The sequence below is a fragment of the Blennius ocellaris genome, assembly GCF_963422515.1.
Source record: "Blennius ocellaris genome assembly, chromosome: 5".
In the NCBI taxonomy this organism is placed as follows: Eukaryota; Metazoa; Chordata; class Actinopteri; order Blenniiformes; family Blenniidae; genus Blennius; species Blennius ocellaris.
The window spans coordinates 26,980,385-27,048,927 of NC_137654.1; the positions used below are offsets into that span (position 1 = coordinate 26,980,385).

Sequence of the window (68,543 nt, forward strand, 5' to 3'; positions counted from 1 at the left end):
CTCCCAGATATCAGAAATGCATTGTTTTTGCTTTGACGGCTTCCATAGAAAAATATGGTTGGAATGGCCATCAATTGTCTTTTTTCTTAAAAAGTAAATTTCCTCTGGATGTTCGTCTACTTATTTCCTGTTGCATAACAGAAGCTTGGCCACATCTGATGCACGAACAGCTTCTTATGTTCACATAGAGAAATTTAAACTCTTGATATCTACCTGAGGTCTTTGTTATTTATCAATATCAATATTTGTCATTTTCCCATTTGAAAATGATTTGATTGTATTAAACAGAAATCCGTATGCAATGCTGTAGTACAAATAAAGCGAGCTTCTGCGCTGGTCCCAGTGCATGCTGCCTTTCCAGGTGGACAAAGATGTGCAAGAGAAGAATCCCCTGCTTTAGCTCATGTTTAAATTGGCAGAGCTTAATTACAGTGTGTTTCATCTGAATTGCCGTCATGTGCAATTAAACATGGCAACTGCAGATCTCAGACAACGTTAAAATAATTTGCAGTGTCTTCTACTCCTCCTTCCTGTCACTGTGATTTTTCTGGAGGAGAAAGAATCTGAGGTTCATTTAGAAATGCAGCAGAAATAAGAACATTCTGGTGAAATCCTGCATTTTGGGATAAATAATACAAGTTGTTTTTTTTAAAACTGTGCAGCTTGTAGTTTGGATGGTTCGCTTTAAGGAGGAATAATATGCATCAGGCAAGTTTGTTTACTGGGGCGGAGCTGCCATGTTGGCGGGGGGGGGGGGGGGGGGGGGGGGGTATGGGGGGGAGATGGGATGGGACTCCCACCCCCTATGCAGTCGCAATTGAATTCTATCATTTCCATTTCATAGTCTGAGTTTTTGAGTTTTTGTTTTTCATCTCTGGCTTCAACTCTTGGTCTCGAATCTCTTCGGGACTTTCGCCACTTCTCCTATAGCTGTTGCATTATGGGTGTTTTTACAAACTCGCCCTGGCAACATGGCGCTGAAGCGAGTTTGACGGCAACAAGGAGGCTAACTTTACTGGAAGCAGAACCGAGATCTCAGCTCGCGTGTCCATGTTGTCTTGTGTTCGCTGCTCTGAAGAAATTTCTTTGCAAACAAAATATTTTCTTTGTAATTTCTTTGTGCCCCCCCCCCATTTGTGAGCCAGTTCTGGCCCATGGGCTTTATGTTTGACACCATTTAAAAAACTAAATACAAATTAGGAGGTAGGCTAGTACAATACAACATCATTTCACTTAGCCATTTAACTTAACACAACATAATAATAATAATAATAATAATAATACTAATATTGCTGGGCGTGGAGTTGATCTAATCTACCTGTTGGTCACATGGTCAGGAGTCCCAGTAAACCCACTTTATCACCTCTGGGCAAGTTAGACTGTCTGAGACGTTGTTGATGGTTGATTTCTTCCGCCAACACGACTTTCCTCTGAGGATCCGCAGAAATGGCGACTTGTGGTTATAAAAAACAAAACCCTCAGCTATACAGTACAAACTGTTTCACTGCATCAGCTACTGAAACAGCACAGTCTGCACTCAGGCCTCTCCCCCTCCTGCTCCACCTCCACCTCCTCATCCCTCCCTCCAAAAAAGGGGAGAAAGGAGGCTGGCTGGTTAATGTTCTGCCCCCCCCCCCCCCCCCCCCCCCATCCTCCTCCTCCTCCTCCTCTTCGGGACGCAGTCACTTGCTGGGTCTGGATCTCAGTGCACACGGTGGCCGGACGCGCTGCACAGTGTTGGAGGAGCTGCAGCTGGATGTCACAGGACCCAAATTATCCCTAAATGTGAGGAACACTTTCTTTTTTTCCTTTTTCTTTTTTTTCCAATCAGCAGGATAAACTGAGAGGAGGAAAAAAAAACACACACAAAAAAAAAAACGACCAACAAACCTTTCAGCTTTCTTTCCGGAACTTGGAATTAATCTTATTTCTGTCCAAAAGGTAAGAAATTACATTATTTCAGTATTTTGTTTAGTCTGTGTGATTTTAGACTTCTTCTCTTCTTATACTTTTGTGAGGTACATTAACTTTAAAGTAGTGTTAATAGCAACTACCCTTCCTACTTTGAGGGGGGAAAAAAACAACTTTATTTCTTTATATATATAAAAGTTTTGCATTGTTGTTGCATTTTATTCAAACATGCATTAGTTGTATTTAAGATTTGTTGTGGATTCAGCAACAGCAGGCAATGTTCGTGTTCAAACACACCACTTTATTTAATGTCTTTATGTCCCTGCAAATTCTTTCTTTCTTTCTTTATTTTCTGTGGCTTCTGACTTCAACCTGTTCCATCTTTCGGTTCAGCGGCTGCATCTGATGCATCTCTCCTCTGACTCTCACGCCAACCCTCCTCTAGATGGCGCAACAGCCCTCTGAAGACGTCTGACACTGAGCTGATAATCAAGCAATCTTAATTTCCAGTCGTTTGCCATCTCGTTTGATACGCAGCCATTCTGTCGTCCCGCTCTTTGAATGAAACAAACTTCATACAGGGAGGGGGGGGGGGGGTCTTACTTTCATGTCTCTTCCCGCTTCTTCATTTGGGGAGAATAATTATAGTGAAAACGTGCCAATCGGGTGACTTTGTTCTGGCTCTGCCCTCAAATCCAGCCCAGTGTGCCACAGCGTTCAGACCTTTGAAACTTTATCGGGGAGGAAGATTATTGCCATGTATAATAAAATGAGTAAACATGACGTTTTTTTCTCCACAGCGGCCCAAATTCTGGTCTTTTATTATATTTTTTTTAATTTCCCAGTATAACTTCATGGCCCTTTCAAAGAGCAGACGGTGTCTGGCTGGACAGGGGGGGGTCAGACATCCAAAGTGATGGTCTCGATGTGTTTCCTGACCGTCCAGTCCGCCTGCCCATTAGTGGCGTGAGACGCCCTCCACCTGCCCTCCACCTGCCCTCCACTCACCTGTCTGCACCAACTTCTTTTATTTCCCAAACCTTTCACCCTCCAGACGTATCTGCTCTTCGTAAATGTCTCGATTTTTACGAAGTTGATGATTTTGTAGACATATTTGACGGTATGCGAACGCTCTTGTCTCTTATTCAAAGATCATCTGCCCCTCCCCCCAACCTGCGGCTGAAACAATATGGCCTCCTTGCGTCGTCCTGTGCGTTGCTCCGCTCGCCGCTCGGGCCTCGTCTCTCCAGCAGCGGCTCGCCACCACATCCAAGCTCGGCGGCACCGGCGAAGCTGCCAAACTGGCTCCTTTTTTTAGGGATGCCAGTCACCAAATTACAGCCGCCGGTGCAGTTAACTCCACCCGAAAGCTCTTAACGGACACGCCTAGCTGTATACAGCCTGTATTTGAGGAGAGTGTGTGAATTTGGGGAAACGTGCACCACAATGTGTGTCTGTTTGTTTGTGTGTGTGTGTGTGTGTGTGTGTGTGTTTGCAGGAAGTCGGCACATTGAAATCGGCAAGATCTTGCAAATCCCCAGATCTTTTTTTTTTTTTTTTTGGGAGCAATAGGACCTTTTAAATAAGCCTGTGGTTTATGTAGTGCAGGTGTTTATGGGTATGCGGGATAACATCTGGTGCAGCATGGCTTCCAATCCGCAAACATTTGTTCTCCTTTTTTTTCTTCCCCTTTTCTTCTTTTCGATGTGGCGCAGAGGAAAAATGATAGTTTGCAGAAAAAGATCATAACACATACAGTCGGAGTAACCCCCGCCGGGGGACCCCACGCGAGGCGGCGTTTTATTGTGCGAGCAGATCAAAGCCATGTCGATCCCTTTGTGCACAGAAAGCGCCGGGATCTCTTGGAGCCTCCATGTGATTTTTTTTTTTTTAATAGTCGCTGAGTGTTGACGTGGCGGCTGCCAATACACCAAGCGTTGTGGTGCCAGTTGGCTTCCGGTGGGGGGGGGCTCCCTGCCCCACCTCGGACTCCGCTCACAGCGCTGCCAACGCCGGGAAAGGCACAGCTTGAATACAAATCGCCGTCACGTCTTGATCTCTGTCTGATTGTGTCTCTGTCCTCCACCGTCATGGGAGAGCAAACAAAGCAGGAAAGTAATATTCCCGACCCACACAAAGGCCACATAAGTCAAATATGAGTTTTTTTCTGGCGAGAAGAGAAAGGGCCTGTCGGCTTCCTTCGTGGGAAACCGAAGTCACTTTTAAGTGATCACTTTAAAGTGGGTCGTTGACAAGCACCCGGCTGCATGATGGATCGCGCTTATAGGAAATGTAAAGCCAATCTGAGGCGCCGCATGTGGGAAACTCAAACAACTGATACGACTGTGCTTTATTGTCAGTCGACGTCTCGTCATCCTTCACTCCTCCACAAGCTTTTGTCTCCATCAGGGACAAAGTGAGATCTTCAGAGGTGTGTGTCTTCCATTGCTTGTTGAGACAGTTCTTTTTTTTTAAAGTACGTAAGCGAGGCATTGGGAGATTACTATACGAGTTGGTGTATCTGTCCGTTGCTGCAGACGTTGTTGATGGTTCCCGTCACGCAGCCGCTGATTAGACTCTTCCATGGATCTTCGCAGCGTTTGTGTCCCTTCCACTTAGGAGACAGAACCCAGTGACAGAGACACGGATCGCTGCTCATCCATCTTCTCCATCCATCCGTCTATTAAACCTTCGGGATTGGAGGGTGAGCCGTGGCAACAGCAATTAAGATCGGAGCCTTTGGTTTGTTTTCGTCCCGGGACCGGATGTTTGACAGCTCGCGGCTTAAATGGAGGCAGAGAAGAGGAATTTGCGTGCGCAAACAACAGGGCCGGCTAAAAGTGGTTATTACTAAAAGAGAGGCTGCGTCGCCGTGGGATGCAGTTCAGTCCGATTGTCGCGCTGTGTTTATAATAGCTTTACAGTTGTTCCTGGATGTATTAGACTGTACTTAAACCCCTGTTGGTCCTTTTGTCTCTGCCTCACCAAACATCTCTTATCTGCAAATCCCCATCCTCCGCTGCATCTCCACAAACAGCAGGCAACTTATCCAGCTTTTCCGACCAATCAACGGAACCTCTCCGCAGAACTGGAGTCTTAAGTGTTGCTTTCTTAGATTTACAACATAGTGCATGCTTTTTTACACCTCCCATACTGTTGCAGAGCACAAAGAAAAACTAATTCCAGCTCTTTAAGTGTGTCATTGTGTGACGCTGACTATATCTGCCCTGGCTGTGTCCTCTTGGCTGCATTCTTCTGGCCAAGTCAAGGCCAGTGGTGTGTGTGTGTGTTTTTTTCCCCCTCTTCTTTTCTACAAAATGGTATAATTTGGCAGCTATTTTTATGGCGGGGAACAGAACTGCAGAACTGCAGAACTGCATTCGTGCTCCCAGGCCTGGATCCACATCATGCAAAACCTTATTTTGTTTAATTCATATTTAATGCCCCTGAAAATGATCTGAAGGGGCGAAATCATTTGCAGTTGCAGATGATCGCATAAGCAATTATTATACATATTGTTAGCAACACAAAACCAAAAAAAAATCACATTTCCATGGCGTTCTCACGGTCTTATGCGTGGACTCATCACTGACTTTCTCCATTACATTCCCACTGTGATGTTTGACTCTGACCACATTCCTGTGCTCCATCCTGGGAGGCATTCTCACAGAATTACTTGTGTAATTTTGAAGGATCAGTATCAGTTTATTGAACTTTCTTTTTTTTATTTTATTGAAGCTTGGAATGAAAAATGTTCCTCCAACAGAGAAGTCCTCTTTAAACTCCCTCACAGATTTTTTTATTTATTTTTTAATGTTTAGTTTAGTTTTTTGGTTTTACAGACATTCTTGTGAAAACTAGAAACATCCTGGGACAATAAATGCAATTGGGGGGGATGAGTTCCCATAGAACTGCAAAACACAAAAACAGAATGTAGAAATCCTGTCTCATCTGCTTTTGGTTTTTGCTCTCATCACCTTTCGATGGTCATCATCCCGTTGATCATCTCTACTTCTGCAAGCTGGACATCAGTGGGCTGGAGATTATAGGGTTTTGGATCACGCCTGTGTCCAGTGGAGGACTGGGCTTTACATCATTCGAATGGCCTCCAAGGTCACAGCTTCCTGCTTGTAGGCATCAATTGGCCTGGTAATAATTTGTTTTTCTAGGGACTAGTTTTCAGGTTGGCCTGGGGGGGGGGTGGTGAAGTGTTAGCTGGGTCAGCGCAGGATAAAGCAAGCAAACAAACACGTCCATTGCTCACATGTCAGGCGACCTCAATTAGCAGCGTGTGTGTGCACGCACAAGTCTGACATCATGGAGTTTGTGTTTTTTTTTTTTTTTTTTCACACACACATTTTTGCACTTGCATTTTGCACACCCCTTTTTTTTTTTTTTTTTTTTTTTCCTCCTTGGGGATGAATGGGGTGCTTTGTTTGCAAAAGCTCATTTGCTGGAATAAACTTTTCCACCGCTCCGGTGTTGTCCCCCCCTGTGCTATCTGATTGGCCAGTGAGAGGAGACCGGTTCTCTCGGGAACGGTAGGAAGCAGACAGTGACATTTTGGTGTGGCTTTAGCGACTTTCCTTCCCAAAGAGCTGACTCCTGGCACGTATGACAGGGGAATGAGTGCGTTTCTCCTCAACCCGGCCTCCAACTATAGTCGCCCTGTTTGGTGTGGTATAAACAGCCGGCCTTTGTAATTAAGGATAAGCAGACCATTTCATAATATTTCACTGTCAATTTACCACTGACCACTGCTCTGCACCCACGTTGCAGTGCGTCATGGGATTAATCAGGTTGAAAGAGTGGAAGTTTCTCCGGGTCGTTTTCCTTTCCCTTCTGTGCAATCAGCACCATATATATACCTTTAGGCACGTCACACTTGGTTTGTGTATGTAGAAAAGCCATTTGTCCCAGAATGAACCCGAATTTTAATGTGCATTTCTGAATCTTGATTTTTAATTCTTCCGTCATAGATAGTTATAGAGAATTTTTGCACAAGCTCTGTCAGAGCTTGAATTTGCAGGACACACCCTGGTTGACGGCCTTTAGAAGGAAAAGATTCATATTTTGAAAATGTGTTTGGAGCTGCCTCCGATCCTCAGTGCATCGTCCCAGACATTGTATTTTAGTCTGGTTTAATCATTATGAAGGGAGGAAACGAAACACAGTAAAAGTCCATATAATCCAACATCATCACACACATTAGCCTCCATTGTTTCAGCTGTCAGTAGCTAATCGTACAAAATAAACTATTAATCACCTTCTGCTCCCTGTCTCTGTGTTCTCAGGCGTAAAAGTGGAAGATGTTGCCACATTGCTCCCTCCTGCTCTTCCTGTGCGTGGCCCAGCTGCTCGCCGCCTCCTCTGCCTTGCCCTTCGAGCAGAGGGGCTTCTGGGACTTTGCCATGGACAGTATAGACAGCGGCGGGCTGATGGCGATGATGAGGGACGAGGAAGAAGGCTCGGCCACCGCGGAGATCCTGCCCCCTGACGTACACATGTGCCCCTTCGGCTGCCACTGCCGGCTCCGGGTCGTCCAGTGTTCCGACCTCGGTCAGTGCGAGTGTGTGAGCCGGGAAGCGAACGCCTGACGCCTTGTCGCGGTTTCTCACGCGTGCGAGAGAATAAATCCCCCCCCCCCCTCTGGTTTGACGCGTTATCGAAGGGAGACTATTCCTCCCTTTAATGCTGGAATAGTTTCACAAGAAAGACATCCCTCTGAGGGATTTCGTGTGCCTGACTTTGAGGGTCCCGGGCGGAGGAGGAGGAGGAATGGTGTGAGCCAAAAAGGGAAAAAAAAAAAAAAGATGAGAGAGGGCGAGGGATCAAGGAAGGGAGAGAAGGACTCAAGGGATCACACAGGAAAAGACACAATATCAAATATATTAAGTAAGAAGGAGCCACTTTGATGGGAAGAGTTCAAAAATGTCTGAGGAGCTGCTTCATGTGCAGGATATTTGATGGAAACCCAAAACAGAAGGAGGTGATGGAAGAAAAAGGGAGTCAGTTTTACGGAGTCTAAAAGCGTCTTTAAAGAGTTTGAGTTAACTTTGGAATGGCGATTGCGAGTGATATAATGAAACGAGTAGAGGATTTAAAAGTAACCGGCTCTTTCGTGCCTAATTTCAGTCATTTCCACGGACAATTTCCCCGAGTGGAGATATTAAAAGGAGCAACGCTTTTCCTCCTCCGTCTATTCTTACAGGGCCAGAGGAAAACTCCTTTTAAGTCCCTTTTTATAAACATAAAGATTCCTCACATCATACCGGCTATATAACTCTAATAAGGCGTCCCTGTTTAGACATGATGGTTTTGTCGCATCATCATTTTACAAGCTCTATGTATTTACTGTCCCTGGTCTCGCTGCGCCGGGTAAATGTGGAAGCGTATAATTTCCGAGATGTCAAGTGCTTATTTAGAACAGATGTATTTCGGTGGTGGCGTCTGTCTCCTCTCAGTGTGCATCCCAGCGTGATGCTGAGTATTTGTGTTAGGGGGCGCTGAGGTTTTCGCCAGGCGCTAAGGTTTGTCAGTTGGCGGTGGAAGCTGGGAGATTTGTGGCAGATATGGGTGAGGAGCTGTGGTTTGTGGCTTTTTTTTGGGGGGGGGGGGTCACAGGAGTCACTTAATCAAGCTCCGAGTGAAAGTGTGTTTTTCTCCCCCATGATGTGTTTATCACGTCTGTTAGATCTGATGCATGCAACAAAGGTTCAGAGGTCTCCAGCTGGCAGGATGGATAAGTAAATATCCCCCCCCCCCCCCATAAATCCAACCAGGTGACATCCCACCTCCAAGACCCTTGCGAGCTGCGTACGAATAAACGTTATTAATCACTGGCTCTTTAGTGGAAATGCAGTCTCTCAGCGCCGTGTGGATGTGGTTTGAGCAGAAAGCTGCTGAAGGCTTCGAGCTGTGTGGTGTCATGGAGGGTGTGGCGCAGCGCAACCAAAGCCATATATCTAAACTTAACTCTGGATGGACAGCGCCGGGTAACGGTCCTGTGGGATCAGATGTGGTCGGCGGTAGACTGGATCCCAGTGGGACAGCTGGCGCTCCCCCCCCCTACCACGGAGGGCCTGTGTTGCATCATGGTGTCGGTCCAGATGAAGCCCGGGGCCCGTCGCAGCAGCAGCAGCAGCAGCCTGTCTGCGCCACTGACCACATCTGATACACTCGTCCACGTGGCCCTGTGATGTGGTCCCGCTAATGATTACTGCTTTCTGTGTCTGTGCGTGTGCCCGGTCTTTTTCCAGTGATCCCCGAGTGGAAGGGCGCAGGTGTATTTCCTAACGCCACAATAATAACCCACTTGTCGCCATCTGTTCTTGTCCTGGATGAATTTGTGGCTCAATAGACTTTTTTTTTTTTTTTTTCCCCTGCAAATTTTTTTTTTTTACTGTTCCCAACTGATCTTTTTTTCCCCAAAAGAGCCCAAAAATCTGGACACTTATCCTCAATTCATTGCGGTTTTAGGCTCCCACGTTAACAACACACACGTCAGTCGGATTGTATTCGAAAGTGTCTGGGTGGTGCCCTCGTCCTTTCCATCCGACGTGTGACTTTGCTGATGGTATTTAAAATCACATCATTTGTGACTTCTGTCAAATAGAAACCAGATGGAAAACATCTGGTGTCCCCATCTGGTGTAAGGGTGTGTGTGTGTGTGTGTGTGTGTGTGTGTGTGTGTGTGTGTGTGTGTGTGTGTGTGTGTGTGTGTGTGTGTGTGTGTGTGTGTGTGTGTACCCACCTTTCATTCAAATAATAGTCTGGGAGCAACACAAGTACTCATTTACCGTTGTGAGTGTGTGTGTGTGTGTGTGTGTGTGTGGGCGTGTGATTGGTTTAATTTTTAGGCCTGATGCAGGTTTGAAACACACCGTGACTATTTATTTTCCAAAGTCCCGGGGTGGCCAAGAACGTTCTCGGCTGTTGCCCTCGAGAAAACAAACGGGCTTCTGAGGGTGTCGGTTCACCGTCACCCGGCGAAGCTTTTGACGGAGGACGATTCCCATCTGCTGTTTTCTTTGGTCCGCAGGTTTGACGGAGGTGCCGAAGAATATTCCTCAGGACACAAAGTTCCTGGACCTGCAGAACAACCGTATCACGGAGCTCAAGGAGCATGACTTCAGAGGCCTCCCTCACTTATATGTAAGAAAAAGCAGCTGCTTACAGTCATAATGTCTCACAGCTCGTCTCGAGAAAACTGACTCATCTCGGTTTTTGCTCGAGAAATATCATTATGAGCTCCGTTTCCTCTGTCTGGGATTTACATGTTCATTTCCTCTCTCTTGCTCTTTTTTTTTTTTTTTTTTTTTTTTAAGTGCCGCCCTTCGCTCTGAGAGCTTTAATTGTATTAAAGTCGAGCCTCGAGCCAAATGGGAGTTTTCAGGCTCTCTTGACCCACGTTCAGGAGTGCTGACCAAGAGCAATATTAAGTCTGGCAACTTCGGAAACTCCTGACATGACATTATACAATGACATCTCTATTGAAGGCTTGTTTACCTCAGGCTTCATCTGTCTGTGTCTGTCGGCCCGGCGCAGGTGGAGGCGGACAGCCGATCTGTTTTCATTCACTCACACTCTCATTTACTGTGACAAGGGGTTTACGAAACGGGGCTCCTGTATGTGCTTTGTGTATGAGCATAGCTTCTTTTATTTAAAAATATTATTATTATTATTATAAAATACAATAAAATGGGTTTTAAATGTGCTCTCTGATGTTTCCTTTCAGGGCCTCTCCCTGAGGAATAACCAAATTTCCAAAGTCCATCCCAGGACGTTCGCCCCCTTGAAGCAGATGCAGAAGCTCTACTTCTCCAAGAATCTGCTGACCACCATCCCGCAGAACCTGCCGGCCTCTCTGGTGGAGATGAGGATCCACGAGAACCGCATCAAGAAGGTGTCAGCCGGCGCCTTCGCTGGACTGAGCAACATGAACTGCATAGGTCAGGGAGGCTGACGACTCAAACAAAATGGGGGCCAAGTCCTGCGGCGCTCGCCGCCGCCTCTGCCACATTGGCACGGGACTTCTTCTTTTTCCTTTTTTTTTTTAAGATTAAAGGGACGACGTTTTTATTTCATGCCCCAGATGTTCTCTGTATCTTGCAGAAATGGGAGCAAACCCCATCCACAACAGCGGTTTCGAGCCCGGAGCTTTTAAGGGACTGAAACTGAATTATCTGCGCATATCGGAGGCGAAACTCACCGGCGTGCCAAAAGGTAACGACGCCTCCGTGCGGCTCAGGCTTCAGTGTCGATGCATGCGTCTGAGTTGAATTTCTCCTCGGCGGGACGAGTCCAGCTGTTTAGGGAACGTGGTTTACCACTTGGAGCCAGCAAGCAATCAGCTGGAGTGAAAGCTCCCAGAGCTCTGTCATTAACGTGTTTTTAATCTCTATTGTGTTAAGATCTTTTATCTCTAAATCACAGGCGAACTTTTCAAAACAGCTCTCTGATGTAGATTAAAGATTGAAGTGCAACCTGAACATTTAACATATGATCTGGACTTTCAAACCACATCTGAACTCTTTAAAATAAACCCAGACTTGAAATTTTACTTGGATTATTTTCACTTTGTCGTACCGGACCAGCCTCTTTCAAGCAGAACTGGATTATTGAAATTGTAGACATTATACTTTTTTTTTTTTTTAAACAAGTACCAGACTCTGAAAACTTGACTTTAGGTGATTTAAAACTTCGAATTGAATTGACACCAGACTCTTTGAGGTTCAGGTTCAGCACCTTTGGCTAATTTCTCAAGGTTTTGTTAGAAAAAAAAATGTTTTAATCAAATGTTTGAACGACATGTTAAGAGTTAACTGGATGTTCACTGTATTCGATGGCTGCTCACATCATATTTGACAAATGTATTTGTAATTGAACCAGTATACGTTAATGTTCCTGCACACTGTGTATTTTTTTTAGCACTTTTAAATTACATTACCTTTCTGTGCTGTGCAGCAGAAGAGCATCGTTATCCTGCACATCATCAATAAACAGTACTGCAATTTATTATTGAGGCGAGATTACAAGGCAAAACTATTACTCCACACAAAAAAAAAAAAAAAAAAAAGATTGTGATTGTGAAGGGAAATGTCCACCTTTCAGATCTCCCGGAGAGTCTCCACGAGCTCCACCTGGACCACAATCAGATCCAGGCTGTGGAACTGGAGGACCTGAGCCGCTACAAAAACCTCTACAGGTGTCTTTCACACTCACACACCTCTTTTTAAGCTCTGAATGGCTTCGCCTCTGCAACGGTAGAGAAGCGTCCTCTTTTTAGCAGCATGGGGAATAATAGAAACTCCATCCACACTCAAAAGAAGCAGGAAAATAGACCTACTTTCTGATTGCGTGTCGTTTTTTGGTTGTTTTTTTTGTGTGACTCCAGCCCATCTTGTAATGTGTAAATGGTTAAATTCCCATCTGTCCCTTTCCTCTTTTGTTGCTCGCTCTCTATTACGATCCACTTTTCATCCACTTCCTTTGATAAATCTCATCCTGACGGTGTAATTCATGGTTTCACGACCATCTCCAGGCTGCAGAAATACTCGATGTACTTTGAAATAATGTTTTTTTTTTTTTTAATCTTTGTGCCTGGCGCCAGGTTGGGCCTCGGCTTTAACCACATCCGCAACATCGAGAACGGAAGCCTGTCCTACCTGCCGCAGCTCAGAGAGCTTCACCTGGACAACAACCGGCTCACTAATGTCCCCAGAGGCCTGCCGGACATGAAGTTCCTGCAAGTGAGTCCCCGTCTGCACCTTGTCCTCTCCTCCTATGCCTATATATCTGTACGCGAGCCTCTCGTCTGCATGTGTTTCACCCCCTGCCGTGACGCTCGTCCCCCTCAGGTGGTTTACCTCCATTCCAACAACATCGGCCATGTGGGCGTGGACGACTTCTGCCCCCGCGGGTTTGGGATGAAGAGGACGTTCTATAATGGCATCAGCCTGTTCGCGAACCCCGTGCACTACTGGGAGGTGCAGCCGGCGACGTTTCGCTGCGTCAGCAACCGACTCGCCATCCAGTTCGGCAACTACAAAAAGTAAAAAAAAGAAAGAAAAGGAAATACAGAGGAAGTGAAGGGAAGATGATGGATAAAAATGAGGGCGAGGAGCCGATAATTTAAATAATAACGGTAATTAAAAAGACAAAAAACTTGAGTGATGAATTAAAAGTAGTTTATATATGAAATCAATATTTTTTTTTTTTTATTGTCGTTTTTGTACAGATGGAGAAGGTGGGCAATAAACTGATGAAATATTAAGAGAGGTGAAAAATAGAAACCCATAACTTGAAGGGAATGAAAGTGAAATGCTTTCAGGTTCCCATGTGAGTTTTCTTTTTTTTTGCATTCTTGAAACTCAAAGTTTGGAAAGTTTTGCCATTTAAAAAAAAATGAAAATGAGGAGGATGTCTACAAAGAATGTTGTTTCCCAAAATCTACGTCCATGAAAAACTTGTGAAGCATTTCATTCCATGTCCTTCACACAATTTATTGTGGTCGGGATCAAGATGAGGAGGATTATGACTAAACAATAGAAAACCAATGCGTCATAGATTTTTTTTTCTATATATATATATGTATATGTCGAGGCCCAGATTGGAATCTGACCCCATCCAGAATCTCGCCCAGATTGGAATTCCATGTTAAACTAGTACAAGTCATTCCCAAAAATCATAATTTAACTTAATTAAAACATAGTTAATGAATAATATGTTAATTATTAATAATAAAACTATGTACACATGAAAAACTGACCTGCAAATGAATGAGAAGATGAGACAAACAAATACTAAGCAACAAGATTATTATGAAACGTGATTATTGAATATTGGAGAAGCGGTAGGATTAAATAAGTTCTACTTATTCCCACCAATTTCCAGGCATGTTGAATTAGATACATGTGTTTGAATTGCATATATATATGATTGGAAAGTCGTTCTGGGCCGGCCCACAACGGAATTCCAATCTGTCCAGACGGATTTCGGATGAGTCCAGATTCCAATCTGTTCCTCGTAATCGTATATAAAAGGTGCTTTATATGACTTCCCATGTATGTGCTGATTTGGTATTCACCGGAACTTGCCCGTTTCACTGGTTTGAAGCTGTTTATACTTTGGTTAACTTATATCCAGACACAAATAGTCACAGAATTCTACATCGTTCACAGTTTAAATTCGTCACCAGCTGACAAGTTGAATTAGTAAAAGTTGCCTTTAAGTTTCCTTCATTGGAACTCAACATATCTTTATTCAACTGAACCACCAACCGGTCTGTGTAAAGAGTCTTTTCTATGCTTTTTACTAAATATTATCTCAGCAATACCTTACAATACAGTATTCCTTGAGGGGACACTGAGGTAGTGGGGATGATTCCCCAGTTAGAGAAAATACACATCCGCTTTGCTTTGACAGAATGAAGGCAGTGTGTTCACAATAGTGCTACAAACAATAGTAATGTTGATGCATTGTTTGCACAGTTTATTTGATTTTTTTTCCCTTGTTATGCTTTTTTCTGCTTCTGGGGTGATTAGGGGGTTAGTGTGTTTACGTGAGTAGACCTACGTGCAACTACTTTAGCTCTAAGTATTATGTCTTGTCTCTGTTCTGTAATCTGACAACCGACTGCTGCATGTGAATAAAGACATTTTTTAGCCTGCTGCTTCAAGCGAGAGAACATCTGATGCCCCTGGTTTTGGATGCTGTGTGTCAAATAAAGACGAGGAACCAAGAAGTGGAAATATCTGATGAATGAATCCTAAACCTCAAGTAACGTAAAGGAAACAAAGAAAAAAGGCTGGAAAAAAACACACAAATATTCAAAAACCAAGAAAATGGTCAATCTTTCACACGCTGTACACTTTACTACATATTTTGATATGTAATGTTTTCCAACATTTTATGAAATGTTACTTCAACATGAACTGTCATAGTACAAATTTACATTCCTAGATTTGTTTACAGATTTGGATTTTTTTTTCTTAGAAATGTATTCAAATGATTAATTTCAACTGATGTCATATCATTACAAAATCAAGGTGTTTAATGTGTTTATCAAACTCAATTAGAAGAATTTCATACAGCCTGGACATATAGTTTGTTAATCTATAAGAAATGTAAAAAAAATTATAATAATTTTTAAGACAAGTCCTCAGAAAAACAAGAACTGCCTCCTTTTCCTCATCAATAGAAGAAAACAAGAATAACCCCAGGTTTCTCTTCAACACTGCAACCGGGCTGACAAAAAGTCACAGCTCTGTCGAACCTCATATTGAGCAGTAATGATTTCGTAAACTTCTTTAGTGACAAAATTCATATAGAAAATTAAGACACAGTAGCCAAAGCTGTCACAAATCTATCAACCATATATTCACATTTGTCAATAGAAGTTGATTTACAGTTATGAAGCTTCGGTCCTGTCAAGCTCCATGAGTCCTCCTCAATTGTGGCTTCATCAGACCCAACATGTCTATTAGATCCAATCCAGCCTGGACTGTTTAATGACATTTCCCCCTGATTAGTACATCAATATTAGATCAACAACATGCTACGTACCGCTCGCACTTTCAGGTGGCTGTTATTAAACCGCTTCTTTAAAAAGGCCCCGCCTTGATCCAGGTGTTTTAGAAAGCTACTGGCCAATATCTAATCTTTATTGCAGTTTACAAAAAAAAAGCTATTGGAAAACTGGTGAAAGTTACATGGACATTTTTTTTCTACTCTTGATTACTTAGCACAAAAGGAAAATATAGATAATGTACACAACTGCCACAGCTGATGTGTCTGATCATAATGTATTCTGTAAGAACATTCATTTCAATTCCAGGAAGAAAAATACAACAAGGAGACTGAATACAGGAATTTTAGATATCTGGTAAGTAATCGAACACATCAAAGATCCGATATAAAACTATCTGAAACATTAAAAAAACAAGGGTGAGACAAATCCCTCTGTTACATGGGATACATTAAAAGCAGTCATGGTAAGTTAATTGGCTATACTAGCAAATATACTAAAAGAAAAGATGAAACAATATACCTCATCACAGGATGAACTGAAGCAATTGGAGAAGAAACACAAAGAAAAGTCAAACCACATCCTGGCAGTGACGGTTTTCCACCTGAACGGTATAAAACATTAAGAAAAGACCTGCTCCCACAATACTCCTAAATTCTTTGAAATTGATTTTTAGCAAATGGAACTATCCCCCCCTCCTGGAAGGAAGGAATTATTACAATACGACCCAAACTGCTAAAAGGCAAGAAACTTACCAACACAGTAGACCCAACTCTATCTATTCTAAATGTAGAATATACGATATACATCTCAGTCATAACAGATTTATTTATTGATTCATTAATTTATGAATTTATCTGTTTGTCTGTTTCGAAGAGGAAGCTTTACATTCTTCATCAGTTTTTAACTTTGATGGCGATTGGTTGGTTATGATTCCCAAAATTATTCCAGGCAATTTTCTCTGCAGTTCCACCTGCATCCAGTAGATGTCAGTGTGGCGCTGAACGTTGCTTGTGATCCTCCCAACAACGCGAGAAAAGAAGCCGCTTTGGAGCTTGTTGGGGTTTTGTGTTGTCGAATCTCACGAAGAAAATATTTCCTCTCCTGTGGCAACAATGAGTTCAGTTCAGGCTTTCAGAGACTTTATCAACCAGCGACTAACCGCTGCCGCCGTGGAAATCTTCACCGTATTTGAACACACTGTCGCCCAGTATGAGGAGGAGATTGCTCGTCAGCACAGGCTGTTTGAAAAAATCTGGAAACCTCAGCTCAAGTTACACAGAACAGGTACGGAAAAGTCTGACGGAACACATTCAAGCTCACTCCTGGAGGATCTCTGTCGCTATGGCTGTGTTTGGTTTACCCACCGCAGAGAGAAGACGTTTGTGTCTGGTGTGTTGTTTTTCTGTGTACCTGCCGCTTTAAGAGGCAAGGCACTGACATCCAACAGTTGATTTATTATTTATTTCTGCCCAGGGCGGAAATTTCTTTACCAAATTAAGTCATAGGGAGGCAGCCGTTTTTTTTAAAACAGGGGGACAAATGCAAAAAGTTACACCGGCAACTCGCTGAGGTACTTCCGGTGGCTGCTGCAGTTTGCTGTGGCACTTCCGGTAGCTGAGTAATAATCCTTCTGGCATTTAAAATAATAATTGTTATTATTAATAAAGTGCTTCATGTGCAGCTATATATAAAATAATATCTTATTTCTTCTTTAAAATAAGCCATGTCTTGAACACATACACTGCTCTGATATACGAAACATATCGAGTTTCACATGATTAATCTCCAGAGGTTTTGTCCATGACTGATTGTGTTTAGAAATGTCTACCCTCTTCTGAGCGTTTTCTGTCTTTCATTGTTTTCTCTGTAGGGAAAAAAATAAATAAAAGATGATGGTATCTTCACCTGCCAAATCATCGTCTGCCACGACTGTCAGAAAAGATAAATTAAGGCACATAGCAGATCATATCCTTTACCTTGTCTTATCTTTATTAGATGTGTCCTTCATATTCCGGTTCCTGATCCTTGTAACCACTTTTTTCCCCCTAATTATTATAATTTTTTTATTGGTATTTTTATGGTTCACAAAATTCCCCACATGACATTTTGTCTTTGGCATTCATCTGTACATTCCAGTTAAATCTCCACAAAACAGCCAGATGATGAATGATTGCTCCTTCCACCATATTATAATAGACACTCCAACTAAAATCTTATCACTAAATAACTACTCTCCCGAGAACAGGGAAATATGGGTGCACCTTGGTGGTAAAAAGAAAATTAAAAAGGAGAAACTTTAATCACGAAGTAAAACCTGGCAAGACTATGGAAAAGGACCCATGCTCTTTAACATTATACAAAAGTTTAACATACCTGATCCATCTATCACATCTTTTCAAGAACACATTTTGTTGCAGTCTTATGGCAAATGTCATTGTTTCCATCTTAAAAACATCATATATAACGTCAATCCACTTGTCCACTGTTGGTTTTTCTAGTTTCATCCACTTTCCTGTAATGGCCTTCCTGCCGGCTGCACTAAGTACCTGAAATAGATATTCATCCTTGGAGGCAAAGTTATCAGGTTGTTCCCCACATGGACTGCTCAATAAGGTTGTGAGCATTGATGTCTTTTGAAGAGACATTTCATTATTGCCCCGTCTCAGGTAGCACGGTAAACCGTTAACAGAATGTTAATATGAGAGAAGATAAGTGAATGTACCACCTAGAAAAAGTTAATACAATAAAGTAATCCTTAATCGACAGAGCTGTTCAGCAGCTAAAGGTGCCATTTTTGAAATTCGAATGAAAGTTTTGAATTCCGCAGCTTGAACCCCAGTTTGTTTGGTTTTTTTTTTATTTAAACTGTCCAACTAATGTAACTAACCTTTTGTTGTACTTTCTACTTGGCCCTCTAGAGCTCCCACAGTGCCACGATCCTCGGGAGGAGCAGGTCTTTGAACGTGAAACAAACTGTCCAGAGCAGCTAGAACCAGAACTTTCACAGATCAAAGAGGAACAAGAGGAACCAGGACTTCTACCGTTTGACGGGGAACAGGAGGAAGTCGGTAGCAGCCAGGAGCAGGAGCAGCTCATGCCGAAGTTTGAAGGCGATCCCTTTAGGATTCCGTCTTTTGAGGAGCAAAGTTACCCGAGTGAACTAGAAGAAGAAGAAGAAGAACCGGACGCTGAGCAGCTCCTCCCTGACGACTCCGAAGTCCACCGTGTGATAACGCATAATGACTCGGAACCGACCATAACTGCAGATCTGAAAGACCTCATCACCTTCGACAGCGACCACGCCAACGGCGCTCCCGCGTCGGAGAAGCGGGTCGAGTTTTGCCAGGAAGCGTGCGGTGAACTTGTGCGCCAAACGCACGTGTTGCGTCCGAACTTGAAAGCCGCCACCGACGAGAAGAAGTTTTGCGAATTCTGCGGCGCGGGCTTCGCCCGGCAGAGCGCCCTGCTGGTTCACATGAGGAGTCACACGGGCGAGAAGCCGCACTCCTGTCAAACGTGCGGGAAGCGCTTCACCCGGCGGAGTCACTTGACTCAGCACATTCGGACGCACACGGGCGAGAAGCCGTACTCCTGTCAAGCGTGCGGGAAGAGTTTCAGCCAACAGAGCAGCGTGCTGCGCCACATGAAGACTCACACCGGCCTGTACTCTTGCGAAACGTGCAGCAGGAGTTTCGACTCGCACGGCGACTTGTTATGCCACATGAGTACTCACACAGAGTTGTTCATTGCCATGGAAGATGAAAACTCGTTTATATGAGAAGTCGCGAGCCACCCGACGGCCCGATTTCATGTTTTTTTTAGTGAATCTCCGGACAAATGGAGACGCGTTACAACATGGCGGCCAGCTCAAGGTCCGACGGGCCCGGCGACTCCACCGTCTCTGGACAGTCCTTCGGTCTTTTAGAAATGCTTTTCCATGTTGGTTTGGTTCATTTAACAGCCCAGCTCAGTGTCGCTCACCACATTGTATACACAGTATTATGTTTTTTACCTTTTTTTTTTTTCTGTTTCACGTTAAGTGGCGTTCTGGTTTAATACCAAGACGATGCTCAATGTAAAGTTCAGGAGACGCCCTGTTTGGGGAGTGCGTCTTGGGTTTTGTTTTTCCCCACAATTCAAAGATTCTTATTTGTATTGTTTGCTCTTGTCTTAGTCAGAAGGATTGTATTGATTAAAGAGTCAATCAGATCTATTACATATATACCAAATCTTAGGAATATTGTTGTAGTTCTGATCACCTCAGTAACGTTTAGCTTGATCATTATGTTCTGCACATTGATTCCAGTACTGATTTCTTGACACTCATTAAACTTTGTACATTTTATACATTCACTTTAGTACAATCTATATAATTTTAAGTTGTTGTATATATATATTCCTCTTTGCATTCCATTCTGGTCATACTCCTTCTCTGAGGCACTGCTGTATCAGCCAATGGCTTTGTGTGCAAAACCTGTGTTAACCTAATAAGTTATGTCTGAAGTTATTAATATTGTTATTAAATGATATTTTACAGAGCTCTGGTGTCCATTGTTGATGTCACTCGCCAGGTCAGACATACCTGGATTAATCAGTTTGTCTATTAATGTAAGACTGGAAATAAAGGAGCTGGATTGAGTTGATGGATTCGTGGAGCTGTGCATCAAGCTCATAAATCATGGCCCTAAAATAATACATTTCACCAGCTAGGCTACACCATTTGTCTACATAGAAAAAGTCTAAGATCTTTGAGTTTTGCTCCTAAACAATAAGAGCAAAATCAAAAGCATTTATATTTCTGTTCTGTGTAAATATTACTGATGACATTTAAATTTTGTATAAGACTCGTGTTTTGTACAAGACTCTGCTGCTGTTCATCACAACAAAAGATTCTCCACTAGTTTCTCAGACATCTATGCTATCTATAACGTCTGCTACATGAAAATAGGTTGATTCGTATTGGTCAGACACCATGGTTTGTCTGGGGAACGACTCGGAGCCCGAATGAGTCTCTCCCTGGATCGCAGCATGAAACTCCTTTTTTATACGTTTGTGTAGATTTCAACACTCCTGCAGATGAAGAGGAGCCCCTGCACTCCATAAACTGCCAAAGCCTTTCGGTTTTCCCTTCATCAAATTGATGGAGTAAGTGCTTCCTCTAGTGGCCACCGGAAAGAAATGTGTCTGGTTTCTAGAAGTCAAAAGTCAATATTCACTCTTCATCAATTAATAGTCAAATCTAATAGAAAATAACGTCAGTTAATGAATAATATATTAACTGTAGGTACTTAAAACCACCATGAACGTATAACATTAGTGGAAGGACACAAGCACATATGACAGCAAGGTTGCAGAAAATACTGATCTATAACTTTCACAAGTTAAATAAGGAAAAACCAGAGAATAAAAAAAACAAAAACAGCTGGCAAGTAATTAAAACATTTCAAATCATAAAACATTTTAAGAAAACCAGTGGAAAATGTCATAATGGGGTAAACATGGGGATGGGACAGAACTAGATATGTCCTTTGCTCTATTCTGTCCTTATTGAACAATATAACCGACTGTAACCTTGAATAAATATGGACGTCTATGTAGCGAGAAAGTTAAACGAAAAGGCATAAAAAGCGTTACAGTTTCTTTTTCTGATCATTATTATTAATAATCTTATCATTTCCAAGGTTTTATGCAGCTCAGCTCCCTTCACGCACTGACCCCTGGAGACCAGCAGGGGGCGCCCGGGTGCACGCGTCTGTGCGTCGGTCAGCGCCGATAGAGAACGAGTGACGTCAGCACTTCCACAACAACAAGAAGCTTGAAAAACAAGGAAGTGGCTGATTGTGTGAAGCCCGTAACCCGAAATAAGGCCGAGACAAGACACAGAGCTCCCGTTCAAAGAACAAAACGCATCCAAGACTCCTCAGCCTCCGAATTTTTCCGCAACGATGAACAACAAAGGTATTTCTCCAGACACGGTCCGCGATGTTAGTCAGCTGTCCGCTCCGCGGAGCTGGCGTTGTTAAGTAAAGGAGCCGAGGGGCTGTCGTTATGGCTATCCGGAGCTACGTACATAACAATAACTGACGCTCTCCGGGCACCAGCCGCGCTCACACGCTGCACTCAGGCCACCGCTTTATTAACAGATCCCCCCCGTTTGGTGGCCGCAGATTCTTTAAATAAACTGTCACCGTCGATATTTATGCGGTTTTGTACCCGGCCGGGTCACATTTTTTCGTGAGAAGTCCGCTAACATCAGGCAGTGCAGACACACACAGGCTGACGTGACTTCACTGGTTTGTTGTGCTTTTCAAGCCTTTTTAATCCAGATTCTCCGTCCTTGCGTACGAAAAAAAAATTTAAAATACACGGATGATTTTGTTCCAATTTGCGCGTTATGTGCGTGAGCGTACACACGGACCACGTTTTATCTATTGTATTGGATGAAGCGGTTCTGGTTTGAGCTGCATTGTCAAAGATTAGCATTCGGATGCTACTAAGCTACTGATAAAGAAACCAAGTGTAAATAAATCTAAGATTGAAATATATTTTTAATCACCGTATATTATTACTAATAGTAAAAGCAATAAAAATGACAGTTATAAAAAAAATTATATTAAAAAAACAACAAAAAAACCCCGATAACGTTTAAAAAAACCCGATGTCTATCTATATGTATAGATATCTATATCTATAGCTATACATATACACACACAATTTTCCAATTATGTAGTAATTACTTAAAACAAATGGAATAAAAAGAGATCAGCATTGACTAAACCAAAACTAAAATAAATCCTGAAATAAGATTGAAAGCAGGACCACCGGCCCTCCTCAGGAATAGGTAAAATACAAAACCAAGGTCAGCTGACGAGGAGGAGGAAGAGCAGGATGATCAACTGTGTAACTTTAAACAGTCACATGGTTTTAGTTTGGTTCAGGCAATCTGATTTTGGACACTTTCTCGCATCCGGTTTTTACAACAGAGTCCCACAAATCACTGTAGTGGAAATGTTGAGGCTAAGAAATCCACATCGCGAGTTAGCATGTCAACTGTTGAACCGTTTTTTAAAAGATTGAATGTTAACCAAAAATAAATCATGCATTATGAGGCAATAAATAGACATGGGGGACAAAAGAAAATGACTACAATAGGGTTTGTCGAGGCAGCCTAATAAAAGATTTGAAGGATTTGAAGTAACAATCAGTTTTTATTAGAGACAAACTGCAACAAGAATTAGGTAATTGTGTTGATTGTAAATTTTACATATTTACCTTTAAAATAGATACAATTTATGTTTGTTTAGTTGATAATATACTTTTTTTCTCATCAATTGAAGTTCAGGGCCAAACCATACAGATTGGGCTTTTCAGTTGGGGAGGTTATGCCAGGAAGTTTGCTGGTTCAAATCCCACCTCTGACAGGTCACTGCGTTGGGTCCATGAGCAAGGCCTTCAACCCCTCTGGCCCCTCTGATGTATAAATGCAAAATAATCATTTATTCAATCTTGAAATGTGAAAATGAAAGACTTGAGGTTTTATACGTGCTTTCAAATCACGTTGTCATATGGAAACGCGTCGACCGACCTTTGACCTTTGCAGGCCCTCCTGAAGTGAAGTGAATGACCTTCCACCAATAAATGGATGCTGTGTAATAAATTCCTTTACAGTCAATGATTTATTAATATGTCTGAACAAATCTCATTACATAATTTATTTTAATGTCTTTTTCTTTGCTTTCTTTCTTTCAACCGAGGACCTGCAGCTCTGAACTTCCCTTCTCCCGAACCCATGTTTCATTCTCTCTCATGTGTGGCCGAGCTTTAATCTAATAACTGTGATAATTCAAAATCATTGCTTTACAACTTGCAATTTGAAATGAAGAATTTAAATGATGAAGTGGGCGAAATTGTACTCTCTCTGACGTTCGGGCTTTCTCTGCCGCTTCCCGTCGACGCTTCAGTGCAAATATTTGCTGTAAGGCGAAATGTTGTTTTGCAGGTTCATATCCACAGCAGGCTGTGTACCCTCAGCAGAGCACTGCACCTGTATACCCTCCTGCTATGCAAATGTCTCCTCAGGCACCTCCTTACACAGACACACCACCGGCATATTCTGAGGTGACCATTTTCATTTCTGTCTCACATTTAAATTTGAGGTGTTCCGCCGCGAAACGGTTCTAAATTTCTTCCTCTCGTTTTTTTTTTTTTTTTGCAGATATACCAGCCCAGATATGTGCTTCCACCTCAGGTGCCTGGCCAGGTGCCTCAGATGTCCTCCCACTACCCTGGCGCTCAGGTGTTCATGCCCATGCAGCCACACATGCAGGTCGGGGCGGTGGGTCAGAATGTCCCCATGGCTTACTACCCCATGGGGGCCGTTTACCCGCACGGGTCAACGGTGATGGTGGAGGGCGGCTTCGACGCCGGAGCTCGCTTCACGGCCGGCAGCAGCGTTTCCATCCCAGTGAGTTGAAATGACGGTCCCCGAGTTGTGTTCTCTGTGCTTTTAATATCGCTCAACGTTGCCTGCGTTTCCTCCCTCTCCGCCAGCCCCCACCCCCCGGCCACCCCCCCAACGCGGCTCAGCTGGCCGCCATGCAGGGCGCCAACGTCGTAATGGCACAGCGCAAGAATAACTTCTTCCTGGGTGGATCCAATGGAGGTTATACCATCTGGTAACAGCAACTTCATGCCTAAACCGAGCCGCCCCTCCTACATTATGTCCCAGTTCTTCCCCCATCCCGTACGGCTCCCTCTTCAGGCTGCTTGGCCACGCCACAATACTGATATCACCTAACGGAATGTAATATTTTAGAGCCCTTGTGAAAGGTACAGTACTCCACTTCTGACCGCGAGATCGAACGTTTAAAAATGCCACTGCCTGGAGAGGACAAAACGCTAAATTTCAAGGTTGTAGAATCCCTCCCACAATTTTCCCCCATTGGGTCTAGCCTCTGTGGTCACTCCAGATTGGACTTGGACTCCTTCCAGGCATCCGTATTCGTTCGGGAGACCCGGCCTCCCCTTTTTTGATCCAACGGTCGCCGATTACATTGAAATGTTCTTGTATTCCTGTAAAGCTACGTAAACGAAATGTTCAAATATCAAGACCCGCGTTATATAGTTTTAGCTGCTTTATAGTGAAAGTGAAACGCAGTTACAAAGTTAAAGCGCAGAAAAAAAAAAAAGAAGAATCTCCACGTGTCATTTTTTTTTTTTGAAACCTCTTTAGTGTAGTTGAAATGAATAGGTGTGTAATAGTTTCATGTAAATACCAGTATGATGATTAAAAAAGAAAAAAAAAAAAGAAAAAAAAATCAGCATCCTGGATGCGTTTAGCTAGGATTGTCTTGTCTTTTGCACAGTATCCAAAATACCATGACAAATTTCTTGCACAGTGAGCTGTCGGATTTGACAGTGTTGTATTTAAATCACGTATAAATTTAATAAAACGAGAGCAGAAGAAGTTCAAAAAATTGAAGAAGAAAAAAAGAAGCTCAAAATGAGATTTAATGCAATATCTAAAGTGGTTTACTGTACCTTGTTGGGCAACTTGTAGATGAGCATAGTGAAGTGCCAAAAGCGCACTGGGGATAGCCCTAAAATGAAAGCGAATTAACTTCAGTAAACTTAAAGGAAAGAAAAATGACAAAATTAAATCCAAATAGTAAGATGAATGGGAAGGGGTGGTTGGTGTAACGGTTTAGCTTTCTTTTCTTTTCTTTTTTGTGTGTGTGTGTGTTGTGTTTTTCTTTTTTTCACAGTCGGATACCCAGAGTTTATACACTAAATGTTTTATTGTACAGATTTCAACGACTCCCCTCTCTTTTTTTTTTTCTTTCTATTTAGCATCATCACAGAAACTCTTTAAAGCTCTTGGCAAAATGTCACCTTTTTTTTTGTCATGATGTTGATTTCTAGATATTTTCCACTTAGTTTGAGGGGAACTTCATCGAAACCTTCAGTGTTTCTGTAGTTTTTTGAGGGTTTTTTTTTTCCGCATTAAAGTGATGCACAGGACTAGTTAGGGGTAAGTAATTTGTTTAGTATAACCAATGAGCTGGTTGTACCAAAGATCTGGTCTGCAATGCACTTATGTTTGGTTGCGACTGGAAATCTCATTAAACGTCGCAATTTAAAAGCAAACGTATCGCCGAGCGGGAAGTGGCGTCGTCTCCGCGTCGGAACACGACTGCAATCAGTAGTGTTTTAAGTGTCACTTTATGTGGTGTCCACTGCATCTTTTTAAGTTGTTGCATACTTTTTTTTTTTTTTTTTTTTTGCACCTTTTGCTAATTGTACACATTTGATTTAGGAAAAAAAAGCAAACAAAAAACACTCTTTTTATCTGAGACGCACTGCAAAGCAAACCTGAGACGTTGCAGGCAAAGGGGCTACTCTCTCTATATCCTATTCAGTTCTGTTTTCCTGTTTTTTAAAAACGAAGCTGTGACATTTCTTAGTATCTTTAGATTTCATCCAGTCTAAAAAAAAAATAAAATAAATAATAAAAAAAAAAAAGTTAATGTGGAGTTGTACTGTTTGGTAGCCTGCATGCGTATGCGAAGAGGCTAAAATGACTGTCAAGCGCAGTTGTTAGAATCCGAGACGTCTTTTGTTGAATCAAACTTCTTTCCCAAAATTTAAAAAAATTCACGTGGTATTTAGTCAATTTGGAACTCGAGCGAGCTGTCAGTATAATATTTGTGGATCTTCTTCATTTCGGTGTTGAGCGTCATCGTGTCACTGGGTATCCGACATAGCGCACCAAGTTTTAACAGCTGTGGCCACCAAACAAACACATTTTAAAAAAAAAACCCAAACTGTTGTCGTCGACCAACATTTTGGTGATTTTTTTTATTTAATTTTCAGTGTTATAATCGAGTCAAAAGGGTCCATCTGTGTGGAAACCTGCCTCTCTCATCCCACATACCTCTTCTGTGCAGCTGATAACAAAAAACCTTGGGTTTTTTTTTTTTTTCATGAATATATATATAAAATAAAAGGATTCATGTTGATTTGGGAAACTGGGCCACAGCTTTCAAAACTGTATTTAAGGCAATTTTTTTTTTCTCTCGTTTTTTTTTTTTTTTTTTTTTTCCCTCCATCTTCGCTTGGATTGTTTGTAAAGCAGCATAATGGTGGCTTCGTCCCAGCAATATGAAGTACTGTAAACCACAGCTGACCAGTAGATGGTATGCCAACCACAGCCAGCAAAATGGGATCACTCTTTGTTGAAGGATTATGGACATTTATAGTTCAGGGATTCTCTTTACAATATTTTGTAAAAAATAGATGTGTGTACTAAAGTGATGTGATGGACTTTGGTACACGTTCTATCTTTTAAGATTACTAAAGGAGATGAGTGTCACTACAGTTTGCTGAGACATGTCAAAGATGGAATACTTTGAAGAAGAAGAAGAAGAAAAAAAAAAAAGAAGAACTTAGGTGCACTTAACTTTTTTATACTAAACTTAAAATTTAAAATGTAAGTTTAGAATAAAGGTTATTTTGGAAATTTGAAATGCGTTTTTTTTTTTGTTTTTTTGGGGGGGGGGGTGTTTTTATTCAGATGTATATTTTAATGTAACTTGTTTCATGTATTAATTGGGTTTGTTGTTCTTTGTACATTCAACATCCTTCAGCTCAGCCTGTTTACATGCACACGACAAACCGCTCATTATCTGCAGTTTTCACTTTTTCTTTTCTTCAATCATTTTTTCTCAATTGATCGCGGAAGCAGACAAAACACAAATGCATGTGTGTCTGTTCCGTTTACCTCGTTCTGTTACACGGGAGTGACGAGACGACGTCCCGAACCACGGGGACTCGACGGCGATCTGCTTCTGGAGAGAAGAGGAGACAAATTTAATGTTTAAAACAAAATGAAAGCTCAGCTAAACACCAGAGACCAGATATTTGGAAATAAAACGGGAAGTTTGAATCCTACAATACAACGAACGTACCTGCCCCCTGAAGAAATCTGATAATGGAATAAAACATGTAAACCAGAGCTTTTTTTTTTTTTTTTTTTTTTTAAATCATCACTTTTCTGAAGTGCATGAATCTGATTGTGAACAAGCATGTAAACAGTCTCGTCCCGCCAACATCTACAGACGCCTCGAAGTCACTGGGTACGAGGAGCAGGAGATCTCTTCACTCGGCAAAACTGTAAAATCAGACACTTGCAGTAGTTCAACTTTGGCCTCTGCTGCAGGATATGATGCATTGAGGTAACGATCCGTCATCATTGATCTTCTGGCTCGAGTCTCAGGGTTTGTGTCCAGTAATTTACTTTTGCTGAGAAATTAAAAGGTAATTTCTCAGTAGGTCATCTCACACGTTCGACACCCCGGCTATAAATGGACAAAAGAACAGATTTCTCTCGCAGCAATTTATCTCCGCAACGGAGGAAATCCTGCCACTGTTTCAAGTATCGTTCTATCTACTCCATAAGCAGTTTTTACATTTCAAAAAAAGAAAAATGCTGCAATAATTCAACATGCATTGTTTGGGTTTTTTTTAACTCTGCGCACAGCATTTGTTTTGTTGCTGAAAGGAAGTGGTGACAGCTGTCCAGCTCGTTTCACATCCAATATTTAAGGACATTTTATTTAGTTAACACGAGACTAAGAAACACGTGCAAATCAGAAATCAAACAAATGGTCAAAAAGTCCCCCCAAAAAACTTTTATTGCCTTCAATTGGTTTATCAAACAAGGGAGTCATCAGTAACCACGTCAGGTAACGAAATCAAATACAAACGTCACATTTGGCTGTGCTGTATCCAAAATAATAAAAAAAAAAAAAGGATTGCATAGAAAGTTATATTAAAAGCACGTAAAAGTAACAGCGTCACAACCAACTGTTTGGCAGAAATACAGTATAACTGGATGACATTTCAAATACAAACAGACAAACATGGCAGATAAATAGTGTGGCAGACTTGATAATCTTACATTTCCTGATCCTATAAGTGACTGGAGGCGTTTTCAGACGCCGCCAGCTGTCCGGTGCCAAGCGCCGCTAATCTTGCAGACGCGTCGCTCTCTCACCTGCTTCATGTCTGTCAACACTCACTCATCTTTGGTTTTACTTGTTTGCAGGACGAGCTCTTTAAAACGAGCCGCAGCCTTCCTTCACAGAATATAAACGGTCATATTTCCTAACATCACTGCACGCATCTTGTTTGTTTATTTCCTTCCTTCCTTCCTTCCCCAACTCCCTTCATATGAAGTACTCCTTCTTCTCGGTGGCGGCCTGGTTACTGCAGTCGTCGTCGTAGTCGTCTCCCGGGGCCGGCTCCCCCGTCGTCCTGTAGTCTCCCTTGTTGTGGCAGAGATACCGATACAGCAGGAAGCACAGGGCGGCCACCGTCAGCAGGATGAGAACCACCACCACTGGAAGAAAGACACGAGTGACATTTAACGCGCCGTTAAATAAAAAAAAAAAGCTTCATTATGTTGAAGGGTCGGGGGGGGAACCCAAAAACAAGCCGTTACCTGCAACAACGGCGGAGTCGGCACCCGAGGGAGCGACTGTCGTTACCGCTGGAGGATAAAGAGGAAGATTAGGATATTTAGCGAGCGACAGTGGGCGTGTTTGATTAAGTGGAAAGGTAATCCGATCCGTCTCTTCCTGCAGCAACTGTGATCGTAGCGACGCAGCAAACAGCTGATTTGTGACTCTAAAGACTTTTATCTCAAGGGGCCGGGCAGTCCTGGCTTCTACTCCACTTCAAAAAAAGAAAAGACGCAACAGTATGTGACTGGAAACCGACTCGCATCCTGCAGCGTCAACATGCTTCACATGATCAGCAACATGAACTCACATACTGGGTGACAGCTGCAACGCCGGCGGGGGGGGGGGGAAACCCGGGGTTCACTGGCTCATTCAGGAATCCAACCGCCGACGTTTAAACATTCCCAAAACGGCTCCTCCTTGTGTCAGCCCGGGCGCAAGTTTGATTTATTACGTCAACGTGGACGCTTGACGCCGGCGACCGGCCGATGAGGGATTTTGACGGAAGCGGTGCTCGTTTCACGCCGAGAGCCTCCGTCGTCCCAAGTGGACTTGTCGTCTTAATGACGACGTCGCGTCCACCTGCCAGGAAACCTCCATCGCCCAAGACGCCCGGAGACCGCGCGGCGGACGACAAGAGAAAGAAATGCAACAGATGGCAGCGTTTCAGTCATGGCGGCGGTCCGGCACAGGCGGAGGGGATCACGTTGCTCCGTCCCCGACATGCCAGTCGGCGTAACGGACACGAGCGAGTGAGTTTTTTGGGGGATGCGCTGAATAAAGCCATGGGGAAAAAAAACGTGTCTTTGAAAAGGAGACAGGCAAGGCTGTTGCCCAACGAGAGGCCGATAAAGTAACAGTACACCTAAACAAGTCATAATAATAAAACAAACTTGTTTCAACAACAAGAAAATGAACTAACTAAAACACGTGTCACAGAACAAAAATGGCCAAAAGTCTCCCAAGAGAAGGATCCAGAAAAACCCAAGAAATAAAAGGGTTTTTCTTATAATGAATACAGTTTTAACTTGTAATGACTGACATCGGACTGTCTGTTGGTTCTGGTGGAGCGTCTGGCCGAGGCCGAGGCGTAATTAACGTGTTTGGACAGCGTTGTTGACGTCCAGAAACAGAAGCAGTCATCACAAGGTAACGCCCAGTTTTGGGTTTTTTTTGCAGCTTCACTCGGGTGTTTTCTCATGAAAACTCTTGATTCCTGTCGGCCTGCGGAAACCTTCCGGTTCTTCAGGTCAGAACGTAGCGAGTCAAGTCAACCATGGCGGGTTTACGTTATCGCCGTGGCAACGGCATGTGTACCGTAATTTCCGGATTATTGAGCGCACCCGACTATAAGCTGCACCCAACGAATTTAAAAAGGAAAATACAAAAAAGAAAAGGTCGGAGTTACATGATGCACCTGAACGCATCACCCATGCATTGGCAGCGTGAAGCTGATTAACCCGTAGAAATCCAGAAAAATAAGCCGGGTCGTCGTTTAAGCTGCGGGGTTTAAAAAGTGTGTGTAAAAGGTAGAGGCTTATAGTCCGGAAACTACGGTGGTTAAAGCTAAAGCGGTCCCAGGACTGATCCCTGATGAGCCCCATATGCAATGTTTACTGCAGATAACCGTTGCTTTACAGTGACGTCACAGGAAACTGTTTCGGAGATAAGAGTTGAGGCATTTTAGGGCTGAGGAAGAGATAGTTAAACACAACAAACGTTTGGATAAAAGTACAGGTTAAGGAAAAGAAACACATCTGGTGACGAGAAGTATTTTAGCTTTTTTCTTTTTTTTGTTAGTTAAGACAAGAGGCCAAATGAAATGTGTATTTCACCCTGAATGATGGTGGAGTCTGCCTGGGTGGGGAGAATGGTTGTCGGTCCCACGGCTGGCGCTGTACAAACGAAGGATATGCGACAAAAACAATGAGAACAACAATCGTGGGTAGAGTCGTTCACGAGTCGGCCGCATGTGTAAATCACATTATGCTCACCCTTCGTCAGTGTGGCGTTGGTCAATGTGCCGAGTGTCGTCAAATCTGTAGCTGTGAGATAAAAGGCATGTTAGAAATGTTGCTGTGCTCTATCTTCAGCACACAGTCGGCTCACGGCGCCTTGTGTAACTTGCACAAGGACCAGTGTGAAGTGTTGGGACACGGTAATCTGATTAATTCCGCGGTGGCATTGAGACAAACCTGGCAACCCCTCTTTTATTTCCGAATCCCCTCTGATGAAATCGCGAGAAAAGTGACCGACTATAATCCACATTACCAGTAAGTGCCACACAGTTAGTCCTCAAACTGATCAAGTGTCCTACAAAATGATCACTAACTGTTGAAATGCGGGGAAGGTTTGGTTCTTCTGTCTTTTCTTTGAATGACGACATTAAAAAATAATGGAGATTATGTAATGTACAACAGCTAACCGGATAAATCCCACCACACACTTAAATTTTTTTAAATAAATCACTGACCTACAACCAAACGTGAGCTTGAAAGGAATCTAGGTCCAAATTCTATTTGATTTTGAGTGATCAATTAATTATCTGTCAAACATATGATGACATGACAAAGTGGAAATACTACAAAGAGATGGTAGAGATGGTCATGGTGTGCATGTGGGTGTAACCAATAGTGTAAAGTTCTTTACATTTACATTTAACAGATGTGGCCTAATTCAATCAAAACTGTGGTGGAAAGTCCAAAGTGAAACAACAGTCGAGGCCCTGATGGGGTCAAGAGGTTGTTCCAACTTCATACAAATCCTAACACAAGCCTCAAACTGTAACCGAAATACAAAACTGGAGAAGATATGCAGCATTAAGCATCACGACCTGAGAAAAATACAGCAGGCGAAATATGTAGTGATAAACATTCAACACTTACTATTCATGATTGTCGGTGGGAATCTGAAAGAGAAACGTGGAGAAATGAGAAAGGTCTTCCATTGTTTTCACTGCGGAGTGGAAACAAACCGGTCAACACCTCTTTCCTGCTTTGTCTCACTCTCTCTCTCTCTTTCTCTTTCTCTCTCTCTCACACGAAACTAAACATTCGCTTCTTCACACACCACAAACTCTCAACACTTTCGCGTCTCGACACTTCAGAGTCGTAAGCGACCGAACAGAGAACAGTTTACACATAAAAGTCCAGTCAGTGAAGTGACACCGTCGGGTTTCATTGTTCATCAGCAGCTGTGCGCGTGCGGAGCTTTACCTGGGCGCAGCCTCGCGCGCGTCACCTTATATCCACACTTCTTTAACCCTCGGGAGGAAACTTTGTGGAGTCGAAAGACAAGCGCAGCTTTCTGTTATTTGTTTTTACAAAAAAAAAAAATGTGATAAATAAATAAATACATACAAGAAAGTAAACAGAGCTCCGCGAAAGCGTCTGAGTATGTGTGTGTTTGTTAGCTGAAGTTACTGCGTGACGTGTGTGGACACTTTTCTTTCCTCTGCGCACTCGTGAGTTCAGCAGCGCGCGCACGCTCTGTACTTCCGCCCCTCCCTTTTCTCGAGCCGAAGCTCGTCTCTGAGCGAGATGTTTCACAGCTCGCTGACGTTTGTTTTGGTTCTCTTCGCTTAACTTTTTCGGCCAGATTAAAAGTCATGATCGGTCAAGAGACCTCTTTATATTTTTTCTTATATTTATATTTTCTCCCAATCCGCAGCAACCCTGAGTTTGCATGTTTCTCCCTGCACGTGCTGGTGTTTCTCCCGAGCCACACTCCACAGACAAAAGCAATATGTAGATTGTATGATTAAAAAAAAATCTTTATTATAAAAAATAAAGATAGTATAATATAATTAATGGAAAGCTTGAGCAACGATTTAAGTTGTGGTTTACATGAAATGAAATGTTAGCAATTCTGAAGTGGAATTATATGTACTCATATTAGTCTCCTATTTTTTAAAATCTTTTTATTCAATAATAATTGTGAAGCAAAAACAAAGTAGTGGGAAAAGAATTATTTTTAAAAAATTCTGAAGGAAAAGTTGAAACTTTGCTTTTCATCTGCGAAACAAATCAGAATTAAGAATGCCGACTTTAGTCTCAGAACTTTGCCAGAACTGAATTTAGATGGTACAAAATTAACCCCCTGTAAATGTCATGAAAATGTCAAAATTCTGAGGGAAAAAAAAAAGATCTCTCTCTGTGCAAAAAAAACCCAAAATAAGCAGCACGAAGTCATAATTATGAGGAAAAAAATATATTCCTGACTAGAATTGTAGATTTGTGAAACAAAAGGCCAATAACCAGAGATAAAAGTCAGGAATCTAAGAAATGTTTTTTTATTCATTTATAAGTCAAGACTTATAAATGATATATAAGTTATAATTTCACACAAAATACAAAGACATTCCTAAGACAACTGAAATGCTGATGAGAAATTCACAAATGAACCGAACCTACAAGTACACGGTTGCTCTGTGAGACTTACTGATATGAGGTTCATGCTGTGTGGCCCAGTAGCTGCTTCATTACAGTGTTATCATAAATGTAACCAGAGATGTACCAAATAATACAAAATAAAATATTTTTTTTACATCTATCTCGAGAGTTGTGAAGGTGTGACTGTCTGTCTTTGACCTGTTCAGACACAGACAGTCACACCTCACCCATGAGCAGATGGGATCGGTTCCAGCACCGTGTGTGGAATAAAGCAGCGTACAAGATGGATGAGATAAGATCACATTATTGAACTCTATCGATCCCCTTATGGCAGCAAGAAAAAAGTGCTCACGCCACTGAAGATCAACCCGCAGTGTGTGTGTGTGTGTGTGTGGGTATGTGTCATAATCAAAACGCTTTCCAGAACCAGTTTTCTTTATTTCTCTTTTGCTCTTATTACACTTCACGCAGTGTGTTTCTGTCTTTGTCGCTGAGACTCCCACGTCCTCTTTCCGTTAACAAAAATCCCCATGAATCCAGTGAAAGAAGTGAAAGATGCTGAGGTCAGTAAGTACATTTCAGGAAGCTCTTATCTCTTCTTGCATATTAATAGAAAGGGTGTGTGTGATTGGACCGCTCCAGTTTGCTCACGAGAGATTTATTGCACCACTTTGAACATTTCCGGCGTTTAGGATCTAAGAGAAATGGGAGCGCGTGGTTTCGGCTTTATCTCTACATTTTAAATGATATTTTCAAGGATTACCTCACAGGCGGAGGTTTAAGGTGTGGTGGTTTGGTGTCGTTGTCAGAAGCATCTTACTCATTTTGACTTTGTGAGCAGTGATTCTTCATCTATCCCCTCGAACTTTCCTGCCGTCATGTCTTCTAGAATCCACGTTTGGGCCTTTCCTGTGTGAACTTTGCACATTCTCCCTGCTCATCTGTGTGTTTCCTCAACAAGCCAGACAAAAAGCAGTAACTTCACGTTGCCCAACATTTACGGGCTACTGCTTGCCTTGAATTATTACTCAGTATTATTGTGTAATTTGTTGAGGCGTCATCATGAATCACATGCTATCTCGTCCATTTCGAATACCCCTGCCTGTCCCTTTAAGACGAGTCACGCTCCAAAAATGTCAACAGCACTGAAATCCTGTCTGAGTGAGAGTTCCTCCTCTTTTTATTCCATCATCCCCAAACTGCAATTGTACAAAGATAAAAAAGACAGTTTTTAAATAAACAACTTTTATTTTATTGTGTCGAAAATTTCCTAAATACATTAATCTTATATGTGCAAAGTCGTCACGTTATTTGAACTGAACGGACGTTCAGTGTGATTTTTCTCTTAATTAGAAACTAGTGATTCTCTCTTAAACAATCAAACTTATTAATATTTAATCCAAGGGGAAATATCTTTTTATATATGTATATTTATTTTTTTGAAAGAGTTTTCTGTCGTTTCAGTCTTTTGGATAAAGTCAACATGAGAGTGGTATTTAACTTACTTCCTTTCAAAACAAGAGTCCACAATACATTGCATTTGTCAGTAGTTCTGACAATGTAAACCGGGTGCATTTGTACAGCGTGAGCATTATGCAGTAGCTTCTGGAATAATGAAGACGTGAAATGGCCATTATAAAAGTAGTACAAACTATCAACTTGTATATATAAACTTGATTTCAATAAAACATGAAGTAGGAAAACTAACAGCAGTGGGACGTCAGCCGTGACTCCTCAAGTGTCACAGAAGCTGTCTCCACTTTTCTTTTCTTTTTCTTTTTTCTTTTTTGTTGTACCCAGCAGCTGTTCACTTCAATCTCCTCTGTGCGGCTCTGTTCAGGGAAAGTCAGACACAGAAGCAACAGGCTGAGAAGACGCCAACATAATCAAGAAATGTGTATTCAACTTAAACTGAACACTCACAAACCTTGTATTGTGTGAAATCTTTAGACATCTGTGCTTTTCGAGTCCACCTCAGCTGTCGCAGGAGTGTCCTGCGTAGAGAACAATGAATAAACAAATAAATAAAATACATAGGCGACATGAAAAGCATAACTCTTGTGCTCAAATATAATCCGCAGATGTGTTAAATTTATTTTAGTTTTGCATTAAAGTGTCTCTTTCTATTACACTTGTGTTTCATACATATACTCCTCGTTTATCATGACTGAACTGATAAATACATGCAACGCAGTTCATTTATTGAAGAATTCCTATTCACTCCGCATATCTGCCTGAAACTTGGACCTGAACACGGAGAAAAGCCCGGCAGTCGCACGACTTTGCCGCGTGAGAGCGAACCAGACGACAAACCTTGTTAGGAAGACTCGGGTCTTTGGCGTCAGAGCCGAGTCCAGAAACGCCACCGTTCGCGTGTCTGTTTGGTTTCGTCACATCGAGGGTCGCCGGACCGCCGCCGTCGCCGTCTTCGTCGTCTTCCTCCTCGATGTGCAGCTGGCCGTTGTCGACAGCGGACAGCTGGAGATCCAAGCTCTCGGAATCACTGGAGTCGTTCAGTTCAGAGCTGCTGTCACTCGGAGGAGCTTTTCTAATGCTTCCTTGATCGTCGGATTCCGCAGCAGGTTTGGACCCGTCTTCTTTCTCCTTCTCCGTCTGACTGCTGCCATCTCCGGACTTGGCCCCCGACGAGGCCCCGTCTTGCTGGCCAGAGCTCTGGTTCTCGCCTGGGCTCGGCTCGGCCTCGGCCTCCGTCTCCCTGGACTCGGGCAGCAGGTTCTCGATGGGGACTGACTGCGAGGAGCCCAACCGGATGCTGCCGTCTCTGGACAGGCTGCTGCCGTCTCTGGACAGGCTGCTGTGGCGAGGTTTGTCCGGGGATCTGAAACTGGACCGCTGGCCAGGTCTGGGACTGTAGTTCCAGTGAAACTCGGAGAAACTGGCTTTCCAGGCTTTGGGAGAAATCAGAGTTCTTCTCTTCAGGGATCCATACCTAAAAGTCCCACAAACAAGACTCTTTAAAAAATACAGAACTCTGATGAATAATGTGGAGATTTATAGTTATTGCACTATTGTGCACATTAGGTATAAGTAGCTATGTTGTGACACATTATCTGAGCACTGTGGCAATCTAAACACTCATTAAGATCGGTATCAGGAGGAAGATGCTCCATAATCTGCATGCTAGTGCAGGTTAATTCACTAAAGAGCAACGACAAAGCAGATCAACCTGCAGCACGTTAACATTTATTTCAGGTAAGTCGGAATTTGACATTTCTGCTGTGAGGAGTCCATATTTAATGAGGCAACTCTCCAGTCTGAAGGATCTTAGAGAAATATTAATAAAAATTAATTACGTCACGTCCATTTCAGAAAAGATTCATGTTCAGATGGCAATGTTATGGTTAAGATTATCGTACAGATGGAAGGTTTGAAAACAAGGGTTAGAATGAATAGTTGTAAGAGTCGATTAAAATGAGCACCTGACTCGTCGACTAATTCTCTATTGGTCAAGTAATTTAATTTGCACAATTTTTCTACAATTTAAAGTCAAGTAAAGAAAAAAAAAGGCCTGTCTAATAACTATTCAGGTGTTTATGGGTTCCATGTTTTGTTCACAGAAGGAAGTTAATGTTTATGTTTCCATCGTGGGACTGAGCCATAATTTTGATTACTGACTGAAAGAAAATTGATGTTCTCTTATTCGACTTGCAATTTTGCAGTTTTGCTCCTTAAATGAAGTAAATTTTCGAGCTCCACTGCATTAATTAAAACTTTATGTACTATTAGAATAATTCGACGACTAATGATTTCCATTCGTCGTCCAAACTCTTGTGAAAACATGGCAGCTGTCATGCCAGGCCATCAGCTTATAATGAGTTTTTTTTTGTGATGAATCGGTTTGTATTCGTTGTCGTGTAAACGAAGAGCCAAAACACTAATGAAGTTTGTCGTTTTCACTTGAGAAAGTTGTGGAACGCGGCCTAGATGAGGCGTAAACAGGAGTTTGGAGAAACGTCAACATGTTGAGACGACAGCATTTGCGGCGGGAAAGCGCGAGCCTCACCGTTGCATTCCCCTCACGGCAAACACCTTGTCGGGATGCTGAGCCTGCAGCTCCTTTATCACATTCTGCAGATCCAGGTTGAACTGAAAAAGAGGAGAGACGTCGTCACGCAACCGCCGCGCGACGGCGAAGGGCTTTGTGGCGTGACGGCGGAGAGGCGTACCGTGCTCATCTCCTTATAAAAGGTGTCTCGCAAGTTTGACATTGCCGAGAAGACGGCCACGTAGCATCCGACGCGGCTGGGGGGGGGGAAGTGTTATCAGTGAATCCAGACAAACGTCAGCGATAGAATAATGATATGAAATAACATTCAACCTGTCGAAGAGAACGGGGAGTTCGTCTTTGAGCTCACTGTTGATCCCCTCATAGACACCTTTGGCGTAAATCTCCTCCTCTTTCGCCTGCAAAATTGGATTTAAATAAATGAGCACATCAATGTGGAAAATGCACAGGGCGTGTGACTTTGTGCACCTTTAACGAATTACCTTTTGTATCTTGATGTCGTCCCTCTTCTTTGCAACCTGCAGGGCCTCCAGGTGGTGACGGGAAGAGTCGTAGTCGACAAGCTTCCTCCCCCGCTTGGCAATTTTTTCCTGCGGATTGAAAAGGTGTTGGAGTCACACGTGCATCCCTGTGTGTTTGTTTTCTCTCAGTGTGTGTGTGTGTGTTCACTCATTGTTTGCTTCCTCCGGCCTCACCCTGACGTCTGGGAACTGGCCCACATAAGACTCCATGGTGCGCACGGCCTGGTCCAGCAGCTTCACCTCGTAGTCGTTCCACAGCAGGTCCTCCCCCTTCATTAAAAAGAGTTCTCATTCATTATTCAGGGAGACGGTGGAGGAATTTGGAGGCTCTGTTCCCCTGATGCTTTAAATTGAGCAGATTTTGCACTTGTGAAACATGCATAACTTGTTTATTTTTTATTTTATTTTATTTTATTCAACACCACTGACCTCTACAATCGCTCCTATATCCTCCTCTCCCACCCAGTCGCTCTCATAAACGTCAAACAGGGACTGGAAGAGGCGTCTTGAAGCTTCCCGCATGTCTGTTGGAAAGCAGAATCCACACAATGACGCCTGCAGAGGGCACAAATGAACTGTTTTCTGCAGCAGCCACGGGGAAGACGCTCCCTCACCTCTCACTGCATTGATGTAGCCCCGCAGGTCCTTATAGACCCGGTTCCCATCAGACTGCAGACACACCGGAGGCTTGATCAGTACCAGTCTTTAACTTTAATACACTTTTATATGAATGCATGGATTGTTGCCTGTCGTCAATAAATCGACCCCACTACAGACTTTGATTATAACAGAACAGATTTCTAAAAGTTGTTCCAACCTTCACAGATGTTTCCGGACAAACAAACACATTTATTTTGTCAACAAAGGAGACGCTCACATGCTGGTCATTGAATTGATGGAGACAGTGTTCAAACTGATCGTCTCGAGTCTCCACAGTCTTGCCCAGCTTTTGGAGCACCTGCAAAACATTTTTGGTAAATAATATTATACAAAGAACACAGAGAAGAAAGTAGATATTAAACCAACAGCATTACATTGAACCTCTTCCTGTTTGGGAAAGGTGAACTGACAGCAGTCGTACCTTCTCCTTTCCTCTGCTAAGCTGTCGTTGGACTTTCTTAGCAAAGTCATTGGAGGTTCCTTTTGGACTTTCCGACATGTTTGGTGTTATCGCTCTCTGTTCCTGAGATGAAACAGAAGACAGAATAATTAGAAAAACTTGGCCTTTGCAATGCTGCGAGCGTTTGTTGTAGCTGTGCAGAATGTTTAAATTGACCATCACAGAATATCAGTCTCAATTCTTTTGAACCAAAGGCAGTCAAGTCTACATTCTAGATTCCAGTGAGTTTGAAGAAAAGTTTGGTAGTTGTTGAGGGAGCAATGGTTCATTTAAAAAGCATTTCCTAGGTTTTTTTTTTTTTTTTTTAATGTAAAGTAACTTTCCCCCTTAAAACTAGTAAAAAGACAAAGTGTATATTTCGAAGAAAATAGGAAAAGGAGGTTAGATTGCCAGCCGGGTACGAAAATAAAATACGAAAGTGTGAAATACACTACGAAAATGTATGAAATGTAATAATTGTGTATTAATAAACAAAACGTTTCAAAACTGAAAAAATAAAGATTAAACGCAACAGAAGAATATACCAGAAACAGAATTAACACGCTATATTCTGGCTACAACCTTAATTAACGACTCACGGCCATAATAAAATAGAGCAAACACAACCTGCTTGCTGAGCGCCTATCCTTTTTCTAACAACATTTCCCAGAGTCCCTTGCGGCGACCTTCTTCCTGAAACAGTGTCGCGAAGATTTGAACTTTCGCCGGAGTGTTCTGCGTTTATTGTGTGTTGGAGGAGGAGTGAGAGGAGGAGTGGTTGTTCCCATGACAAGCCCTCAGATCGGAGCTTTGCTCGCCGGGCTGCAGGAGCTGATCATGGGCAGCACTCTGGTGAAATGCGCCCTGACGGACCTGGGCGTCCAGTGGGCCGGCTGGGCTCTGGCCGCCGCTTTCAAGACCGAGAAGTTCTACGATCTGGCAGGTAATGTGGGGGAAAATAACCCTTTTCTGAGCCCAAACAGCAGCCATGTGCTGTGCGGTGTGGCACCATTGTTAGTTATTGATTATAGGAGATTATTGCAAAGTGACTCATGAGAGGAACGTCGCTGCAGAAATGAAATCAGTCAAAACATTTAATTTAACTATATTGTTTGTTAGTTGTTGGGGGTTTTATTTGTACTTTTCCTTCGTGTTACATATCGAGCATTATAAAACTTGCATTATCTAAAGCCAGTTTGTTGTGAAACCAATAGAAAGCTCCTCCTTCAGATTAGAAACCAATGATCTGCGCGTGCGTCAACAGAGGCGCGTGAAGTCGAAGGAGGACGGGGGGTGGGGGCTTTCTGCGGGCCCCAATAAGAATATACACCATTCATCTACAATTACACGATGCTCTGCATTCCCGACCTCAATGTTACGGCAGGAACAGAAGCAAAAAATAAACTTTATTGACTGTAACATGTTTTTAATTGTTACAGGGATTCGTGCACGTTGTAAATCAATAATTGATGCATTTAAGGCGTTTGACAGATATTATCTGCAGCAATGTTTGTTGTTGATTTATCTTTCTCATGCATAAATAGACCTATTTTTTATTTTTTTGCATTTATTTATTATTATTTATCTTTTTTTTTTTCATTAACCTTTTTGGTTTTGGACAAAATGAGCACGTGATTCACGAGATCAAACTCTGACACCTTCAGCACATTAAACGTTTACTCATTTGATTTGAAAAAGATAATCATGCAATAGAACGAACGGTGAAAAGATTAGTTGAATTTGTATCGTGGGTTTGATTAAGACATTACACGTTTGTGACGGCTAATAAAAAGCAGCGTTAAGGACACGACTAATAAGGAAGTTGCAGATTCAGACCCTTGCCTGCATTGAGATGCCCCCAAAATCCCGAATACGGCCAGTTCGCCACGACTCGTCACCCGCAGAGCGACTTACCTGTCGACACCTGCGACTGATATTATATTTCTGGTGTGTGTAATAGTCTCACAAGTAAATCACCTTGATTCTTCTCCTTCACTCGTCCTCTCCTGCTTCTCCAGTCCGCTCTGCGCTCCTGTATATTGTTACCCTTGAACTTTGGAACCAATAGTCTGCGGTATCCTGGGTAAAAGATTTATTGGACACGCCCTACGCTGCAACAAGTGGAGCCGTCCACCGTGTCCACATTCAATCCAGCGCCCTGAGTTTGCACTTCTCCCTTTCTCTCTCTCTCTCTCTCTCTCTTTTTCCAGGCTCTGGCACATTTATTCTCCTTGCACACTTGAGTCGAGTTTGGGGAGGAGCCAGTCACGCCCGTCAGAAGGTGCAGACTGGATTGGTGACGGCATGGGGACTCAGGTGAGAAGCGTTGTCGTCCACCTCAGTGACCTTCCTCTAAACTTCTAATAAAACTAAGTGGCATTAAGAGATTGCTTCTTCTTGTGTGAGTCTTGAGTCATTTCGGTGAAGCCGGGCTCCTCTGCGAGGTCAGAGGAGGGACTAACGGATGTGAAACTTCCAAGTCAGATATACCGTGGTTAATGAATAATGCCGTGGTTAATGTGACTGGATGTTAACTGGGTCTCTCTCTCCCTGCAGGCTGGGGACATTCCTCTTCATGCGGATCTTGAAGGACGGCCATGACCGCAGGTTCAACAATGTCAGAGAAAGCCCAGGGACGTTCTTTGTTTATTGGACAATCCAAGGTGCTTAAGAGCGGCGTTCAAAACCCCCCGCCGTCTTGTTGCCGCGGTCCTTGACCGGCTTCAGCGATGAGCTCCAGGGAGAGTCGCCCCGTATAAATCACTGTCTTGTTCCCACCTCTTTTGTATGCATTTATTCTCTGCAGGAACTGTTGGTTATAGTCCAACCTAAGTGCATTTATTTCACATCGGGATTACGGCGAGGTTTGTTGAAGATGATTCATTTTCCCATACTCCTTTCAGCCGTGTGGGTATTCATGACCCTCCTGCCCACCCTCATGCTGAACACTGAGAAGCGAGACGTGCCGCTGGGAACCAGGGACTACATCGGCTGGGGCATATGGGGCCTTGGCTTCGCCACCGAGGCGCTTGCCGACCAGCAGAAATGGTTTTTCAAGCGCGACCCGGAGAATGCCGTACGTAAACGAGCCGCTCTAAACTACATTAATGCCCCCACTCACTGAGCCTTAACTGCCGCGATGCCCAATTTACTCCTCTCTCTCTCTCCCCCCCCCCGCAGGGCAAGTTCATCCAGAGCGGACTGTGGGCCTACAGCAGACATCCCAACTACCTGGGAGAGATACTGCAGTGGTCGGGTCTCTGGCTCTCGGCCTCCTCCGTCATGCAGGGCCACCAGTACCTGAGCGTGGCGTCGCCGCTCTTCGTTTGGTTCCTGCTGCGTCACGTCAGCGGCATCCCCATCCTGGAGAAGCAGGCCGTGAAGAAGTGGGGCTCCGAGCCGGCCTTCCAGGACTACGTTAAGAACACTCCGCTGCTCTGGCCGTGGCCGAAGTTTTGACGTCGTTGTTTGAATATTGATTCCCCATGAAAGCGTTTTCACACAACTTTACATTTTTTTTTTGTAGTTGAGTACAATAAAAATGTTTGTCTCAAGATTGCATTTCCTTAACTCCAATGAAATTTCTGTCTGCTGGTTGATTAAGACATTTATGCATTTTATTTTGAAAAAAAAAAAATCCAAACATTTTGAATGCCTGCTATAATAAATGATTTCAAGATGTAAATGAGCCTGTAAAACAAAGCTCACGGAGACATTTTATCCATCCATCAATCACCGAAACCAATTTACAACGTGTCACCAATCACATTCACCTCGATTACGTGAAGGAAACTCATGTACGGAAAGGGAGAACATGCAAACCCCAATGTGAGCCAGTTTTCCAACTGGAGGGGAAAGTACACGCCCACTTCACTGTGGTTCTGCTGGGAAATTGGAAAACTTTGAAAAAAGTAATATACATTCAATCGGAAATGTGGATGATTCATGTGTAATGGTTGGAATTATTGCCTCAAGGTGAGAATATTCACAGTTTGCATGTTTTCTCATGATTAGAGGTTACTTGGTAACTCTAGAAATGGTTATTGGTGTGAGAATGTGAGGCGTATGCTTATTGAAATAGCTGTTTCCAATTCCAGTTTTAGATGTGCGAGGTGAATCTTTCTGTGCTGATCTGTGGATTGACGATCATGGAGTTGAAGTGTGTGGCTGCCAAAATCCAGTTATTCTAAAATTGTATTTCAGCTCGTATTCAAAATAAACACATTTCTCATGAGGAAAGGATCCATGAAAAACACAGTGACAAAAATTGTAAGAACTCCCCAAGCCAAGCACCATTTATAAGTCTGTGGCAGCGTATATAAAGTGTGGATTTAGTCCTGCACAGAAAAGTGCCTAGAAGTATCTCGAAAGCTTCACGATCGTCTCAAGTGAGCCATGAAAATTCATCTGAATCAAACCGGAGCATTAGCTTTAGCATTCGTTTTTTTTTTTTTTAAAAGAGAAAAGAAGTGTTCCGGTTCTAAAAGGTATCTGTGGACCTTCGGGAAGTCTTGCACATGATATAAACACAATTTAATCCAACTTCAGTTTGCAGGTGGAGCAAACTGCCAGTCTATCATAAAAAGAAAATGGAGACAATCTGACACGGTTTAGATGTTTCAGGGACACTAGTGGGAGAGATCCTAAAGCTTTTTCCCTTGGATTTCTTCTTTTTTTTTTAACTCTTTATAAAAAAAATCCAAAACAAAACCGAAACAAAGTATGGCGTTAAAACCAAGTACAAACTGGACTTCAGCCTATGCTTCTTTACTAGTGTTTGTTTTGTTGCATTATTTCCATTCTTATATTAGTCACAGTTAAGCCTTAGATTAAAAACTTACATTAGCATTTAATAGTCATTTTGACATTTTAGCCTTCCATTCTAATAAAACACTGCAGGAATTTCCCTCTGGAATCTAGTATTTCTATGCTATAACTGAGTAACACCAGCTGTAGGATATAGAATATAGATGGGATATATTTTAATTAGAAAAATCTATTAAAAGCATTTAATTGATTTCTTCCCCCCAATCAAAACTTCCTACATTACCCCAGACAAAGAACAGCAAGACAAAATGGAAAAAAATCAGACAAAACTTTTTTTTTTTTTGTAAATGCTAGAAATGTATTTTAGAAGTTCCATGAACTGCAAAGAGTGTGCTCATGTGCCAACAATCAAATTATGCCACGGTAACTGATCTGGTTAATATTACAAAGTAATTGCCTTTTGCAGGGGGATTGCTCAGAGGCAATCTCCCACAGTACAAACATTACATAGAGCCGTAAACACTGGAGGAGGCAAATAACCACATAAAGCAAAGATTACAGCCCGAGACAAACGAACCAGCAAACAGTTTCCCCCCCGATGATCGCAGCCAATGGGAGACGCTCTTTAGAAAAAAACAAAATAGATATACATCTATACGCACAACTGGTCAAGACTACGTGACGACTGGGAACACGCAATTCTAAACATTTACATCACAAATCACGACAATCCAAGCCGAAAAAAGAAATGAAATACAAAACGGCGGTGGAACTCACACACGCGTCCTGAAATGAAATGCCAAACAAGCAGTTTTTCCAACTTCTGAGTGACACATGAGTCGAAAAACTCCCCTTAAGAAAGGGGTTACAATAAAACTGAGCATATTTTCACACGTCTCACAACAGGTGGGGAAACGGTACGTTCTGCAGTCTTCTACGAGGAGCATTTAGCTAAAGCAACAACTCTACAAACACAAGGCTGCATAGATAGAAACACCTACTATTTGGTTAAAAAACACACACATGTAAATACACTCATTCCCCCTGTGAAATACTACAAATTCAGAAACACTAAAAAAGGAGGCTTTTATTATGTTTTGCACAAACACATCAGGTCGTTACTTCTGGCTGAAGACGGAGTGGAGATGAGCTGCTTCGTATTATTTGAGGAGAGGCGACGCGAAGAATTTTCCTTTCTGACCGAAATTGACGGCCGACTTGCTTTTGCTCCCGAACCTGCGGCAGACAGAGGACACAATGGAAATTATTAATTAGGACACATCGTCGGCAAAACGGGAGTCAATGACGGATAATGAGATTGTGCACAGTAGATTAAGTTCTATAAGAGACGTTCAAAGGAGTCAGCATTTATGTAAATCTGGATTACACATTTAAAAAAAGAAGCTTTTTATGCATTTTCCGCCTTGATTAACAGTGTGTCTGGGGAGTGAGAGGACGGCGCTCACCTGGGCGTCAGAGTGGACTTCATGCGTTGAGACAGGGAGCTGGAGGACGGAGTTTTATTGAACTGGTGCTCTGGGGTGGTCAGGGGACCCAGGATGCTCACTGCAACGCCACAGCCAAACATTACCACCTCGACCAGACAACACCATATATTCACTACCAAGGGAAGGGGGGGGGGTGGGGGGGGGGTGATAGTGCAAGCGTACCCGATCTGTCGGGCGTGGCGTAGCAGTTTGCGTTCTCGATGATCAGGTGGTCCAAGTTGGGCTTCTCGCTCTCTGCAACCACAAACTGGCTCCAGTAGCTGTCGGGCAGCGCCAGCAGCCGCTCCACCACCTGACCACGGGGGACATTAGTAGAGTTAAGAAACCATCAGGGTGATTTCAGAGGGTTGCCTCATCCTTCATCGTGAGCAAAAAGCGGAGGAGAATTATTGGAAAACGGCGCGTCAGGAGGATTTCCTCGTGTGTAAAATTACAGAAAGAGAGATGCGTGTCGGGAGCGATGTAATTCGAAATAAGTTCCTGATGATTGCTATTAATCACAAACATGCGCGGGCTAAAAAAAGCCATTTTCTCTTACTATACATTTTTAATGCCATATATTACTCAGATTTAAAATGCATGTTTAGTTTGAGTTTTCTCAAAGCAGCAACAATCTAACGTCATTATTATGCATATGTGATTCTCTCCAGTGGGCCTTAATGACAGTGATAAAGTCAGCTATTGTTGTGCTAATTTTAAACCTGCCTCTCTATGCAGGAGAAGTTCAGTGAAAAACTGCCATGTCAATACATCTCATTAGTATTAACCTCAGTGTTTCCACCAGAACGGTCAATCCTGCAGCCGCCCATCCGTCTTTCCACACAACTATTCTCATTTGGGATGACGGGACATCGGAGACGACGATGGGCGGGGGCAGGGTACACAACGTAAAGGTCAAGAGTCCGTGACGAGGCAACCGCACACACTTACACCTACGAGGGGCGGCGTGCCCGGTTAATGTAAATGCAAATGTCGGGGCAGGAGCAAAACACAACACCTGCCCGACCGAGACCCTTAATCTCCACCTGTGTCAGGAATCCAATGAGGAGGGGAGGGGAAGGGGGGAGGAGGGCTGTAAATCTACGACTGCGCCGAGAGCAGACACATTCTCACACACACGTCGGAAGATTTGTGAGCAGAGCAAATAAAAGGCGAGAGTGTTGCCATCCATCAGGGCGAGGAAACCCGCAGAATAATATACTGTCACGCCACATATTCAAACCAGGGGGGGCTTTGTTTTGTGATGCCATAATACAAATTGTAACGTACAGCACAGCTGGAAACAACCCGAACCCACCTGGAAATGTCACAGATGTTTTACTCATTTGCTGTCGGGATGCCAGCCTGGAGGACTGCGGGTGTCGGTGGATCAAGCAGCACAGCGAGCTTTAGCTTCAAAGTAAGAAAAACTGCCCCCACCCCCCCCCCCCTTTTTTTTTTTTGACATCTGAGCACAACGTCAGAATGCAGTTGCTAATGGCGTGGTGGAAAAAGTCCAAATATTGACGGACTACTTTATTAAAATGTGAGGGTTGTTTTTTTTCCCACCCCCCCTCTCCCTCCCTCCCTCCCTCCCTGTGCTTTAAACACAAACGCTGGCTGCTCCTTGTCAATATCACTGATGAAGCAGCTGGTAAATGAGCGCCTGCTCCCCGGATTTATGGACTCGTGTAAACACAAACACACCGGGGGACCACCGCCTCACCTTCGGCTGTCGTTTGGTGTCCTGCAGGATGGTCATGGGGTCCGGATTGGGGACGTTGTGACCCACGAGGGTCGGGCCGAAAATTCTGGCCAGGTTACTGATGTCCATCCTGGTGTCCAAACTCTCGGCGACTCTGAAACACGCAATACACAACGGATTTGCTCAAACGTTTCAAGACGGCGATAAATCAGATTCACTCAAGATATTTAGAAAATTCTGTGCGTTTTTTTTTTGCCCCAAAGCAACTACGGCCAATTAAACTCTGGGAAATTTAATTGGACAGCAACATTCAGTGAAGGTCGGTTTCAAAGATGAACCCCAAACACTGAATTCTTAACAGAAATATGCAAATGTGCAACCAAACTTCAAAAACAGTACAAGACTGTGATATTAAAAAAGGAGCGAAGCCACCAACCGCTGCAGATGAAGGACGAGGAACGCCAGCGTTTCCCTGTTGGCTTGCGGCAGGTCGGCGATGGTCTGGTACATCAGAGCGATGCTGTTGTCGTCATCTGGAACCTCTGTAGACGACAAAGAAAACAACCGTTAGTGGAGACCAAAAAAAAGAGTGGGACGTTTAGTGGATTTTGTAGCAAATTAAAAAAGAAAAAGAAAAATACACGTGGCTCCAAACAAACATGAAAAATGCCAACATTGTAGTAAGATGAAACTTGTTTTTTTTTGTTTGTTTGTTTATAGAAAACTGCCCAGCAGGGTTTTCCCACATCACTCGGATTAAATTGCAAAAACGAGCAAAAGTGTTTAGCGAGTGGCTGCGACTGCTTCGTGGTGGGACCGGCCTCAAGACGTACCGGCTGCGTTCATGAAGGGGCGGTTGAGGCGGAAGGTGACCAGCGGCTCCTTCAGGTTCCTCAGGAAGTCCTTGAGGAGGCCCGTGATGGCGTGGATGTCGTCCACTTTGCTGAGGACGGGGACACTCTTGCTGCGGAGGAATTTGTCTTTCAGCTCCCTCACGGTGCGCTCGGCTCCAGACAGACGGTACAAACCAGCCTGGAGGGTGGAGGAGAGGGAAAAAAAAAAAAAAAAAGAAGCTCCTTTTGACCTTTTCCTGTGACGGGGTTGCGACAGCCGATCATCTTTTGATGATGTCTCTACGTCTCCTTCCTCACAATAATCACCTGCATGTCTTCTCTCACTAAAAATCAATGAACTTCTCCTCAGCATCCCCTTTTCCTACATTTATCATCTCTCCTACATAATCAGACCACCTCCACGCCCTCAGCCCAGCCAAGATCAAAAGCCCTTATCATTTGGCCAGTGGAACAATCTCCAGACGAAACGACACCACTGGCCTGACAACCACCCCGTTGACCTCGCTCTTCCATCACACGTCCCTCCTCACACGTCCACTGGTTTCATACCGGTGGGCGGCTGCAGATGAAGGATGTGGATGAAACACTTCTCTAACATCACTTCTTTCTTTAACCTCTGGTGAGACTTCCCCCAGCAAAATTAACAGTAACGGCAATTCAAAATGTTTACTATAGAGTGATGGGACTATATTGTGAAGAAGCTTAATTAAGTTGAGAGTTTTTTTTTTTAGGGGGGGAAAAAAGAAATCCACAATTTCAATTTCATCCAGAGTGATCTCATCTTATGACACAATGTTTTTTCACAAATGCAGGCTTGCAGTGTGAATTCGTTGTTCAGGCTACTTTACTAGTAAAAGGGTTGCTGGCTTGCAGCGTTGCATTATTGATCTCTTGACTTGGACTGGAAGTCGTGTTCTCCGTTACTCTTTCATCACCAACAAGTATTGGGATTCCTCCTGGCAGAACGTGGATCCCATATCATGTCCGCAACAGAATGCAAGTAATGATTATTGCCATTGTGAGGCAACCATTTTCAAACAGACATACATGATTTTACAAGACATCAATTGTGACTGACCACAGTCCAGTAATGTTTGGTTAAATGCGAGATTAACTAAAACAATTCCTCAAAAATAAATAACAACATCTTTGACAAAAAAAACAAAAAAATCCCAAACCCTCACATTTAGAAGCAAAAAAGATATCACTTAAGTCACAGAAACAATAAATACTTCCATTTCTGCCATTGTGTGTACAAGGCAGTGACGCTCCAGCTCAAAATCTTGTGTCGCTAATTGGCGCAGGAAACAAAATCTGAAAAGTCACACCTGTCAGCTTTAAGAGCCACGCAGAGAAAGCACATCACGTACGAAAGCAACAGAGGGGGGCAGCCAAACGGTGGTGAATAGGAAGAAGCCAACACTTCATGACAAATTCAGATGGGAAAAAAAAAGAAAAAGAAAAAAGAAGTGCCATAAAAGGAGCCAAACATTAAACAAAGGAGGGAAGAGACGGCGCAGTCATACGGCAATCAACATATTTGGAGCCTTTCCGCAGCCCAATTACCAATTTAATCTTGCAGGAACAGATTGTAAAATCTTAGTTACAGCTCTCCCTTTCAGCTTGAGGGGAAGACATTAAAAATAACTGCCGGGATGTGCGCGGCATTACAGTGCTCCACATTGCTGCATAATATTAGGACCGCAGAACGACGCTCACCTCGTGCAAACCCCTCTGCTCGATCTCGCTGATGCAGTGGACCACGAGTAGGGGGATCATGGGCGAAGAGTCCGGGACGTAGTCTGCAAGGACACCCTGTGAACACGAACGCAAAAATAAATACATAAAATAAAAATAAGGGTAAACACACCTCCAGTGTAATTATAAAGCTTTTACAAACGTATGCAGACAAAATGAGGGAAAAGGGTCACCAACGCACCTCCCCAATTTTGACTGGGGTGCCACCCATGTTGGGGATGCACGGCAGGGGGCAACGGTCGCGACATTCGGGGTGAGAGACCACCCTGCAGTCGCGGCACTTCAGTGAAAGTTTGCCGAACTTGATCTTCTTCCCGCAGGGAACGCAGGACTCGGGCTTGATTACCTATTTACATAAACGAAGAGCAAAGCGGTTCAGGCACACGAATAAAAAAAAAAAATGACAGGTGCAAGCGAAATATATTTTTGTTTTAATTGTTTGCTTGTAAAGCTCAACATTTGCCAAAAAAAAAAAAAAAATGCTTCAAGAGTCCTTCAAGGCCTTTTGCACTGCTGCTGTGATCATTTTTCAATGTCTCGACATTTTGTCAAGCAAATAATTCATGGGATTGGCTCCATCTAATATAAACAAAGAGAAATGGGGCAGCCATCATACATACATGAGTTCACAAAGAACTGCCGCAGGGGGGGAAAAGTCGCATATGAACATTACCGGATGAGTTTTAAACACATTAAAAAGAATGAAAATGCGACATGAATCATTTAGGGGCAAAAATGTGCTTTTTCCGTTACGGGGACCGACGTTGGTTAAAATGGACAGACTTTCTTACCGTTTTGGTGACAAACTCATGAAAACGGACGCCGCTTTTGCCTTGAGGGGTCCTGGGCATCACTCTCTCTTGCTCGGGGTCGGCGGGCTGCTTGAAGACGTCCTCAGACTTGACGGATTCAGAATCCCACTCCATTGCAGCTGCAACACAGACGCAGGAAATCAACGCCTGCACTGTGTGTCACACCGTGAACATTGTGCGGCAAGGACTTTTTTTTTTTTTATTATTATTGCCGGCTACTCCGATGAGAGAGCTCCTCGTTCTGATCTCACCGGCCAAGTTACGGAACAAGGATCTGGTTTTGCTCGAGGGTCAAATTAGGCAAATGAGAATGTACAACCTTATTGGAGTGGGCTCAGATAAAATCCCCAAGATGATCAAGTCATGTAAAAAGACATGGTTTCTGTGATGCCCACAGAATTAAAAACCTTCAGGATCCTTCAGAGGTTTAATATGGATTTTTTTCTCTCTCCGACTAGCACTAAGCCAAATAGAAAGAAATAATTCTACAAATGTGCTCAAATAAAATTCAGAGAAGCAAGCAGGAATTTGACTGGGGAGAACTGATTTAAGTGTCCAAGTTGCTTTTGCTGAGAGGAGTGATGCATGACGACCCCAAATCTAATGGCACTTTCTTGACATATAACTGCCGTCATGGTAAACAATTATTCTCTTAGGAGTAGGCTACCATTTCTGTTACATTAGAGAAACTTTGAATTAAGTTCTGTGTTATTTTCCAAAGCTCACTCCTGGAGGCCTCGTCGGCACGAGAACGATTTAGGTCACGCAACCAGAAGACATCTTACCGGTCTTTCTCCTACTGCGAGTCCAGTAAGGAACAGCCTCGATATTACAAACTGCCTCCACAGGCCCACCGTTCGCAGGAACAGTCACTGTGGTTGTTGTCACGAGGCTTTCATTTCCCTGTCACACAAAAAAAACAGTTATTTGGAATGACGTCATACAAATGGTACGAAAATTCCAACTTCCTGTTGTAATAAAAGTCACAATTTCTTTTCAAATTCAAAATTGTTGCACATTCAAGTGCCTGATATGTCAAGATATTTTATCAGAGCATTTTCATACTTTGAATGGACAAAATAATTACCATCGCTGAAGTCAATCCAGTTGATCGAGACCTTTTGGAAGCAGTTGGAGGACCTTCAATGTGGTTTCTCGAGGAGCGCTGGAATACGGGAAGAAATACGTACATTAAACCCAGGAAAACTTTAAACCCAGATCACTTTTCAGTTCCCCGGCCTTTAAATCTGTGCAGCGCCGACATCATGAACGTACCCGCTTTTCTCGCTTCTTGAGTCGCACTGTCCTCACTTGGGAGGAATCCCAATCCTGTCAACAATCAAAATCAGAGACGTCAATCAAAAAGTCCAGTAATTTCACGTCAATGCCGGACGGTGGAGAAAAACAAAAAACTTGCCAGAGAGTCGTCCGTTTTGTCGAAGCTGATGTCCGACAGGATGGAGGCGGACTCGTCTATTGTCACGAGTCTGTGAGGACAGAAAGAACATAGTCAATATAGTTGAATTACTCGCCACACATTAGGTTTGTTCAGAATAATCTATGGAAAACATGTGAGCAAATGCTTCTCGTTAAAAGAAAACTTTTTTCCCCATTAATAGAAAGGCTGTGAAAATGAAACAGGAGCACAGACCAGAAATCAAGATCGAGAATTGTAAACATCTTGTATTTATACGTTTCTTGCCTTCGGCTGGTATTGAGGTGGGGGGTGGCCTGACAGTTGGTGCTGAGGAAGGCCAGGGCCGAGCGCTGCTCTGCGCTCAGCTGGATGCTGTTCGAGGATCCTTCACTGGTCAGGAGGTCCCGGATCAGCTGGATCTGACGGTCCTGCGTTGGACAAAAAAAAAAAATCCAAGACGTGAGAGCCGGCGGCCAATCGAGCCCAACAGGACAAACGTCAAAAAATAAAAAATAAAAAATGCACGCGCTTACCAGCTTTTCACACTCCGCTTCCGCTTTCTGCCTGCGGCGGATCTCCACGTCCACCTGGTTGCGGGCGTGTTTCAGTTTGACCACCAGAGACCCCTTTTCCGTCTCGGTTTTGGTGAGAGACTCCTTGCAGGAGCCCAGCTCCAGCTCGGCCCGGAGCCACTTGCGACGGCAGTCGTCGAAGTTTTGCGCCATCTGAATGAAGTCTGGTGGGGAAAGAAAAAAGAAAAAAACTAAACAAGAGACATCGTGTAACGAGGCGGACAACAACACAAGAGGAAGGTGCAGTTAAAACGATAAGGCCAAGAGCCATAAAACACTCACTGGGTTCAATGTTGTCGTTGAGGAGGTCAACGTGCGTCCTCATCGTGTCGTACAAGCCCTGCAGACTCAGCACCGCAGTCTCCATGGTGAAGTACGACTTTAACCTCTTGGATATAAAAACAGGAAAGAAACAACACGGGATTACCGGAAATGGAATCGAACGCTATTTTAGTTTGTACCCCCCCAATACTATTAATGAATGAATCTGAACATATAAAACAAAGCTTCGTTAAAGTATCTGCTCTTTGATTTCTATCATTTTGTGTCATTTCGGAACATGAAAATAACTTTAAACGCGAGAACTTTTTTTTCCTTCCCCTTTATGAAATGCGATACGACGGTTACTTTCTGACAAAATTATCCCAGCCGTTTTGACACACAAACAACACCCGGTTATACAAAACTCACCGGTGTGGAGAAACGCTGTGCAGTTTAACCTCTCGGCGGCGTGCAGAAACAAACACACAGGCTTCTTTTGACCCCGTCTCTCTCGCTCTCTCCTCAATGAGCTCAGCGCACCATTGTACTCATCGTCCCGCAAGCCGGAATCGTACTGTGCGCGTTACGTTTCAAATTCCGCGACCAGCCAATCAGCGAGTAGAGCCACCGTGACGTCATCAGAACGGAAAAGAAACCACTTCGAAATAAAAGCTTTATTCATAACGGTCACTTAACAAACAGAAGAAAAAAAGATATGTTGTGATGTAAATCGGGGAAAATCAGAATTGTATTACTAATTAATTTTCTATAGAATTTCAAATAATAATGTGTATCACAGTAAATATATATTTCGGTCAATAAAGTGAAAGAAAAGGATAGAAATATTCTACTTCCGGTCAACACTTTCAAAACTGGTTAATGACTGTTTTTTTTTTTTTTTTTTTTTAAATGAAGTGGAAAAATGAAGACAGACCGCTCTTTATTCTTCATGGAGGAAGTTTGCATCATTATTGAAAGTGTACCAAAAACTATAACGTTCACTGGGGTTAGGCTTTAGACTGTTGCAACTGTAATTACTACATTACTTGCATGGCATTTATAGAAATTACTCTCACGTATTATTTTTTTCTTGTTTTGTCCAATCTAGTGTAAGAACATTACTGAAATGACACAAATGTATTCATTGATTTTATCATACTTTACTTTTGACAAAGAAGCTCTCTACTGTATTTGGAGGTGAAATGCTGATACAGTATTAAACAGTATAGCTAAAAAAAAACACAACAAAAAAACCTAATACTCACTTCTTTAAAATCAGACTATTAAACAATAATATTCACTGAGGCCTTCCATTAAATCCATTATCTTAATAAAGTTTTTAGTTATTTATTCCTCATTTTATGCCTTTATTGTTTGTTGTAATATATTTCATATTCTTAGTTGCTTAATATTAAGATTCTTTATCACCTTGTTTTAATGTATTTCCTTTATTTCCTCGTAAACCACTATGAGTGTGTGTTTTGCCTTGTGTCTGAATGGAGCCATAGAAAGAAGTTTGTCTCACCATGTATGCAAGATGATTGCAGATGTTTAATCCATCAGACAGAGACATGCTCATGTGATGTTGTCATGGCGATATATAGGTTTTGCTCCATGCTTCATGATTTTTCTCTCGCGACGTTCCCGAGTTCAGTGATGTTCTTGGTTTTCCTCTTTTAGTTTTCATACATTCCTGGCTTTATATCCCCCCCCCCCCCCCCCCCCGCCTGGGGGGGTCAGGTCAGTGTGTTATTGCTTCACCCTCGTGTCCTCCTCTGTGCTCCCTCATCTCACCAGATCACATTTGATCGTCACCTTGTTCCCCCCTCCGTGCCTCTACGCGTCATCCTTGTCAGTTTCTCTGTTCTGTTTACTTGTTGCTCCTCATCGGTATGCCTTGTCTGGTTCTCTTGGCCTACTTCTCAGAATCTCTTCTTCCCTCTTGGATGTTTGGCGCTCCCTTCTGTCTTGGCGTCTCTTTCCCGTTGTGTCAAGACTCTCTGTCTTTTTTTGAATTGCCACATCTTCATCAGAGGCTGGCTGTCTTTTGTTTTTGAAAAACCATGTCTCCACATTGGGTATTTTCTTTGCGACAACATGATGTCGCTATTCAGAGTTTATTTACAAGGATAAAAACCCTTGAGTTGTATCATCTTGCTGTCAATACAATGATCGCTCTCAGTTTAATAGAGACATAGATCTAAAGCACAGCGCGATGACCAACCATGGCTAAAACCCCAAATATTAAATCCGAACTTTAGAGTGAGAGTTTTCTCAGTTACAGCCAACTGAGATCACTGACGAGTAGGCGTGAGTGTGAGCAGAGACAGTTTTATTGATATCAGTTCATCACGGGGTAATAAGAGAGAAGCTGCTTATGATGAGAGGACCGAATGTTAAAGGGTAAAATATTTCAGAGCTTTGGATAAGGCGGGATGTTAACTGCTATAGGTATTTATAAGTAACAGGTATCAGATTATGTTAATGTACAGCTATTTGTTTTATATTTGGACTTTTATTCATGTTGTCTACATGAATAAATACAAACAATTTAGTTTTATGTTGAGACTGCCAAGTATTTGAACATTAAAAATGCAAACACTTGTCTTCTTGATGGTACAGCCTCAACCGATAATGTTGTCTTTAATAATATTGAGTATTATTAAGAATCATTTACTTTGTGAGGGCATATCTGATGTTAAAGCTGCTGCACTGGATCATTTTTAAATTGTACACATCTGATACGATATGATGAAGTGGCCAATTGCATTTGAATGCACAATGACTACACTGTTAAGCAAAGCTAAACAAACATCAATTTCAATCATTTGCCAAGGATTTCCTCAAGGGATTAATTAAGTACTTGTTATTTCTGGAAGAATAAATAAAAAAAACTTGTCGATTGGTTAAACTGAAGTAAGTGTACATCAGGTAAACAAAGACTATGTGTAATTCTGGCAGTCCTGCAGAGCTCAAATAGACCTTGCTTTCTGACTTAAATATCAATCACAGCAAAATGTAAATTACAGGAAAGCCTTGAATGAGTTCCAATGCGCTCTTCAACTATATTATTTGTGCTTAAGTTATGAAGATATATGTGAAACTGCGCCTAAGCATTTCTGCAGGTCCCTGACGATTAATTCTATTGAATACGCTTTGTATTATATAACATTATTATTTTGTATTGGCAACAACATCAGATGAAGTGATCAGGATGAATGAGATCTCACGTGCACGTTCAGGCCAGTGAATTATGGCCCCAGCCACGAAAGCCTACGTGTGCTTTTCAGTTCAACTGGTTTTTCATGATTGACAAAATATTTTATAGTCTTATAATTAGTCATTTTGACTGTCGACAGGAAGCGCTGAAACAGCTTGAGCCCCCGATTGTATATCTAGTCAGCCAACACCTTGTCATGATTAATTTCTGAGCCAATCAATAGGATGTAAGAAGATTGGAAATAGACGAGCGAATCAAAGAGAGTCACCCCAGTAGAGAGAGAGAGAGAGAGAGAGGGAGGGAGGGGGGTGAGGGAGAGGGAGAGAGAGAAAGAGAGGGAGAGAGAGAAGGGATGGGGTAAAGAGGAAGGGGGGTGAGGGAGAGATCTAGAGGGAGAGGGTGAGAGGATAAGGATAGAGAAGGAAAGAGAGGGAGAGAGTGAATAGAGGGGCAGAGATAGATAGATAGATAGATAGATAGATAGATAGATAGATAGATAGATAGATAGATAGATAAAGATAGTATGTTTGTGAGAGAGGGGAGAGCAACAGAGAGTGGAGGGAGAAGAGAGAGAGGGGAGCAAGAGAGAGAAAGATAAAGAGAGCGAGAGAGGGAGAGAGAGCAAGAGATAGAGAGAGATACAGAGAGAGAGAGGTGAGCAAGAGAGAGGGGGAGAAAGAGAGAAAGATAAAGAGAGCGAGGGGGTAGAGAAGAGAGAGAGAGATACAGAGAGAGAGAGAGAGAGAGAGAGAGAGAGAGAGAGAGAGAGAGAGAGAGAGAGAGAGAGAGAGAGAGAGAGAGAGAGAGAGAGAGAGCAACCAGTCCACAGAAGACAAACTTGCGAGGAGCAGAGCAGCAGAAAAAGCTCCGCAAGACATCAGCTTGTTCGTTGTGCAGCTTCTCGGTGGTTCGAGGCTCCGGTGGAAGCGGAGCTTGTTGCGGATTACAATGATTGCTACAACTCAACAGAACATGACCACGGAGGCTGGTATGTGTGCATTTTATTTTATTATTATTATTTTTTTAACATGCACTTTCCTCCCTTTTTTATGAAATGAGGCAGATCTAATGCATGTCTCTCTCCTCTGTGTACAGTATATATATGTGTGTGTGTGTGTGTGTGTGTGTGTGGGGGGGGGGGGGGTAATTAATTCTATTCTGGGGTATATTCCATGTGTCCTCTTGTGCAGTGGTAAAACTGGTGTTTCTATCCCTCCTCGGTCCATTCATACTTTCCACCTCCCGGACGGGCTGTGACTCTGAGCACTGCGGTGCTGCTGGAAAAAAACTCGACGTCCAGTCACTTACATTGTCTTTCTGTCCCATGCAGACTTTTACAGATAAATATCTGCACGTACAAGAAATGCACCCCCCCCCCCCCCCCCTTATTTTTTTTAAGCCCCCCCCCCCCCACACACACACAAACACACAGCTCCAGCCTGGACCTGCACAGTGACAAAGGGGGCAGCCTGCACTGTATGATTGATTAGCCCTCTGCTGCATAGGTGCACGCTGTCAATGAACAATAATTATGAACCAATATATTCTGTTTATTGCCTCCACTTTAAACAAACAGACCCTATTAATTATGCCTTACATGTCTATTATACTCTCTGGATTTTGATTTAACGCAGCTCATCTGTTAAGTCAAGTCCTTTTTTGGGGGGGGGGGTTTATGTGTGGGGGGAAAAAATACCTCTAAAATTTCTTCTATTTTGCATTTGCTCCGGGTGAATGTTACACACTATTCAATCTCTATTTAATATCTCATTGCATGCAGTGTATTTTTACATCACATTCATCTCTACTCTTTGATCCCCCCCATTTATCTATGCAATACATGCAGTGTTTCTTTGCCTGAATAAAACTTTCCTGCTTTACATTATCAGTATGTGTGCAGAAAATGAATCATGTCTCTCTCCCTTCAAGCTCTGCAACAATATCAAATCTTGGCAAGTCAGCTAATTAACATCTCAAACTGTCACCCTGTTTGTGAGAGAGGTTCAATCACTGGATCATTAGCACACAGCTGCCCTGGTGAGGCAGAGGAGGACAGACACCGAGTAGTTAAATGATGTTTAATTGGCACATATTACTGAGGATAGGGATGTTTGACATTAAGTGCCACTCCGATCATTAGGTCGTTTACTTCCCAGCTAATGCGATCAAATCTGGATTAAAACAAAACAAAACGTGTCTCTGTGTTCATTAGGTTGTGCCTGTTGTCTCCTTGAGAGGGGGACACGCGGGGCTGCAGGGCTTATAGGCAATCCATTACCTTTGAGTGTCACCAAATCTCACACCACAATCTCCAGTCAATATGCTTCACACAGTGAAGCGATTAATGAGGCAAATCATATTCAGAGTCAATGAGCAGGTTTGTGGGCGCTCCAGTGGACTACAAACTGTTATACATCATTTGGAAAGTGAAGTCATTTGTTTATACCACAAAATACACCCACCAGTCGATATACAGCACCGTATGTTCGTAATGAAGTACGTTTCTTTGCACAGTTTCTCTGTGGTTTGAGGTTTTGAGGATCGATGGCCGTCGCCGGTCGTGTTGTATGTTTGCGCGTCTTAATATTATGATAGTTGTTGTGCAGAGGGTGGCTGTCAGACGTAACATGAATGTTTTGTGACGCCACATAAAACCACAGAACAAATACAACCGCCGTGTGTAGAAAAACTGTTGTCTTCTTTCAGACAATACTGGATCACCAGGGAATAGAGAAAACAATGATTTACTTTTCTTCTAAAGCAAGATCCTTCTATTATTCCCTCTCGACGATGATAGATTGGCAGTGCGATGGCATTAAGCATACATTATTTGTGAGTTGCACTTCTTTCCCCCCCCCCCCCAATTTTCAGTTTTATTTTGAGTCACTGTAACTTCACATCCTGTCACCAGTGGCTCCCTCATCACATGTGTCTTTCTGATGCTGCTTATTTCCTGCGGCAGGATCTTGGCCACTTTGAGTGGCCCGGGCATGCTGTGAAAAAAACCTCCCTTCACACAGAACCTTTTTGTACAGTAATTTTCTTGGTCGTGATGGGAGCATGAAAAGAAGATAGGGCAGCCTTACAGCAGTCGAGGCTAAAGCAGCTGGTCTTTCATTCCGGTATGGCTCCTGCTGCATTGTGTGGCAGCAGCCTGCAAGGCAAAGAAGTCGGCCCAGTTAGTCCCATATGGTGTCTGTAACTCCTACAGTTTTGTTGTTGTTGTTCTTGTGGTTTTTGTAAGATAAGGAAGACAAAAAAAAAGAGAAACTGTGACACAGTCAGCAGCAGCTGTGTGAGTTTCCTCTGGATTGCGGTGAAAGATTGCCTGGTTATGAATCGATATTGAGCTGTAGTGTCTCATTACAGCATTTATTGTGACCATGCAAGTTCCCGTCTGCTCTAATGATGACCTTCATTTTTAATGACGCGTTGAGAAATATTGACAAAATAATACCTATGTGGGTTACTTGCTAATCTGCAGCCCTCCCCAGTGAGCAATTACAATGAATCATTAGAATCAGGAGCCTATAGGTTATATTGAGGGCTGCGTATTCTGCCAGCAGTTCTTCCCCTTTTAATGTTGGTAGTTATTTCATTGATGTCTTTGCCAGTGTAATGTTTGTAATAAACAATGTCTGCCAATGTTAAAGGGGTTTGGGGGGGGGGGGGGGGGGGGGGGGGGGTGTAGAAGTATATGCAAATCCTGAACCAGGATCCCCGAACAGCGCTGCATTGGATCCCTCATTCCCTTGCATGTGATTTATTGTCGGATGCCTCAAAGACACCGAAGATGGAGTTAAGGAGGTCTCCTGAGCCTAATTTATGAATTCTAAGCACTGCCTGTATTCCGCGCAACCCAGTTGTGCTCAGTGCACTATGTGCAGATTGAGTAATTGTGCTTGGCGTGACTTGCTTTTTTAACGTGCAAAGTCAATCAATAATGTGGGGATTGTTAAAAGAGTTCTTTTTTTTTTTTGTTTCTTTTTTTTTTTTTTGTGAAGGGATTTGAATAAAAGCAGCCCGTTAAGTCAGGATCCGTTTGTGTGCAGTTCGGGTCCACTGTGATAACTATGATGGTAGAAAGGTCAAAACATTTCTCGGTATTCTACAAGGACCTGTCAAAACTTTGTGGGGAGCTGAGCTGTGCTCAACAGAGGGTGTCTTTTTTTCTTCTCCTTTATGGCTGTATTCCCTCTATTAATTGTTTCCCTCTGGATCTTGTACGACTGTACACCTTATCGATTCTCTCATTTGGTTGAGTGAAAATCCCTCTGCTGGCCCCGGCGAATGTAAGAGCTCGCTTCTGATTCAGTTGTGCGTCGTTTGCCAAAAAGTCGCTCTCAGGGGTGGGGGGGGGGGGGGAGGGAAGCCTTCGGCAGAGTTATCCATAAACATAAAACCTTTGATTTGCATTCTTGCACCCTGTGGCGTTTGACTGACACTCCATCCAGGTTTCCACTCCAACTCTTGGAGGATCACACAGCTTGAATACGAAGATGGTTCACAGGGGGGGTGTTGGGGTGGGGGGTCTTCTTGCAATCCCTTTTTGGATCTGGCTCAGCAGAAAAACCCGCACAAACATATCTCTGCTTGTCCATCTGGATCCTTACCGAGATAAACCCGGTCCATCACCCGAATTGACTTGTCATCTATTCACCTGTGCCAGCAGTTTGTGCTGCATTAGATTGCCTCAAGCGCTGTGACCAGCAACCAATCAGTGTTCCCTCGCCTGCTGCATGTGTCCGTGCCTCATTTGAAAAGTAAGACAAAAACTCCTTGTTCGCCCAAATGTGGGATTCTCCCCGTCCGTCGCAGCGGCGATGCTGCCTTAATTGGTGGGATAGCTTAATTGTCTTTGCTCAGGGGAATGATAGGAGCTGTGCATCCCGTTAGGAGGATGTTCCAGGTTTCAGGTTTGCCCACATAATTAAAGAGAAGCCTTGGACTCGGAAAGTGTGTCAGAATCAATCAAGCGTATGAATTCAGTTTAACCTCCAACCATAGGAACCCAAGGAAAAAACTTAGTAGTTTTATTTGTTGATGTATATTGCATGAGCAGGACCCGTGGCTCTTATCCATGAACCGTTTTCACTTAGCGGCTCAAGCAAAGTCATTTTCAAATTCGTGATATGAAGTCTCGCTGGTGCACCGCTTCCATTTATCTTCCATTTATTTCAGGCCAATAATTGTTTTGTTTGACACCGAAAAGACAGATTTTCATTGAGTGGATTGTACAGCAAGTGAAATGTTGCTGCACCGTGACTGAAGGCTACAAGAGAGGAAAAGGGAAAGTTTTCATTACCCTGAAGTTGAACGATTTCGTCAACATGCAAACTTTCTTTTGATTGACGTTTGTTGTTGTTGTTTTTTTTTACTACCGATGGCACTGTTCTCCCAAATGTTTTTGTCAAAACGCTTGAAATTAAAGAGAGCAGGTCTGGAAACAATGAACTTTTTTTCGTAACTAAAGATGCTGATTGTGTGCTGCACTCTACATCCAAAGCTACGTCACCAAGTTTCATATACATTTCTAAATTACTAAGAAAGATCTTCTTTGCTGTGATAATCTATCATGACAATAAATATCTGAAACAAGAATCGTTTCCCCTTTAAAATGATGATTCTTATGTGCGGAACAAGCATTTGTGGGATGAGTGTGAAGTTCGCTCAAATGAAAAATAAAAGCATTTACCGAACAGCTTCTCTTTTGCTGTTTTCTTTCACTCTTGTTTTGAGCTTCTGGATTTCAAGGTACTGACAATAACATTTCTGCCACCTCTCAATGCAGCGACATCAAGATGAGATTTTGAAACTGGTGGCTATTTTGTTTTTCTCCACAGTCAAGGAAAGAACTCTATCCTCCGGGATAACAACGCTCGCTCCCAGAGAGCGAATATTTAGGAGGGCAGAGGATTGATTTCCCTGTTAAACAGTCCTAAACTTAACTCCTCTGAACACTTAAGGGATCAACCTGAGCCTGGTTTTCATGCCAGAGTGACCATTAAAACCACACAGAGGCAGGTAGTGGTACAAAATAGGAATCTTTCCATTCCTTTTTTTTCTAAAACTATCAAAATGCCCCAGGTCCTTTATTTATTTATGTATTTATTTTAGTTCCAACTATGAAGACAGACATTTTCTGTTAGGTATTTCATTCTGTCGGCCATTTATTTGCTTTTGTGTGCACTTTATGATTTTGTCCATACAGTGAACACTCATGTCACTGGTTTATCGTATTGTGTTTATATTATCTAGTTGTTGTTGTTTTTTTTTATATATATATAGACTTAGCTGTATAACCCAGTAAAAGTTAAGTTCATTGGGATTAACAAAGTTTTCGGAAGTGCTTGTTGAATATTGTAATGCCACAGCGGCAGTGTGGTTTACGACCATAAGACGGAGGTGACAGGCTGTTGAGCGCCATTCCAAACACGCCAGTGACACTTCAGATTGCTGAATGAATACATTCCTAAACTTTGACAAGGTCTTGGTTTTTCACAATTAAATCCTCCGATCTATACAAGACTCAACGGTGTAGAAAAACAACTTAGCGTTGGCAGTGAACCCACATACTCCGCTCTGCCACTCATCTCACAAATGCAATTTTCATGCACAGGTGGTGCCATTTGAAAAGGGAAACGAACAGGCTTCACCCCCCGATATATGGATTTATTACTGAAAAGCATTAGAAATACTCTATGAAACAAAACAAAAATCTGTGTAGTGAAAAAGCATGAATTGTAAAAACCCGTGAATGCTGCCTTCACTATCAGACATTTGACACAGAAGAGAAATGGATCTCATGTGAGGCTTTCTTCAGATCATTTAAAAAAAAAAAAAAATTCACAAGGTAATAAACAACAATTTGAATCAGATGACTGTTCTTTGATATAGTATCGTGCTGAGATTGTTCCCCTGAAAGATTCGCGCGCGGCAGATTTTTTTGTTTTTTTGATCTGACGGAAGCATAATGGCGGCTCCCTGAGCGACTCCTGGGAAGTAGAACGTGTTCACCTGCACCCGCGGTTCTAATGGGGAAGAATGTGAGACCGAGAGGCCGTGTGCAGGGAGGGCAGGAGAATTAGATAAAACTGCGAGTCAGTGAGTGTTACAAAGGCCAGCAGATATACAGCCTTCGACATCAATCACCGAGCTCGACCAAGCCGGCGCTGAAAGTTCAAACATCACTTAAAAACGTGTCCCCTCAGGTGCAACACGTAGTGGTTTTAATTTGAACGTGTTATGCTACTGCAGCCAAGTACATCTATTAAAGATGAGACCTTGGCAAGAGTTCTGCGCTGGCAGACTTGTATATTTTTCTCTCATCTCGAGGATAAGTGAAAGCTGCTTACTTAGAGTGCAAGGTGAAAACATCTGAAATGCTCATGAGAAGTGAGAGAAATGTCTATTAAAACAAACAAATAAAGAAAGCACTCATTGGTGTTTAAAAAAAAAAAAGAAAGAGAGAGAAAGAGTCTGAGGTTGCTGGTTTAGCTGAAGTGATCTTTAATCTGCATCTATTACGGGTTTCAAAATGTTTCTTTCTTTGTAAATTTGTTTGCAAAACGTTTCGACGTTTATGTAAGATCATTGTCACTTTATGCTCGGGAGGGTTTATTTGAGACGGTTGAGAGGGGAAGGCAAGTCTTTGGTTGTGCAGATGAAACGCTGAGTGTATTAAGGAAGTGTGTGTGTGTGCGTGTGTGTGTGTGTGTGTGTGTGTGTGTGTGTGTGTGTGTGTGTGTGTGTGTGTGTGTGTGTGTGTGTGTGTGTGTGTGTGTGTGTGTGTGTGTGTGTGTGTGTGCGGCCAACAGCGGCGAGTCGAGGACAGCTGGCGTCACCCAGGGAGGATGGAGGAGCAGCAATCTGTTGACCAGTGAACCTTATGTGCCCTTCTTGTGCCGGCCTCCTCTTCACAGCACGGAGGAGAGCGATGGGGGCCGGTGACGTTTTTTTTGGGGGGGGTCAAGCCGAAGGGGTGGGCGACCATAATGAAGGCAGAGTTTTATGGCTGTTGTGTGGCCGGTTTATACCCTCACTGTGTGGCTCCAGCAGTGCCAGCCACTCGTTATGAGGGAGGGCAGCACAGCCTGAAAACGGCACGCAATTGTCTTTAATTGTGAGCGATGCCGGCGCAGACTCGTCCCATCAGTTCCTCTTGATTGCCCTCGGAGGTTACGCAGGGGGCCTCGAGTCCCCGCTTGGAATTTTTTGCTCATCCGGTGGATGTGGTTTTATGTGTTTCTCCGGTTGCTGAGTCCCTCCTTCGTCTTTCTCTTTTATATTGCCTCGTTATCATCTCCAGTCGACGCTGTTTGATTAAACCTGATGCATTGGAAGCCGCTCTTTAGAGATGAAGTGGACGACTGCTTTGGCTGTAAAGCAGACTGTGGTGCATGTTTCACAAAAACTCTTCTCTCATATCAACCTCCCCCCCATCTGCACTAAGCCACACGGCCCATCAGTCATGTAACAGGTGAAATGAGCCGATGGCGGAGGAAAAACGATGGTGCGGCACAAAATTGTTGCCGCAATTAAAGGCAGATTCCTCTAATGCAACATTTTTTTTTTATGCAGCTCTCATATGGAAAATTAGTGTAATTCAGCCAGGTTTCAGTGATGCTGAAGACTGGTCTCAGTCCCTTGAGGCTGACTGCACAGATACGTCTGTCGGGGGAGAAATTTCAGTGAGACTCTGGAAATGAAGCAGCGCTAATGTCCTCCTCCGCCTACTCGGCTGTGCTCACATTCATCGCCGTGTTTGTGTTCTCTCTCTAAATTTCAGGACCTGGGAAGTACAGATGGTCCCCCGCGGAACTGGAAGGGCATCGGGATCGCTATGGTGGTCATCCTGGCCGTTATGTCCCTGGTCATCCTCTCTGTCATCCTCCTCACGCCTGGTAAGGGACGTGGGAAAAAGGAGACGTGAGAGGACAAAGAGGGTATGAGAAGCCGGAGGGGAAGTCGACGCACCAAAGCGGAGGAGCGGTGTGATGCGGGGAACTGAAGGAAACAGTTTGACACTGCAGGAGATATTCTGTCATATTCTGAGAGAGATATGTCACGTATGAGAGTGGAATGCTTTCTGGTTGCAAGTTCAGATGAAAATATTGATTTACCTGTCATGTCTGCATGGGTATAAGTGAAGCTCCAACCAGCTGCCACTTAGCTTAGATTAGCACAAAGAGCAGGGACTCGGAAAAATCGCTAAACCCGATCCATTACTGACGCAGCTGAACCTTCTCACCGGTCCCTTATGAGGCTCACGACTTCACATTTTCTTGTTAATATAAAATGAACAAAAACAAGTGCAAACTGAACATTCCAACAACGTATAAAGTTCATATCTATAGACCAGTCCTTGGCTCTGATCAGTTGCCAGGCAACCAGAGAGGAATCCAGGAAGTGGCTTCTCCTGGTCATAAAAGTCTCTTTGAGATCATTAACGCCACTAAAACAGTCACTTCTTAGTTTGGCAATTTTGTTTTCTAGTACTGATTAAACAAACGAGAAATAATGTGGTAATCAGTGAGATTTAGCTGCGCTTTATGGTGGATTTTGTTGTTGTTGAGCGCGGCTAGCCGTTTCCTTCCGCTTTTAATTTAGCTGACAGTTACGAGGAAGCAACACTTTAGTCTTATAGCCGCTTTTATCTTAAATATCCATCCTTAAAACTTTAGTTTGCCACATACAGTATACCTATCTACTTGAACTGATGTACAGTGGAAATTTCCTTAGCATGGAGCCATTAAAGGTTGTTTTTTTTATTTTCTCCCCTATCTTACCTATCAAATACTGTTCGTGACATTGAGAACCAGTAGACACAACAGGAATGGACTCAGAACAGCAGCTCCATGTTCCATTTATGACATTACGCCTCACCACCTATCTGCTCTGCATGCTTTATTTATACAAGGCTCATGAACCCTCCACATCAACAGTGTGCAGAATGCAGGCTCGAGATATTATTGACACCTCCAGGCTTCAGCAGGAGCTGGTAGATCATACGAACGAGCACAGAAAATTGGACATGATTGGGTGCTTTCCTTTTTCGTCTGACAACGAATGGTTTTGTTGCTTTCGCATTTACGGCGAACCCACAACAAAAAACAATTGACTCACCGCGTTTTTCTCTCTTGATGGAGCACGAGTACTACACAATTAAGGAAAAAAGTTTCACACTGGAAGTGTTGCAAAGTCACGAGAGGAAGGAAAGAATGGAAAGGCCTTGACTTGCTTCCGTTGCGCTTTGAGCTCAATGAAAAAAGCCCCTCAGGAGCCCAGCTTTATTCTTATTCTTGTAGTTCTTTTTTCTACTTTTGATCTCATTGAATTAAGAAGCTGTTAACTCCCCCCCCTTTTTTTGTACAGAATTACCTGCACTTTTGTTCAAGGAAGGAATATGTGTACTTCACCCACTTCTTTTGTTGTCTTCAACAGTGAACAATTGTAGTTTCCAAAATGCTCTTTTTTTTTTTGCTTCAAGAGGACAATTACTCTCCAAACTCAGCAAATGCTGGAGAGTATTAACTAAAGCAGAAATATAAGCCAAACTGAATTAAAAAAAAGAAAACAGCAGTATATTGCATGTCTGAAAGTTTCTGCTGAACCAGGGAACTTTTGTGTCTCTGCCTTTAAAGATGAGTCGCACTTGCTACTCCGCTCCCATCTCACCATGGAGGACCTGGAAAGCGAAGAGTTCAAAGTTCACGACCCCAGTGTGGCGTGGCTGAACGGTAAGGGCTCGGCGCTCTCATTCATACAACAAAAATTCCTGATGCATGGCGCGCCCGTGGCAGCTCGACTCTTGTTTGCGTCACCTGAAGCCTTTTCGCCATTCAAACCCTCCGTCTTATTAACCGAGCTGAACTGTAACTTCGCCCTCTCAGAGAACGAGGTCGCTCTGCGCACCCGAGAGGGACACGTCCTGTCATTCAGCCTCACCAACAACCTCACAAGTACCCTGCTGGACAACAGCTCCCTGGTGAGTAACCGCAGCGCCACGCATGACGGATGAGTCCCGGTATTGATTGACTCATATCCGCGGATGGCCGGCGACACTGAAGGACCGAACCGTGGAGGCAGACAGGGGAAGCTGCTCCACATCCCACCGGTTCAGATGGAAAAAGATCTTGCAGAGTGACACTATCGGCTCACCCCCCCCCCCCCCCCCCCCCCCCCCCACCCCCCCAACCGCTCTGGTGTGTGAGCTCTCAACATGTGCCTTCAAAGGGAATTTTTCCAAGCAAGGGCATCATTTTGAACGCCGCCTCTGCGCGACACTGACAGACTTATATGGGTCATCGCCGAGGAGCTTAAAGCAGGGTTTGCGTCGTCAGGTTGAGGAGTCTCTCCTTAGTGTCGAGATACAGTTTACCATCTCTGCTACTCTTTCCAATTACTGGAAAAAAAAATATATTTTCATTTTGTACGCATACAAAATAACACATGGGAGTTCCCCCGGTTTGAAATCTGGAGGCAGTTTTTAGCTAAATATAGTCTCAGGCTTTCAGATCAAAATTCACATTGGAGCTTCATTTAAAAAAATCACTTGCGGTTGTTTGCAAGTGTTACAGAAACGTCACAGCTGTGCACACGCTTCATTAGATATTCAAATGGCAACGTTTTTATTTTTTAATACATCATGTTAGACTCATAATGTTGTACTTTGTGGAAATACATAAAATTGTTAATTATTCAAATTACAATGGAGAAATAATCCTATTCCATTGTTACATGTATGTAAAGTAGCCACATTACTAGCTTTATAGACTATATTAGGTGAATAAACAGTGGAAGAAAAAAACGATTAAAATTATACTTAACTAGACTAGAATGTGATTTTTTTTATCAGTGAGAGGATAAAGGATGTTAAAAGAAAGTCCTAGGATTGAGCCTTGAGGAACTCCAAATATTAGAATAAGTGAACAAATAAAAGAAATGGCATTTCAGTCTGCTTTGATGTATTGATCTGATTGTACTGTGGAAGAAGATACAAGTAAATGAATGATAAGACCACTTTCCTCAAAGAAAGCTAAACATTTTCTTTCTTTTTTTAACCTTTTTTTTGGGGGGAGGGTTACCAATATTTTTTGTATAATCTCGTAACTGGAGGTTCACTGGTTTGAATCCCACTGCCAACAACAACAACAAAAAAAAGGCAAAGGCGTCGATCCCCGGCTGCTCAGGTTGTGTCAAGAACTGCCTATAATGTAAAAACATCACGCTCACATGCCACCCAGACGGAAGAAGACGAAACACAGCGCTCCAGATTGTTGTCTAACGTTGCATTTTCTCTGCAGGATCTGACCGCCACTAAATTCCAGGTGTCTGCAGACAAGAGGTTTGTCCTGCTGGCGTACGACATTCGACCGGTGAGTTTTCTCACGATGTGAAGTCAGCCTTGGATTTGCTCAGTAAAAAAAAAAAACACACATTAAAAAAAAAATCCAAACAAACTATAAAGCCCTTTCTTCTTTTTTTTTTTGTAACCACCAGAAAATATGTAGGGCCATAAATTATCCACAAAATATCAAACACAGGCCATTATGTCTCACAAAGCTCAACATGTCTGGCGGGCCACTGGTGGCTGAGAAACATTGGGTGACATACATCCTGATCAGAGACTCAAGGAAAAAACAGCGGGAAGGAGCAAGAACATGAAGGAGGAGGGTGAGGAGGAGGAGG

General features: G+C 43.0%; 8 protein-coding genes across 9 annotated transcripts in view; 5 read left to right on the plus strand and 3 right to left on the minus strand.

The window, feature by feature from the left end:
- Nucleotides 1–1,650: 1,650 nt before the first annotated feature.
- Nucleotides 1,651–14,656, plus strand: bgnb (biglycan b). 2 transcript variants are annotated; one of them, XM_080497202.1, is made up of 8 exons: nucleotides 1,651–1,785; nucleotides 7,206–7,470; nucleotides 9,953–10,065; nucleotides 10,649–10,862; nucleotides 11,026–11,136; nucleotides 12,025–12,118; nucleotides 12,524–12,662; nucleotides 12,771–14,656. In XM_080497202.1, exons 2-8 carry the CDS (start codon nucleotides 7,221–7,223, stop codon nucleotides 12,966–12,968), a joined length of 1,119 nt encoding a protein of 372 aa, XP_080353328.1. In that variant the 5' UTR covers nucleotides 1,651–1,785; nucleotides 7,206–7,220; the 3' UTR covers nucleotides 12,969–14,656. The 2 variants fall into 2 exon arrangements, with proteins under 2 accessions (XP_080353328.1, XP_080353327.1); XM_080497201.1 differs by having other exon boundaries at nucleotides 1,700–1,941.
- A 1,939-nt stretch (nucleotides 14,657–16,595) lies between these two features.
- LOC308130636 (uncharacterized protein) lies at nucleotides 16,596–19,655 on the plus strand. Its single transcript, XM_080497048.1, has 2 exons — nucleotides 16,596–16,726; nucleotides 18,361–19,655. The coding sequence occupies exon 2, from the start codon at nucleotides 18,537–18,539 to the stop codon at nucleotides 19,218–19,220; it is 684 nt and encodes a 227-aa protein (XP_080353174.1). The 5' UTR covers nucleotides 16,596–16,726; nucleotides 18,361–18,536; the 3' UTR covers nucleotides 19,221–19,655.
- Nucleotides 19,656–21,236: 1,581 nt separating this feature from the next.
- On the plus strand, nucleotides 21,237–26,960 carry dazap2 (DAZ associated protein 2). Its single transcript, XM_080497310.1, has 4 exons — nucleotides 21,237–21,400; nucleotides 23,442–23,560; nucleotides 23,658–23,906; nucleotides 23,993–26,960. Exons 1-4 carry the CDS (start codon nucleotides 21,388–21,390, stop codon nucleotides 24,119–24,121), a joined length of 510 nt encoding a protein of 169 aa, XP_080353436.1. The 5' UTR covers nucleotides 21,237–21,387; the 3' UTR covers nucleotides 24,122–26,960.
- A 1,156-nt stretch (nucleotides 26,961–28,116) lies between these two features.
- On the minus strand, nucleotides 28,117–32,433 carry LOC308129998 (uncharacterized protein). Its single transcript, XM_080496165.1, has 7 exons — nucleotides 32,322–32,433; nucleotides 32,178–32,237; nucleotides 31,848–31,870; nucleotides 30,957–31,007; nucleotides 30,798–30,857; nucleotides 28,944–28,991; nucleotides 28,117–28,841 (listed from the first exon to the last, which is right to left on the minus strand). The coding sequence occupies exons 3-7, from the start codon at nucleotides 31,852–31,854 to the stop codon at nucleotides 28,669–28,671; spliced, it is 339 nt and encodes a 112-aa protein (XP_080352291.1). The 5' UTR covers nucleotides 31,855–31,870; nucleotides 32,178–32,237; nucleotides 32,322–32,433; the 3' UTR covers nucleotides 28,117–28,668.
- Nucleotides 32,434–35,570: 3,137 nt separating this feature from the next.
- bin2a (bridging integrator 2a) lies at nucleotides 35,571–39,066 on the minus strand (the record flags this gene model as incomplete). The annotated part of the gene is made up of 10 exons (XM_080496956.1): nucleotides 38,983–39,066; nucleotides 38,779–38,859; nucleotides 38,516–38,570; nucleotides 38,331–38,425; nucleotides 38,076–38,171; nucleotides 37,863–37,970; nucleotides 37,693–37,778; nucleotides 37,541–37,616; nucleotides 37,378–37,460; nucleotides 35,571–36,303 (listed from the first exon to the last, which is right to left on the minus strand). The coding sequence occupies exons 1-10, from the start codon at nucleotides 39,058–39,060 to the stop codon at nucleotides 35,571–35,573; spliced, it is 1,491 nt and encodes a 496-aa protein (XP_080353082.1). The 5' UTR covers nucleotides 39,061–39,066.
- Nucleotides 39,067–39,714: 648 nt separating this feature from the next.
- On the plus strand, nucleotides 39,715–42,554 carry LOC308130704 (uncharacterized protein). Its single transcript, XM_080497139.1, has 5 exons — nucleotides 39,715–39,943; nucleotides 41,211–41,316; nucleotides 41,557–41,663; nucleotides 41,904–42,076; nucleotides 42,181–42,554. The coding sequence occupies exons 1-5, from the start codon at nucleotides 39,787–39,789 to the stop codon at nucleotides 42,457–42,459; spliced, it is 822 nt and encodes a 273-aa protein (XP_080353265.1). The 5' UTR covers nucleotides 39,715–39,786; the 3' UTR covers nucleotides 42,460–42,554.
- A 1,616-nt stretch (nucleotides 42,555–44,170) lies between these two features.
- racgap1 (Rac GTPase activating protein 1) lies at nucleotides 44,171–53,178 on the minus strand. The gene is made up of 17 exons (XM_080497404.1): nucleotides 53,063–53,178; nucleotides 52,655–52,760; nucleotides 52,334–52,536; nucleotides 52,077–52,228; nucleotides 51,801–51,870; nucleotides 51,659–51,712; nucleotides 51,471–51,548; nucleotides 51,169–51,286; nucleotides 50,363–50,502; nucleotides 49,753–49,917; nucleotides 49,533–49,628; nucleotides 47,793–47,991; nucleotides 47,396–47,501; nucleotides 46,981–47,113; nucleotides 45,438–45,567; nucleotides 45,234–45,333; nucleotides 44,171–45,003 (listed from the first exon to the last, which is right to left on the minus strand). Exons 2-17 carry the CDS (start codon nucleotides 52,737–52,739, stop codon nucleotides 44,928–44,930), a joined length of 1,905 nt encoding a protein of 634 aa, XP_080353530.1. The 5' UTR covers nucleotides 52,740–52,760; nucleotides 53,063–53,178; the 3' UTR covers nucleotides 44,171–44,927.
- A 3,623-nt stretch (nucleotides 53,179–56,801) lies between these two features.
- Nucleotides 56,802–68,543, plus strand: part of LOC308130756 (inactive dipeptidyl peptidase 10) — a gene marked incomplete at its 5' end in the record, with an annotated part of 31,884 nt that continues 20,142 nt past the window's right edge. The window contains 6 exon segments of the mRNA XM_080497206.1: nucleotides 56,802–56,837; nucleotides 56,839–56,841; nucleotides 64,642–64,756; nucleotides 66,497–66,592; nucleotides 66,746–66,840; nucleotides 68,159–68,230. Of these exon segments, the coding sequence (XP_080353332.1) occupies nucleotides 56,802–56,837; nucleotides 56,839–56,841; nucleotides 64,642–64,756; nucleotides 66,497–66,592; nucleotides 66,746–66,840; nucleotides 68,159–68,230 (417 nt within the window).

What these genes read in the sequence shown, in the direction of transcription:
- LOC308130704 (XM_080497139.1), top strand. Translation starts at nt 39,787, where the DNA reads ATGACAAGCCCTCAGATCGGAGCTTTGCTCGCCGGGCTGCAGGAGCTG. An exon ending in GAAGTTCTACGATCTGGCAG is followed by an intron (nt 39,944 to 41,210) that starts GTAATGTGGGGG and finishes CTCTTTTTCCAG; the next exon opens with GCTCTGGCACATTTATTCTC. An exon ending in AGCGCGACCCGGAGAATGCC is followed by an intron (nt 42,077 to 42,180) that starts GTACGTAAACGA and finishes CCCCCCCCGCAG; the next exon opens with GGCAAGTTCATCCAGAGCGG.
- LOC308129998 (XM_080496165.1), bottom strand. An exon ending in AGACTCCACCATCATTCAGG is followed by an intron (nt 28,992 to 30,797) that starts GTGAAATACACA and finishes TTTATCCTCCAG; the next exon opens with CGGTAACGACAGTCGCTCCC. An exon ending in CGACTCCGCCGTTGTTGCAG is followed by an intron (nt 28,842 to 28,943) that starts GTAACGGCTTGT and finishes TCTTTCTTCCAG; the next exon opens with TGGTGGTGGTTCTCATCCTG.
- bgnb (XM_080497202.1), top strand. Translation starts at nt 7,221, where the DNA reads ATGTTGCCACATTGCTCCCTCCTGCTCTTCCTGTGCGTGGCCCAGCTG. An exon ending in GAGCAACATGAACTGCATAG is followed by an intron (nt 10,863 to 11,025) that starts GTCAGGGAGGCT and finishes TGTATCTTGCAG; the next exon opens with AAATGGGAGCAAACCCCATC. An exon ending in ACTCACCGGCGTGCCAAAAG is followed by an intron (nt 11,137 to 12,024) that starts GTAACGACGCCT and finishes TCCACCTTTCAG; the next exon opens with ATCTCCCGGAGAGTCTCCAC.
- dazap2 (XM_080497310.1), top strand. An exon ending in CACCACCGGCATATTCTGAG is followed by an intron (nt 23,561 to 23,657) that starts GTGACCATTTTC and finishes TTTTTTTTGCAG; the next exon opens with ATATACCAGCCCAGATATGT. An exon ending in GCAGCAGCGTTTCCATCCCA is followed by an intron (nt 23,907 to 23,992) that starts GTGAGTTGAAAT and finishes CCTCTCCGCCAG; the next exon opens with CCCCCACCCCCCGGCCACCC.
- racgap1 (XM_080497404.1), bottom strand. Translation starts at nt 52,739, where the DNA reads ATGGAGACTGCGGTGCTGAGTCTGCAGGGCTTGTACGACACGATGAGG. An exon ending in ACCAGCCGAAGGCAAGAAAC is followed by an intron (nt 51,871 to 52,076) that starts GTATAAATACAA and finishes CTGTCCTCACAG; the next exon opens with ACTCGTGACAATAGACGAGT. An exon ending in ATGAGTTTGTCACCAAAACG is followed by an intron (nt 49,918 to 50,362) that starts GTAAGAAAGTCT and finishes TTATGTAAATAG; the next exon opens with GTAATCAAGCCCGAGTCCTG.
- LOC308130636 (XM_080497048.1), top strand. Translation starts at nt 18,537, where the DNA reads ATGCCGAAGTTTGAAGGCGATCCCTTTAGGATTCCGTCTTTTGAGGAG.